Source organism: Cryptomeria japonica, chromosome 5 (genome assembly GCF_030272615.1).
Source record: "Cryptomeria japonica chromosome 5, Sugi_1.0, whole genome shotgun sequence".
Lineage (NCBI taxonomy): Eukaryota > Viridiplantae > Streptophyta > Pinopsida > Cupressales > Cupressaceae > Cryptomeria > Cryptomeria japonica.
Window position 1 is genome coordinate 39,890,653 of NC_081409.1, and position 72,089 is coordinate 39,962,741.

Here is a 72,089-nt window from a genome sequence, read left to right on the forward strand (position 1 = left end):
CACAAATGAATTCCCCTCTTCTTTTTTTTTAATTAATGGTTGTTGTCATCAGAATTATGACGAACTTGAGCACTTTTTGAAAAAAAGAAAATTCTCATTGCTAATGCCTTCTTCGTCGAAACCAAATGGCAAATTGCCATTATAATTACGACGAATGTGGGCATTTTTTCAAAAAAAATGAAATTTGGCCACAATATACCTTCTCCGTTGGAAACCTCAGTTGGAAATCTAGTCCAAATGTATTAGTGACTTAACAATAGAAAATTTCCCAAACATGCAAGGAGCACAAAGCTACTTTCACAATTCAAGAGCTCTTTTAGCCACATAACAATATCTCCAATATCAAGGAATTAAAGAACATATATAAGTAATGAACATAAGAACATTAACTCATATAAACAATTTTTGACACAACATAAGTTTGAGATCAAATAAAATTGCTTTCTTTATTTGCTTGATCGAATCGTCACAACAAAAGCTGAAAGTCTTAGTTGAGGCAAAAATTTGGCAGAGATTTGCTTAGCATAATCAAAGATCCAAAAATATACAAATGAGGGTCCTCCTTATATATGAAAAGAGTGGAGAAAAATATGGGCACATTTGACTAATTCAACTGCACAGTCCCACTTGACTACAACTACAACAAAAATAAATTATGCAGCTGCGAGAAAATTTGCAGCATCTAACAATGCAACTACATGAAAAGAAAATGTAAAAAGGGGACACTTTATTCATCTTTATCCTCCTCGTTTGATTTGTGGAATTCTTCAAACTTAGTTAGGATGGCCTCCATCTTTGCTTTGTCAACCATTGGGGTAGAATCTATGATCCCGCGAACTTGGGAAATTGCATCTTCAGTCTTCACATATTTCTTTTTTCCATCTTTCAGCATGGATGCAAGGACCTCAAAACTTACTTGAATCTCCAGTAACTTATCAAATGCACTTAGAGAGAAATCCTGTTCCGTGCAGTGATCCTTTAGAGAAAGAAACTCTTGCGTGATGGCGTCACTAGTAATGAGATTTTGATTGTCATCATATAGATAACAAGGAAGGTCAACAATTCTGGCAGAAATGAGATCAATCTCATCATCACCTTCCTTCCTTTCTTGATCTAGCTCTGCAATCATCAATCTTATTGTCTCTTTCTTGTGAGATAATAGTGACAAGATTTGGATATATTTTTCTCTTGTGGGATCCACTTTATTTTCAATGAGGATGTCTATTCTGAAGTCCTCCATTTTGCTCCAAAGGGTTGTACTCTTCTCAATATCTTCAATTTCTTGAGATAATGAAGTCTTGATACTTTTCATGTGACTTTGGATTACTTCAAAATCGGCCAATAACCCAATTGTTGAAGTCAGAAGATGAGACCCTTTTGATTTCATTCATGCAATCCATTCATCCACCACTCGACCCTTGGCTCCCACCTGTTCAACTTTCTTAAGAGCTTCAGTATCCATTGAGGAACCTATGGGCTCAATTTCCTGGGAAGATTGTGTAATCTTAAGAAGAACATTGGTTAATTGCTCACACTTCTATTTTAATTCATTCTTTTCATCCTTCTCTTGATCAAACCTTTGTAACAAAGAGTTAAAAGCCGTTTGAGAATCCAGCTTAACACTCTCATGCGTCTCTACTCCTAGCTCTACAGTTTGCATGGTATAGTCTTTAGGTTGTATATTATCTTTACTCTTATCTGATGATGGTACCATGACCTCAGCATATTTCCTTTTAGTAACCGGATCTACTAACACCCAGGAGACAGTCTTCGACTTCTTTGTTCCTTTGGGCTTTGGAGGAACCAACTGCTCAAAATCAAACTCATCAGGTGAAATTACCTATTTCTTCTTCTTGGGTGCGACTACCTCCATCCAAGGTGGTAATTCTGGATTGGCGGGTGGAGTAGTAGCTTCTTTCTGAATATCACTTGGTATTTTAGGAGAAAACCGGCTTGAACTTTTAGCGGTTGTGGATGTTGTTATTAGTATCAAAGTGGAAATATCCAGTGACATGCCAACTGATGTAGTAATAATAGCTGCTACCAACACCTCTTCAGTTACAACCACATAGGGGAAAGTGGAAGGTGCAGTGGAAATAATTTCAATACTTACCAAAGGTGGAATTTTTGTTATGACCATCGTAGAAGGTAAAGTCATCATCTGCTATTTCGCAAATGCTTGCTCCATGGTTTCATGAAAATACAACATTTAAGATTCAATGATGGTTGAAGGAATATCATCCAAACTAGAAATATTGGATAATGTGAAAAATTATTGAGTAGCTTCTGACTGTGACATGTCCAAATCTAACTCCTCATCATCAAATCCCTCATCCTCTTGATCTGAGTAAGTTTCAATAGAATGAATAACAATTTATGGATAGGTCGGCACCTATGAGGTGGCAGGGACATTAATTTCACCATGATGTGCTTGCTCTTCATCCTATGCTTCCTCTTGATGAGGAATTTCACCTTCTTCGGCTCCTTTTCTTTCTCAGTCTCTCTAGCAGGTTGTTGTTCTGGTTCCTTTGTGACTGTCTCCTATGTTGTTGAGGACGATTCACCTTTTTTGGACCCTTTAATTGTGAACTTGATTTTGGGTCCTTTCCCTTTAGATTGCGTTACAGGGGTCAAGGATGGTGCTTGTGGATCTTCTCTTCTCTTGGTTCTTGTTTCAGCTCTAGTTGTCTTACCAACTGGGCCACCACTATTATCATCATCTCTAGAACTAGCAGGAAGCTGTTTAATTCTAAGATTCTTTTTTAACAACCATGCATTGGTATTTGCCAAAATGGGGGAGATTCTTTGAGTGATAGACTTACTCTCCTTTTTTGATCATTGCACCGGTGGAAGTGGAGAGTCGACAATCTTATTTTCATAATAGACTGGGTCTATTATGTCATCAGTGTCCTCCATGGTCATTGGGATTTTTTCCAAATCCAGATTCTCAATCTGCTCTAGGGTAAGATGACTGAAATCCATTCTTCTTATGTCTTCTTCATCTTGGCAATCCGCCCCTACATCCGCAAACCTAAAAACATGGGTGTAGTTTCTTTTGAGCTTATTCTTCATGCCACAAAAATCAAAATTATTTTGTGCCTTGAATATTCTCATAGTATTCCATTGCATCTCTTCCTCCATGTTCTTGGCCTTGGGGTTTGTTAAAAATGAGTACTTGCCAATAGATTATGGGAGCTTCAATCCGGTCTTATGTGCTTGTGATTGCTTTTCGTGCACATAGACCAGTTCTCAACATAACTCCATGAGGATTCTCTTGTCAGAAGGATAACTTGGTAAAATGAAAGGTTCACCTAAGAATCATCCTATCCAGATGTAAGTGAATGTTGGAAACTGAAGAAAAACGCATCCAAAATGAGACACCCTGTTATATACAACCTCTGATAATCTTTTCTTCTACAGGATTTTATCAAACATGCACTTACACACAACAAAGAAATCATCATTGACTCTTCTAAAATGGATTACTTGATTTTTGACTGTGAGTTGATCATAGTATTCCTAGACAGGTACTAACCTCTTGTCACCTTTGGTAGATAAACCTAGGTATTGCTTCATAGAAGCAACTGCATATACCAGGTAAGAGGTCATATAGAATTTCAATGTCACTTTGACCTACTTCAACTGCACACAAAGTGCATCACTGATCTTCTCACCCCAATCAATCTTAGCAACTCCTTTTCTGATTATATTTATATAATAGCACATCCAATTTTGAAATTAATGAGAATCCTTTAAACCCCTCACACATACCAACATGGTGACCATATCATTTTACTCCTCATTGAAGTCATTTGTATGGAAATATTTAGGCCACCGTGAAGTGGTAGAATTTCTAGTAGCAGAGAGGTACAATGTATTAATTAATTTCTTGCATTTTACCTCATTTTTCTCATAGTACCCCTGAGTACTTTCTTGAGAAATGTTGGCCACTTCTTCGACCGATGAACCTTTGAAAACACTGTTGAAGAAAACACTGTACAAAGTCATGACTGTTGTTCTCAAATTCTGATTCCCTTCTATCCTCCCTGTAAGAAATATAATGAACTCTGTTTGCAAATGAAGAGGACACCAAGAAAATTAGAACTCCAAAATAACATATGACAAGGTTTCAACAAAACCTTCTACACTTCGAGCTTATCCAAAGCTCAGGTGGGTATACCTTCTGTGAAAACTTTCACACTTTAAATTTGAGATCCATAGTAAACCAATGCTAAAAACCTATGGACTTCATCACCTTCATAAAAACTGAAACAATAAAGGAAAACTTATGCTTATTTTCAGTATTCATCCCCAAGAGATATAGAAAGAAAACCACAACTGATACCAATGCCTTATCTAGGCTACAGAGTCATCTAAATCAAGCAAGGATCCCAAAATTAAACATCCCCATACATCTCATTACTTTAGCTTTTATTAACCCTATTCATGCCTAACATATATAAGAGTTCTTTCTTATTAAACTAAACACTGTCTATCAAATTCAAAGTTTCAAACAAATAATCTACTGACAAAGATGTTTAATACATATTTAATTCCTCTCCCGAAGAGAAAAGCTAAGAACATATCCATAAAGATTGCATTACAATTTGTGTTCAGTTGAATAACCCTAGACTATTCAAATGAAACCAGTAAATTACTGAAAGCACACCAGAAGACAACACAGGTTTTAGGCCCAAAAAGTTCTGATCTATATATTGATATTCGTTTTGAAAAATAATCTTACATGATTCAAAGTATTCTCTGTAATAGCAAGAAAAACCCAAATATATTTCTATAGAGTTTCTTTACAAAATTCTTGTGATCATTTTTCTCTTAGTCCTGGTATCCATTTATAAGATTATGGATGCATACAAGCTTCGAACCTTCCTAAGAAATTTTTGTTACAAACCACAATGTCTTCCAAGAAATAGTTACAAGTCTTCTTCAGTATCACCGACCTCTTCGGTTTGTTGCTCCACTGCAACATTTTCCAACTGTTCTGGGTTTTCCTCTTCTTGCACCACATACTTTTGGGTACATTCTTGGAACACATCATCAACATGCCATGAGTAGACAACAATCTTTTCCTCCAGCTTAACCAACCTTTTCCAAGAATTCCTTACCTTTTTAACGTTTGATTCCAAGAAATTGTAGTGTGACTTTATCTTTTCTATTTCTTCAATTGTTTTAACAAATAGAGATGTGTCATCTTTGTTGACAATTTCATTCACCCTTAAAGACAAATTAGCTCCCAGCTCATCAAGCCATACCTGTTTGTCCTTCAACTGATTTTGGCTAACAAAACCCCCAGGAAACAACTCAAATTTATGCTCACTATATTCCTTATTGTACAAGTTAGCCTTCCTCTCTGCATTGGCTCTTCCTTCTACTAGCTTAGTCAGGCCTTTTGCTAACTCACATGTGGATTTAATAATGACATCAGATCCTGCTTCATCATAAGATGCACACATAAGTTCTAAATCCACTTCTCTTGGAATCCACTTATTCAAAATCGACTCTAAAATAGCCTTGTTCTCATTCAGCTCGCACAAAGTATCCAAAATTCTTTTCATATTAGTGTGCACAGTGGGGGCGTCTGTTGTATCAGAAAAACTCAAAATTATGGTTTTTACCTTCTCTTCACATTTACTCACAAACAGAGCTTGAGCCTGTTTCAACTTTTCCAACTCATGTTGAATGCTCTCAATTGGTTGAAAACCAGAAGGCATAGGAGAAGGGGGAAATTCTATGATAGGACTGGTAGGTGGAAGTCTTGTTGGAGAAGATGCAATCATCAAGGTAGAGGACTCACCTCCTTGGTGTTGTCCTGCCAATTGACTCTGTAGTCTAGGAATAATACTATCCCTGTTAGCTACCTCACTTTTGGATTCGTTATAAGCCTTTAGAATTGTTTCTACTTTCACTTGGAGATTAGCTCTCTTCTTTGGTTCTTTCTCAACCACTGCTACACTGAATTTTGCAGTTTCCAAATTTGTGCTGGCAGCTTCTACCACCCATGTATACTGAACTCTCTTCACTATCATACCTCCTAGGAAACTAGATTCTGAGGTATCTTTCCTCTTTCTACTTTCATCCCTCTTCAAGGACCACATGACTAAAGCAACATTATCCCTGCTGAATGTCACTCCCTCCATAGGTTTGGTCTCTTTCCTGACTACTTCAAGTACCAAGGCATCTACTATATCCCATTCAGGGTGGAGTAAAATACCAGCCTTTGACACCATTTCCCTTCCTGCTTCAGGAGTGATGGCTTGAAATTATGCCATCATTTCTTGTTTCACTTCCTCCTCTGCTGAAGCAACATCTTTGTGAGGTTGCTCATTCTTTCTCCTTTCACACCTTGCCTTGAATTTCTGAATGTTTTTCTTCCATACAAATTTCATGAAGGCCCCTGTTGTGACAAAATTGCTATCAGCTAGGAACTCTTCACTAGCTTGCTTGACAACAGGGTCTAACTCTTTACCTTTGAACTCATCTACAATTAAGTTCATTTCAGTAGTAGGTGGCTCTTCTGGCATCCTCTCTTGTGTTTCCTCATATGTGTAGGCAATCTCCAAGACTCCCTAACTGCAATAACTGTTCTGCTGCTGCCTGTTCATCTCCTACATGGATAGGGGATTGAGATGGAGAGTATAGAGACTCACTTGTTTGCACATCCTTCCCCACTCTTTGCCTTTTAGGGGAGTCTTGGATGTCAATGACATCTTCAATTTCTCTCTTCCCTCTTGAAGTAGAGGGCTCACTTGTTACTAGCATCAACACACTGTATTTGGACTTCTTATGCATTACATAATTACTCAGAGGGATGGCCTTAGCAAAGGTAGGCTTAGCTATAACTAACTTGGCTTTGTCAGGATTTTCTCTTATTATAGCTTCCCTCTTTTCCTTCAAAGTTTTCATTAAATCTTCAAAATAAAGAATTAAGAATTTGGTCTTTTCCTCAAAGGCATTAAAGCTAGATAGAGGGTCATAACTACTGTCAAATTGATGAATGAAATCCAGACCCTTCTTGTAGGCTACCCACTTTTCTTTCCTCAATTCCTACTCATCCAAACTAAAATAATTTCTAATTAGATCCTCAAAGAAGTGAAATTGATGTGGCGTACCTTTGCAAACTACTCTCCTCCTGAACATGCCATTGAAAAAATTCTCCAGGTCAACAAACCTTGTTACTGCAGTAGGCAACCTATATGGTTGAAAGAAATCTTCAAAGTACTTCCAACCACCTTTGGTGATCACAAATTGATGGGCCATGGTAACAGTTGGGAAAATGGTCCCTTTCCCTCTATTTGTTAGCTCTTCCTCTTGCACACCTCCAATTTGCCTTAGGACCTCTGCAATTCCTATCTTCAATGGGACTTGATAGGGCAATAAATATGGAGTGCCTCTGAAACCGTAAACTTTGAAAACTGTAGAGACAGGGTACAAGTATATGTCACCCCAGTTGTGCACAATCTTGATGCCTTCAGCAAACTCCTTAGGCCTAAGGAATTCTAAAAGAACTTTGGGGATCCTAGGGTTTTGTGAACATAAGAGAATCCTAGTCTTAGATGCAAAGCATTTGTCAAATTTTAGATAGCTGGCATCCTCTCTATCCCAGGACAAAATAGTGCTCCACAGCTGTACAAACATCTCTTCACCATCATTTTCCTTGACTAAATCCATTTCACTAGCAAAGTAATCAACACCTTTGAAAAAAAACATGTGCATGAGAAGAGAGTACCATCCAAATGTCTATCTACCTTACCACTTTTTATCCCCATCAGTCCTGCATAGATTGCATCTATGAGATAAGGTGCATAGTCAAATGTTACTGCCAGAGAGGGGTTCGGAATATGTGCTATCATTAGCATATAATGAGTTGGAATGGTGGTTTCAGCATCTTCCCCAAATATTTGACATAGTGACCAATACATGCCTTTAGCTCTTAGAGTGAACAAATTCAAGGAGAAAGGATCCATGGTACTAGGGCCTACAATAGTTAACCCTCCTATTTTAACAAAAAAATCTTTCAAAGGTCCACTCTTGAGGTGATCCCTTTGTACATTGTAAACCTGGGCCAGGGTATCAAAATTTATGGGCTCTAGATAATTAGACACCTCACTGAGCTTAAACACATTTCTAAACTCATCATCATTGATCTCAATCAGGGCTCCTCCCTTCACATTCCTAATACATTTGAGAACTGGGTCATAATTGTGTGCAATCTGGGTTAACAAATCAACATCCATGAAAACCCCAGAGACTATGAGCTTTCCTACGTCCAATTCCCATATACTATTCATTGGGGCAAGGGCATGTCTCTGACCGAATCCTACTTTGAAAAGACCCAAACCTGATATCCCTATATGTGGATCTCTTAACTAGTTGCCCTTGTCATACAAACCATCTCCAATTCTTAGATGGGGGGCTTTAGGTACCAATTCTTTAATGTTGGCTACAGTATTCATGGACATAGTCAATTGTTCCAAGAAATCATCACATATGTTTCTATCCTGATAATTTACCTTCCCTATGAAATCCCTTCTTGGTGCCATCTTGGTAATGCAATTATATCAATTAAGACTCAAACAACACTCTGATGAGGCAAGCACATGGTAATACCAATTTTTAAACTGTAACTAGCAAGCAAGACACAAAAACTTGATACTCGCCTTAAGAAAATCGCTCTGAACCAGCTCCTTTGCAATAAACTCGCCGAAATAGTGTCGATAGTCAATTTGAGGTGGACCTTAATATGAAAACTTGGCATTGAATTGAGACATTAACCCGCATGCTTCGGCCATCAACTCAGAATTGAATTCGCAATCGAATTCAAAAATGGGCTCCAACTGATCACAAGCTTTTCTGAGTATTTTGCTATTTTGTTGTTTCGCCATTTCATGGAGCTTAAAACCCAACGCACCTTTCCTTTGCGAATTAGCGACGCTCGTTGGATCTTGGAAACTTGCACTACCTTTACTTCCCCTGGTCATTCTATATTAGTAACGGGCTCCACCCTCCCATCGCTACTTCGTAAAAGGTAAACCTTGGGCACTTTAATTGCGCGAAACAACGCTGGCTGTCTGATCAATTACCACCTGCTCGATCTTTACTATTTACGGTTACCGACAGTCTACTCCACTAACCACACACAAACATCACTGCTAGCAGTTTTCGCTGCTTCGCAAAGGCTAACTACCCTACATCTTCAAGCTATGAAAAAGCGCCCATCGTTGGATCAATCTCAAGATGTACAACCTTTAACATACTTGAACCTTTAAAGTGGGCCCTCAGCACAGACACTACCTGCTTTGCTCTATCACCGGTAAATGAATCTTACGTGTCAGTCAGCTATTCGCCTAAGAACTCCATCGGGCTCCAATTTAGGACCGCCATGTGTCCTATTTCACCATGGGTTTTAACACCATCAAAGTGGGCCCTCAACAATCCTTTCGAGCCACGCGTATCTGATAGGCCATCATTTACCTCAACCAAATGATCCACCTGTCCTGTCGTGTCATCCGCCATGTGACTGCCATGTCATTTCGCTACTTTGTGAATGGTGAACTTCATTTGATTTGAGGCTGTGAATCAACGCGGGCCGTCTGATCAATTACAAGTTGATCGATCTTTAAAATCATGACTTGCCTATCTTTCGGGTCCAGCAACCTTTCACCATTTCGTAGACTTTAAATCTCAAGCAGCTTTTCCTCATGAACTAATGCAAACTATTGGATCCTGTCTAAGATAATCACCTGTTAACCCCTTCATGACTACCTTACCCGGGCCCTCCACCTTTTCACTAATTTGCAAATGGTAAACCATGAACTATTTCGGGCTGCGAATCCACGTGCACCGTTGGATCAACTCCAAGTTGATCGGCCATTAACCAAAGAACCGCATACCTCTAGGGCCCACCCATTGTTTCGCTATTTCACAGACTTTAAAACACATGCATCTTAGGCAAGCGAATCAACGCGGGCCGTTGGATCTAATACGAGATGCATTTTCTTTACCTTACAAACCTTCCTTTTGTCAGGCCCATTTACCTTTTCACTACTTCGCAGAAGGTAAACCACGGGCATCTTCTCCCAGCAAAACAACATGCATTGCAGGATCAACTTTGACTTGCATGATTGTTAAGAAGCCCCACAAATATTGAAAATAAGGCATAGGTAAAGGTGTAAAAATTAAAATACATTTAAAACCCACCTAGGGAAAACCTAAAGAGGGGACACCTTCATGATGGAACGACCCTTCCACTTAAGTGGAAAAGTAATATGAAAGTAGAATGCGGGAAATTCAAAATGGGAAAAAGGGAAAAAATAACTTCTTAAAAATTGGGACCTAAAACTCAGAGGCAACATGAAGGGTTTAAGCATACCATTTCACATCTGAAAGAGCTAGAGAGCAAAAAAAATCCAAAAATTAAAACAGTGATAACAATGACCATTTGTTTATCAGCATCCTTAACTTGTCTTGTATTTGGATCATAGTGTTCTGCCACTGCAAGTACAAAATCCGGATCATGACCTGCATCTTGGAAGGAAGCATATTTATGCAACTCAGATCTAATCAAGTTTGTTAGTCATGAAGGAGATTTCTCAACTTGATCAATAAACTCCTACATACTAACATGACAAATTTCTGTATCTTTGATCTCCTTGATGTTTGAATCTACTGAGCTCTCCGGGTACAAATTCAAGTATTTATCATACTTTACTTCATCTTCCTTGTTGATGATTTACCCAGTGAACATTCCAACTAACTCAAAGAAGGCTTTGATTTGTCATGAGGGAGTCTTGAAATTTTCAAATTATTGCATTCAACACTGAGGATTAGATTCTTCGATAGTTATCATCATCACTAAAACCAAATTTTATCAACCAGATCAAAAAAACGGACTCAAAACCAACTTGGGAGAAAAACTATTTAAACTGGCAGGTTGGGGAAAAAAGTCCGACCTGCACCTTAGGAGTCAAAATTTGCACATTAGACTTTATAGTCCGATGTGCAGCAGTAAAACATCTTTCTTGCATATCGGACTTTAAAGTCTGATGTGCAAGTTGGGGAAAATCTATCAGGACATCGGACTTTAAAGTCCGATGTGCAAATTGAGAAAAGTCATTAGCACATCGGACTTTAAAGTCCGATGTGCAAGTAAAAAACCATTCAAAAGACAAGCACATCAGACTTTAAAGTTTGATGTGTTGGGGAAGGATAACCGATTGACATGTCGGGTTTTCAAATAAGACATGTCAATCCAACAAACTCATCTCACATATTGGACTTTAAAGTCTGATATGTGAGGTCTAACCATCCTGCTAACACGTTAGGTTTTAAAACTTGACTTGTTAGCAAGAGGGCATCTCCCGCATATCAGACTTTAAAGTCCGATATGTAGAGAGTGATCTCCACCCATTAACCTACAAGTCGGGTTTTAAAGCCTGACGTGAAGGCTAGGAGAGAGAGTTAGGAAGATAAAAAAAAGATCAAAGGGCATTCAGACATTAAAGTCCGATGTGCCCTTGACCTAGAGGGTAAGGTTAGGAGAAATCAGATTTTTAAAATCCGATGTGCTCCAACAAATGAAAACCCAAAAGAAGGACGCAAAAGAAAACATGAACGATGAATCAAAAGGAAAAAACCCGAAAGCATAAAAACCTACCTCAATCCACGTGGTTGAAGAAAATTTGATGACTGGCGAGGTGAACGAGATTGAAATCGCGAGGAGATGAGCAGGAGGGCATGCACGGAGGAGAGATTACAAAACGAAATGAAGAAATAATCCTCAAAAATTAATAAATAACCCCAATATTAACCATTAATGCCCTCATTAATGGTTAAGCGTGCCATGCATGTTAGACTTTAAAGTCTGACTGGCATGACTAATCCTCTTGCAAGTTGGACTTTAAAGTTCGACATGCATGCTACTGCCAAATCAACCTGCACATCGGACTTTAAAGTCCGATGTGCAGATGCAAAGACCCCGCAGGTCGGACTTTAAAGTCCGATCTGTGGGAGAAGGACTACCTGTAGGTTGGACTTTAAAGTTTGATCTGTAGGGATAGAACCAAAACATTACACATCAATGTGCAAATCCCTTTAAAAAGAGAGAAACCCTGCAGGTCAGACTTTAAAGTCCAACTTGCAGGTAAAACTTTAAATCTAAAAGAACTTAAAAACAATAAAAATGAAAAGTGAAAATCTAAATGAGCTAATCGACGAAGTCGATCAAGCTCTCTTTGAGGGCACGAGGTACGAAACATACCAGTTTTGTAGGGTTGCATCATGATTTTAGCCATGCTGAAATCGAGGATAACACATCCCCATGCTCCTATTGGGATAACAAAATCACCACCACCTGAGAATCAAATTCATAGATAATATTGCACCACCCAAGAGTAGAACATTGTCGAACAACATACAAAATGGTAAGAGCCTCCATTAAATCATTAGAATTAAAACCTTTATAAACAGAGAAAATAAATTGAACATCACCAGAACTATCCCGCGCAACTGTACCAATGCTAGCATGCCTAGGGTTCCCCCGAGATAAACCATTAGTATTAATTTTTAACATAGCGAGGGGAGGGGGAGTCCACCGACCTTCTCAATTGACTTGTCGTAAAGGGTGTCTACATCTACCTCTTCCACCCTACCCACCAAACCCCGAAGCACCCCCTTGAAGAGGAAGAGTAAGATGAGAGCAAACAACAATATCACCAGGATCCACACCGCTATTCAAATCACACTTAGCCACAAATGTCTCATGAAGAGAATGAATAGTTTTCCACCATAAATTTATAGCATCCATCCTTATATCTTTCAAGAATCGCTTATTCTTTTCCAGCCAAACATGCCAAATGTTAAAAGAAGGATCAAGAGCCCAAGCAACATGAAGAAAAGAAGTTCTAGCATGGGACTTACCTCAATGTGCTCAAAGCTCAGCCAAAGAAGATACATGGCAAGAAGTTTGACCCCAAACACCCCACCAAAAGTGCCATCTTTCTTTAGCAAAGGAGCAATGAAAGAAAATATGACAAATAGATTCCTCATTATTGGAAAACAAAACACACATCAAAGGGCCTTGAAAGCCACACTTGCAAAGATTATCCTAGATAAGATAGCAATTGTGAGCCACAAGCCGCAAGGCACAAGAACAAATCGTATTTGGGCGAGGAAAATTTATTCCAAACTTGCTTCCACCAAGGCACCTCAATATTATCAAACAACTGTCTGTTAAGTTCCAAGTACCCTACAAAGGCAAAATCTTTGCCAAACGGCTCACTACCCCGGGTGAGGACATCGGGTCTCCCCAAGGAACTACATACCCTAGAAGCCAGAATATAAGTCAACTCTGCTCAATCCCTCTCTGACCCTCCTAGAGGCCAATTATAAGAATCCTTCCATTTGTAACCAACAACCAGACCACAATGTTGGGCAGTCTTATAGTGCTCAACTTTATCCCACCCAGCTACAACGAAACAATCACAAAGAGCCTGCAAACGCAGATACATGGAAGGAAAAGGGGGATGACCATCCCAAGAATCCATCCAAAAGAGAGCTTCAAAGCCCTTGTTGAAAATCTAAAAAGGACCCCTCTTGACCAATTGAGCAACAATCTTCAAATTATTCCAGACCATAGACCCACTGCACTCTAATGGATACTGAGAAACATCCAAATAGTCAACTCATGGTAAGTACTTATGCGTGAGAATACAGGCCCAAAGTTAATGTTGACTGGTACACCAACACCAATATAACTTAGTTGCAAGAGCCTGTCTACTCAAAATAGCAGAACAAAGACCAAGACCCCCCTCCTTCCTAGGCCGCCAAATAAGTTCCCACTTAATTAGGCTCCATTTGGAATTCTGCAGAGTACCACTCCAAATAAACTGGCGTGAGAGGGCATCAATTTCCTTAAGAAAATACACAGGAGCTGCTGGGACCATGTTTTTGTGAATAATCAGAGCCTGAATCACCAATTGAACAGGGTTCACTTGAGTGGCAGTAGAGAGCCACCGATGGGTCCAATTGTTAACCTTCCGCTGCAACTTATCTAGCAAGTCCCACCAGAATAGCCTAGGTTTTCTTCCAACAACACTAGGATTGACCAAATAAAGCAAGGAGAGAGATCTAATCTAAAATCAAAGGATGGTATAAATCCTCCTCTCAATGGGCCCTGGAGTATTAAAAAAAATTATTGAAGATTTGTGCTCATTGACCTTGTGACCAGAAGCAACCAAATAAATATCTAGTAATATCCATAAGGTATGTGCTTCATGTAGCCTCACAATCCCCATAAGAGCAATATTATCCACAAACTGGAGATGAGAAAGCTTGGATAACCCATAACCCCAACTTTGACCCTGAATCTGATCTTGGGAAACTTGAGATTTAATCAATCCTATTAAGCCCTCAACAATAATAATAAACATATAGGGAGACAAGGGATCTCCTTGACAAAGACCCCTAGAGGCTCCAAATAACTAAGAAGGCTCCCCATTGAGAAGAACTGAGAAGGAGGAAGCATGACACATTTAATAGTCCACCTAACCCACTCTGGATTGAAGCCAAAATGTATGAGAATCTTTTGCAAAAAGTGCCACTTAACTCTATCATAAGATTTAGCCATATCGAGTTTGATAAACATAGACCACAACTTGGAAATTGCCATAGAGTGAATGACTTCTGAAGCAACAACCACCTCATCAAGAATTTTTTTTCCATCTATAAATCCCCCTTTCTCATCTGAGATCACACTGCCTAGCCACAGTTTAAGCCTCTCAACAATAAGCTTAGTGATAATTTTTTAAACCACATTACATAGAGCTATAGGCCGAAATAAGTCTACTTGATTAGCCCCTTATCTTTTAGGAATAAGAACAATAAAAGTAGCATTGAGGGCCCGAAGCATTTTTCTATTATCATAATATTCACGAACCACCTCTAACAAATCTAAATTAACAACATCCCAAAATTCCTAAAAAAATTCCATAGGAAATCTATCAGGACCTGGAGCCTTACCCTTACACATCCCAAAAACATCGTCCTCCAATTCAGACATAGATATTGGATACAAAAGGGAAGAATTCATTGCATCAGTAACAAGAGAAGGGAAACAAGCAAGGATCATGCTCTCCTCATCCTCAACATGAAGTGAATCATCTAAAAAGAGAGAAAACTAATACCGAGTAGCTTCACGAGACATAGATAAATTTGAAGCTAAATTTGTACAAATGCTACCTCATTTGCAAATATTATGGAACATGTACCAAGATATTGTTGGTTTTGCCAAAAGACAAAGGAAAGAAGAGTTTGGATTAACATTGACTTAGAGGTACATAAAGAGAAAGTAGCAATTGTTACAAATTTTTGAGCAAAATGGAAGTCATTTTGATAATGATGTTCAATTGCAATTAGTAACTATAATGGATGAGACAAAGGCTATATTTTTAGACATCAATATGTTGTTTATGGAACATTGTAAATATCATGGGCATCTAGGGAAATATTTGAAAAATATCAATAAATTGCAAGGAACACAACCACCGACATATTTCAAGGACACAGGAGAAGATAAAAATTAAGTTGAGTGGAAAGATCTTGGGAAAGTATTTCTCCATGACATAATGAATAAAGTGTTTGATGATGCTGACAAAGTAGAAGAAAAACCTCATAAGCAGCTAGAAGGAATGCCACAAATGGAGTTTTGTGCGAGTTTCTTGAATAAGTAAAATGCTTTAGTGGCTAGTACTGAAGCTTATGAAAAGCATATAAATACCTGCACTGAATTCTTGTAAAAAGAGAAATGATTGCTTATGAAGAGCATATTCCGGTTGAGGCTAATCAGCTTTTGAAACATGTATAGATGGCTTGAAGCTTGTTTGGCTCCTTTGTTATTATAAAAAGGAATTCAAGGCCATCTGCAAGGTGTTCTGAAAATTCTCTTGGGCCGGTAGAATGTCTTATGTTTGAGCTTTTTGATAATGGAAGATAGTTGTAGAGTCTTTATTTCTTTACAAAATTGTATATACAATTGAGTTTAATGAAATGACTACAAGGATATTTAGATTGTCTCCTATTTTATGTGTTTACTTATATACATGGATGTGTCCAGGGTGCATTAATTTGTCTTCACAATTAGTTGTGAATGTGTAGTATGGATTGCAAGTTTTTTTCAAGAGAAAAGTTAAATTCTTTAATTATATTGCAGCAAGGTAGACATAACTTATAGTGATTCTTAAGTAAAGACAACAAATCCATGAGGAAGCTTATGCAATTTATCAATTTCTTTATTATTATGCAAATTTAAAATAGGATACAAATTAATGGTGCAACAAAGGGCTAGACAAATGGTGCAGGAGCACCTACCTATGAAGGAATGAGCTAAAGACAACATGATTTTCTATTAGTCTAAGATGAATTTAATAAGACCCTATTGGTCCTTTTTTTAATTCAATGTCCTAGGAGTGACAAGTTTGTCCATATTTGGGTCAAATTATCATCTAGGGTCTTGTAGAGAAAATTAAGTCAATAAGGGTCACAATGGTCTAAATTGAGGGATCAAGTGACCACAAGTCTATTTGAGTCATTTTTGATGTCTTAGGATCAAATGTAATTGATGCTATGCAAAAAGGATGGTTAGGATAACAAACATCAACAAACAGGAAGAAACAAGTGTTAGTGTTAGACAATCAAAGATCAAACACTATCCTAAGCAAGTATATCAAGAGAGATGCTAAAAGCAAAATAGAGCATTTAACAAAGAAAACAAATGCAACAAGGCATCTCCAAATGCCTTCCACCATGCTTGTAGCTTCTCCTCCCTTGTTCCTCTCCTCTCCAAGTTCCCAAATGACTGTAGCTCTTAGTAGCTTTTTGCACTATTCTGGATGTCTTATGGAGGTTCAAGATTGTAAATGCTTTAAACAATGCAAATGCAAGTGTAAAACAAACTAAATGTGAGATATTATGTAATTAACTAAGATTAATTTTAGCCCAAAATGACAATGTGAAATGATTATGCTAAATGCTCTCTAAACTTCACTATAATTTAGATGCATACAAGTTTTCAGGAGCTGGATTATGAAGAAATGAGCTCTATTTTTAGGTAAAATGGAGCAATGGATGGCTGCGATTGAGTGTTCTCATCAAGGGCCAGGATTGATGGGTTTATGATCTATGTGAGGGCTTTCAACCCAATCCCAGGATGACAAATGTCAACAAGAAATGGGTTGAGAGGAGAGGGAATAAGCATTGAATGCTTGACATGACTTGAGGGTTAACTTGGGAGGTAAGGTTAATGTTGAGTTGAATGAATAAATTCATTATTCAAGGAATAATGCCTTTACCCAATGGATAAACTCTTGTGCAAGAGTTAGTAAGGATAACCATGGTCAAAGCAATAAATACTTGAAGAGACCCATGGGTTGAATGAGGGTTGAGTTAGAGGTAAAGTCTCTAACCATGGGAGCAAGTGGATTTAACCATAAATGGTTATGTAAGAGCCATTAATGGTCATGTAAGAGCTATTAGTGGTTTGAAAGACTTTAGGGGTTAGCTTGTTGAACACATAAAGCATTAAATGCTTTTCAAAGACTTTGAAGGCTTTGAGAAGTGACTCCAAGTTGCTTAGGAATGTGACAATAATTAGGGGATGGATTAGGCTAATTAGGAATGGTTAGAAAGTGGTTAGAAGGGTCTAGAAGGGGATTTATGATTGGAAGTGGGTTTGGTGGGTGAGGGAAAATAGGATTTAAATTAAAATAAAATTAATTTATTTGAACATGTGGTTGGAACTTGCATTTGTAGGAAAATGCAAGCCGAGGGGATTTAATGATTTTAAATAAATGTTTTAATTTATTTATTTAAAAGAGGAAAGAGGATTAAATTAAATAAATAGGATTTATTCATTTAATTGATTGTGAATTTGGTGTAATGAATTAATTAAAATAAAATAAATAATTTATTTAATTAATAGGAGAATGTTTGAGGATGAATTAACTAAATGTTAATTTAATTAATTGTTGGCTAGTTGATTTATTCATTTAATTGATTGTGAATTTGGTGTAATGAATGAATTAAAATAAAATAAATAATTTATTTAATTAATAGGAGAATGTTTGAGGATGAATTAATTAAATGTTAATTTAATTAATTGTTGGCTAGTGGATTTATTAATCAAATAAATAGTAAATATTCATTTTATTAAAATGGACAGATTTATGTGACTACAATAATCATTTTGGGGAACTATGATAGTTAGGACTCTAAGTTGGTTGAATAATGCCAAAATTGTCATATTATCAATTTGTTGTCATGACAAGTTTGAACTTTTTGCAAGTCATGATTCTCTAACGGTTAGTCAGTTTGAAAAATGGTTGGAGGAGGTTGTGTTCATTTGGGGTGACAACTTTAAGAAGCAAAAACACCAAAAGATGTAAGTTGGGTTGATTTGATTGTTTTGAGAAGGAAATTGAATCATCAAAACCGTTGGAAACTCAGAAAACCATCTATTTTCTGTTGATTGCATACTGTAGGTGGATTGGCAAGAATGCTCATGGCATAGATCCTGAAACTAGATTGTTTTACCTTTGTTTTTATTTGGTGTGAATTCTTGAAGTGATCGTTGCCCCATTCTACAAGCAAAGCTCTATCGGGTAGCCTAAAACCCTCAAACCCCTAGGGTTTGACTGTAATAATAGGTTTTGGCCTATCAATCCTTAATTGAACACTCTACCATTATAGGAGATGATAGGCTGCTGTATCATATGTCAATTTCAAAATCCATTAAGAGGACACAACAAGGCGAAGAGGATGGAGAACTAACCCTAGGTCCGACATCTCTATGTGACAGACCAGTTTGACGAGTGCAGTGTGTGAGAATTGAGTGGTAGAGCACTGGAAAGGGGTTTGAATGTGGTAGAAGAGTGCTTTGGAGGTTTAAATAAAATTTCATGGTCAATGATGGTCACCAATTAGGAGAACCAAACAAGTTTGTGGAAGACGTTCAATCAAATAGGTCTAATAACCCGATTAGGTCTGTTAGTGCAATATTGGTTGGGATATTTGCAAGTTGGTCTAATAACCCGATTGAGATATTGTTGATAAATCCAAAAAGGGTATCTAAAAATATAATTTGTTTGCTTAGATCCTTAGAGTGTCAAAAGTTATCACCCGATTCCTTCAAATGGAGGCCTAATTGCAACCGGTTCTGTTTGTGGGCAAGTGAGTCAAAAATTGTTGTTCCGGTGGGTCTAAACCATGAAATCCTATTTTATTTGTGTTAAGGTGATGTGAGAACACCCTTTCAAGGATAGTTGTATTGGATTGGTCAAGTGGGCCATTCAAACCCTAAAGCCTAGTAGTAGCTCACTCATGTATGCAAGGGTGTGTGTAGTCACACAGGACTTGAGAAGTGTTAGTTGTTTGCAAAGGGACATATTGGAGCCTTTGAGGCTTCAAAGGTGTTGTTAGTGTCATTTGAACCATTGAATGACTTGGTGTTGTGTAAGGATCCTTTCAAAATAGGGATTTGGTTGAGTTTGTGAACCTTAGAAGGTTGGTTGGTTCAAGGTTATCCTTCCAGTATGTTGCCTCTTCATCAACAAACTCACGTCTACCTTCAATAGTTAACACCAAAAATCAACTTGTAATGGGACAACCTAATTGGCCTCATTCAAGTTCATAGAGGGCATTGCCTTGATTTTAAATAATGCAAATATAATGTCTATAGAGCTGTATAAAGAATGCATCGTGCCAGGCTATTTGATTGATGACCTTCTAGAACCTTTAAAATTGATTTGAAAACCATATTGACATCATGAATGACATATAAATTTTTGTGAACCCTTGTATCTGCATAGTTGGATTACCATGTGAGACGCAAATTTGTATTCAAATTTCATTTAGAACATATTTGATCTTTTCTTCAATTTCATTTCAATACAAAATATGAGTGGCCAGGTACTTGAATGACCTAAGGATGAACATTGAAGATGAGATCAACATATTAGCACTAGAGACAGTGAACAAGTGTTTTAAATTGGCCCTAAGGGAAGAAGAGAAAATAAAGAGAAGAAGTGAGCAGGGTAACAAAGGTAAAGGAGAGAGAAGTTTCAGAGGCAGAGGTGGTTTTGGAGGAAGAAGTCCTAACCAAAGGTCTAGTTGCGAGTCTAGCCAAGGAGAGAAAGTTGGGGACTCAAGTAGCAGAGGAGGCTACCATGGGAGAAGACGCAATGGAAGAGGTGGGACAAATAGATCAGGGAGAGGATCCAAATTCTCCAGTATGAGGTGCTATAACTGCAATCAGATGGGGCACCCAACCTACAAGTGTCTAGAGAAGGCCTCAACTTCTCATGATGGTGAGAGTAGAACCATTTTGACTCAAGAAGATGCAAGGAGTGTGACATCTTCTGAAGTGAATTTGACAATAGAGATGGGAGAGAACCTGATAATCAAAAGGACGCTGCTCAAGGAACCAGTGAAGACTGAGCCACCCCATAGAAAGACTTTGTTTAGAGTCAACTGCAAGATTCAAGGTAAGGTTTGTAAAGTTGTCATAGATTTAGGGTCTACTGATAACGTTGTATCTTTGGAACCAGTAAACAAGTTGAACTTGGAGACAATACCCCATAGTTGTCCATATAGGGTCTATTGGTTGAACAAAGGGCAACACATACTCATCAATGAACAAGCATGGGTAGAGTTCATTATTGGGGGGTATAAGGACAAAATTTTATGTGGCATCCTTCTAATGGATGCTTTCCATCTTCTGCTTGGTAGACCATGGCAGTTTGACACAAAGGCTCATCATGATTGATAAAATAATGCTTACTCTTTCCAAAAGGATGGTGTTACTTTTAGGATACAGTCAGTGGTATAAGGGGACCCACAACATGTAAGATCTAGTGTGATGATGGTGTGAGAAAAAGAGTTCCTAAAAACACTAAAGGAGGAAGGTGGAGTAGGTTTTGCTTTGATTGTGAAGCCCAAGGAAGAAAGGAAGAAGGGTGTGAGTGAGGTAGGACCTAAGAAGGTCAGTGAACTGCTAGAGAGGTATAAAGGAGTGGTTGTAAAAGACATACCAAACTCCCTGCCACCTATTAGAGATATTAGTCATCAGATTGACCTCATACCAGGAGTAGTACTTCCTAACAAGGAAGTATATAAAATAACCCCACAAAAGAATGAAGAGATAGCCAGGCAAATTAAAGAGATCCTAGATAAAAGGTTGGTGAGAAAGAGCCTTAGCCCATGTGCAGTACCTATTGTTTTAGCCCCAAAGAAGGATGGGAAATGGAGGCTTTGTACTGATTCTAGGGCTATCAATAGGATAACCATCAGATATAAGTTTCCTATTCCTAGGATAGATGACCTAATGGATTATTTAGTGGGAGCTACCTATTTCTCCAAGATTGACCTCAAGCGTGAGTACCATCAGATAAGGATAAGAGAGGGGGATGAGTGGAATATTTCATTTAAAACCAATGAAGGGTTGTATGAGTGGCTTGTGATGCCTTTTGGTCTTTCGATTGCCCCTAGCACCTTTATGAGACTAATAAATTAAGTGTTCCATGAGTTTATAGGGAAATTTGTGGTAGTCTACCTTGATGACATATTGGTGTTCAGTAAGAGAAAGGAGGAGCACTTGAAACACTTGGAGGTAGTCTTGAAGTAGTTGTAGGAGCAAAAGTTGATGATAAACTTAGAAAAGAGTGACTTCATGAAGCAGGAGTTGGTGTACTTAGGCTTTGTCATCTCTAAGGGTGACTTGAAGATGGATTCTTCCAAGGTAGAGGCTATTTTGAACTGGCCTTCACCTAAGACAATAGGAGAGATAATAAGTTTTCATGGGTTGACAACATTTTATAGGAAATTCATTAGGAATTATAGTGATATTTGTGCACCTATATTGGAAACCATCAAGGGTAGTGGTAAGGTGAACTTTGTGTGGACCAAAGAAGAAGATAAGAGTTTTGAGTATTAAAACAGAGAGTTGCCAAGTACCAGTCCTAGTATTGCCTGATTTCAGTAAGGTCTTCACCATTGAATGTGATGCAAGTGGATTGGCTATAGGAGCAGTATTGAGCCAAGAGGGGAGACCGATGGCTTTCTTTGGTGAAAAACTAAATGAAGCAAAGATGAATTATTCCTCATATGATTTAGAGTTGTACACCATGGTACAAGCTTTGAAAAAGTGGAGTCATTACTTGCTTCCTAAGGAGTTTATTGTTTATACTGACAATCATTCTCTTAGTTTTTTGAATGGACAGGAGAATCTTAGTCATAGGCATATGAAATGGGTTGAAAGTCTTCAAGAATAAACCTTCATGATTAATCATAAGAAAGGTGTAGCCAATAAGGTTGCAGATGCTCTAAGTAGGAGGGTGTTGACAATGAAAGAAGTGCAGTTGCATAGTATGGGTGTTGATGCACTCAAAGGATTGTATGAAGAGGACCAATATTTCAAGGAGGTATATAAGGTATGCACTGAGTTTGCAAATGCCTTCCATGGAGAATTTTCTAACTACACCTTGCAGGATGGTCTTTTGTTTAAGGGGTGTCAATTATATATCCCTAGGTGTTCAATGAGGGATAATGTACTGAAGGAGAAACATAGTGGTGGTTTAGGAGGTCACTTTGGGCTCAATAAGACTTTGGACCTAGTTAGGAGATTTTACTTTTGGCCAAAGATGCAGAATGATATCATAAAGTTTGTGGAGAGTTGTACTGTGTGTCAAAGAGTAAAGGGGGTCTCAACCAATGCGGGGCTATGCCAACCTTTGCCTATACCAACTAGACCATGGGAAAGTTTGAGTATGGACCTTGTGATGTGATTACCCAAGATGAAGACATGTCATGATAGTGTGTTTGTTGTGGTAGACAGGTTCAACAAGATGGTTCACTTTATTCCTTGTAAAACCACAAATGATGCTAGCTATATTGTAGGATTATTTTTTAGAGAGATTGTTAGAATTCATGGGTTTCCTTTGATTATTGCTTCAGATAGGGACAACAAGTTTGTAGGGAATTTTTGGAGAACCTTGTCGAAAAGGTTGGGTACAAATTTGTCTTTTAGCTCAACCTATCACCCTCAAACTGATGGCCAAACTGAGGTTGTGAATAGGTCATTGGGAAATATTCTTAGATGCTTGATAAAGGAGCATGGAAGTAGTTGGGATTTGGTGATACCTCAAGTAGAGTATGCCTATAATGCTTCAACAAATAGAAGTATAGGTCCGAGTCCTTTTGAGATTGTGTATGGTAGTCATCCAAGAGGAGTTTTTGAATTGAGATATGTTCAGGGGTTGGACAAGAGGAGTGGACATGCTGATGAATTTGCAGAGGCTATGAAAGAGGTGCACCAACAGGTCAGAGATACCTTACAACAAAATAATCAAAATATAAGGAAAGAGTAGATTAGGGAAGAAGAGATGTGCAGTACCAAGTGGGTGACATGGTCATGGTTCATCTTAGCAAGGACATGTTGCCCAAGGGAAGCCATAGCAAGTTGATGATGAGAAGGATTGGAGCTTGTAAAATTTTGGAGAAATATGGTCCTAATGCTTATAAAATTGAACTCCTTGGTGGTATTTCTATTTCACCTATATTTAATGTTTCTGATCTAACATTGTATAGGAGTCCTACTGCAGGAGAAAGTGCAGGTGAATCTATTAAGGAAAGTGAAGAATGGATAAAGCACTTACCACCTAAGGAGTTGCCTAAGATGGAGTGCATTTTGGATAGAAGGCAAGCCAAGAAGACAAGGAACAAGACTTATTTTGAGAACTTGTTCAAATAGAAAGGCCTTCCTGACTCAGAAGCTACATGGATGTTGGAGTAAGATATCAAAAAGTAGGGTGGTGATCTGCATCAGTTGGGCTCTAAGAGGACTTGAGATAAATTTCACCCAGGGAGTATGGTGCAGGAGCACCTACCTATGAAGGAATGAGCCAAAGACAAGATGATTTTCTATTCATCTAAGATGAATTTAATAAGACCCTATGGGTTCTTTTTGTAATTCAATGTCCTAGGAATGTGACAAGTTTGTCCATGTTTGGGTCAAATTGTTATCTAGGGTCTTGTAGAGAAAATTGAGTAAAAAAGGGTCAAAATGGTCTAAATTGAGGGATAAAATGAAAAAATATATATTTGAGTCATTTTTGATGTTTTAGGATCAAATGTAATCATTTTGGGAGACTATGATAGTCAGGAGTCTAAGTTGGTTGAATAATGCAAAAAATGTCATATTGTCAATTTGTTGTCATCACAATTTTGCACTTTTTGTAAGTCATGATTCTCCAATGGTTAGTCAGTTTGAAAAATGGTTGAAGGAGGTTGTGTTCATTTGGGGTGACACCTTTAAGAAACCCAAACACCAAAAGATGTTATTTGGGTTGATTTGATTTGAGTAGGAAATTGAAGCATCAAAACCGTTGGAAACTCGGAAAACCGTCTATTTTCTATTTATTGCATATTGTAGGTGGATTGACAAGAATTCTCATGGCATAGATCCTGAAATTAGATTGTTTTATATTTTTTTTTCAGTTTGTGTGAAGTCTTGAAGTGATCGTTGTCCCATTCTACAAGCAAATCTCTACCGGGTAGCCAAAAACCCTCAAACCCCTAGGGTTTGACTGTAATAATGGGTTTTGGCCTATCAATCCTTAACTGAACATTATGCTATTATAGGAGATGATAGGCTACTGTATCATATGTCAATTCAAACATCCATTAAGAGGACACAACATGGAAAAGAGGATGGTGAGCTAACCCTAGGTCTAGCATCTCTATGTGACATACCGGTTTGAGGAGTGTAGTGTCTGATAATTGAGTGGTAGAGAACTAGAAAGGGGTTTGAATGTGGTAGAAGAGTACTTTGTAGGTTTACATAAAATTTTATGGTCAGTGATGGTCACCAATTAGGAGAACCAATCTAGTTTGTGGAAGACGTTCAGTCAAATAGGTCTAATAGCTCGATCAGGTTCATTAGTGCAGTATTGGTTGGGATATCTACAAGTTGGTTTGGTACCAAAAAATAAGAAATCATTGAGAATTCCCAAAAGGGTATTTGTAAATATAATTTGTTTTCCTAGATCCTTAGGTTGTCAAAAGTTATCACCTGATTCCTTCAAATGGAGGCCTAATTGCAATCGGTTCTGTTTGTGGGCAAGTGAGTCAGAATTGATGTTCCGGTGGGTCTAAACCATGAAATCCTATTTCATTTGTGTTAAGGTGTTGTGAGAACACCCATCCAAGGATCGTTGTATTGAATTGGTCAAATGATCATTCAAACCGTAAAGCCTAGTAGTAGCCCACTCATGTATGCAAGGGTGTGTGTAGTCACACAGGACTTGAGAAGTGTTAGTTGTTTGAAAGGGGACATATTGGATCCTTTGAGGCTTCTGAGGTGTTTTTAGTGTCATTTGAACTGTTGAATGACTTGGTGTTGTGTAAGGATTCTTTGGAAGTAGGGATTTGGTTGAGTTTGTGAACCTTAGAAGGTTGGTTGGTTCAAGGCTATCCTTCCAGTCTGTTGCCTCCTCATCAACAAACTCATGTCTACCTTCAAAATTTAATACCAAAAATCAACTTGTAATGGGACAACCTAATTGGTCTCATTCAAGTTCATAGAGGCATTGCCTTGATTTTAAATAATGCAAATATAATGTCTATAGATCTATATAAAGCATGCATTGTGCCAAGCTATTTGATTGATGACCTTCTAGAACCTTTAGATTTGATTTGAAAACCACATTGACATCATGAATGCAATATACATTTTCATCAACCCTTGTATCTGTACAGTTGGATCACCATGTGAGACCCAAACTTGTATTAAAATTTCATTTAGAACATATTTAATACTTTCTTCAATTTCATTTCAGTACAAAATATGAATGGTCGATGAAAGAAACTTACACCAAGAAGTAGGTAGCAAAAAATTGGCTGAGTTATCCCTAACATTCACCATCAAGAATATTCATTGCACCTGAAGCCAAAAAGTGTAAAACCAATATTAGATTTGATAAAAATATATTTTTAAACAATCTAACATATGGGATTACATAGGGAAGAAGAAAGTAGAATGTTTTAAAAATACATCTTGTTCAAATTTTTAACAAAACATGATTATTTTTTGTGATCCCTTTCTTTTAATTTGTATGTATCATTCCTAGCATTTTAAGATAAGTTGGTTATTGCTATGATAGAATCAAGTTCCACAAAAGCATGATCTATCAAATCATACTTGTATGTTGCCCCTTTATTCCATTGTACCAACATAGTTGAAGCTCAAAGCCTTCTGGCCTATCCAAAAGGTCAATTTCATTATGGTAATGAAACACACTATTACCACCATTCCTCCATATTCTTTGAACCCTTTAAATGTAATAGGTTCCACAAGAAACACCTTGTCATTTACTTCGAGAAACACCTTTTCTTGTAGTATGTTTAGTGGGAGGTATTGAGTTGCTCGAAAACAACACCCCACAATCTGATCCAATTCAAAAGCTAATTGAAACACCCATTTGTGAGGCCCTCTCATTTTGCCTAAAGTAGACCCAATTCTTTACTTTAGTAAACCTATCTTTGGATAATGTCAGATTTCCATTAAACTGACTAACCAAATAAGCTTTGAACATATCCTTACCGTCAAGCTCTACCGCTAGTTTTATAAATTTTTTTTTTACATTTTCATAAATGGAATCTAAAATTTCATCTAAATCATGCCTCTACTCACTTTCCATTATTTGCAATTCACCATGATAGTGTGCCATTGAAGACATAGATTGGAGTATAGAGTTGGAATAAGTTGGTGGAGAGCCATTAGCTACTTCATCGACAATTTGGAATGTTGGATAATTTTGGTCCTCTGTCCATGGTTTAACCCACCAAGAAGATTGTGTGAGATTCTTCGGTCACATGCCAAGAGATGATAAAATTTCTTGTGCATCCTTTAATCCTATCTTGAGGGATTCCATAATTTTATCATCTATAGATATTGAACTATACTCAGATAATATCTTATTACTTTGTATCCTTTCTTGGTACAATCTATTTCAGATACTTTCTTGCTTTTTATGAGATTTATTAAATCTAAGCCCTTAGGGATTCAATTCTTCTTTGACAAATCTATTAAGGGTTCCAGTGGCATGAAGCATGTCAGTGAAATCATAGGCCCTTTCTGCTCCAACCATCCCACCAATTTTTCTAAAGAAATTCTCACATACATCTGACCCATTTAGGTGCAAAACACATGGCAAGTGAGAGTATTTATCTCGAAACAATCTCAACAACAAAACTGCAAAGTGACAAGAAATTTTCACATCTTGATATGCCTCTCTATTGATGAAATTTATGTTGACATTATTATTAGATTCTTTTCGTAACCAACATAACCATAGTGTGAAGAAATGATGAACTCGTGAAGCGTTTTGCACTCTTTCCCAAAGAGTCAAACTCTGAGTCATAAAAATGTCAATGTAGTCAGTGACAATAATTAGATATGTCTCTATACCTAGTGTGCTCTCTACCCTTCCATTGGATGTACTTCTCATCTCTTTCAAATAACTCTGAACATGCCTCAAAGCAATGCACTGTGCCAAACCCCAATTCTGTCGATCTATCCTCTCTATATCTTCACTTTTAAGCTTGTGATCATCCACTTTAAAAGTGTTATAAACCATCCTAACATGATTAAAACTTATCAACTCTTCTCATAAAATGAAATCTCGTCAACTACTAAATAAAGGAATCACTAGCTTTTTGTTGTTGTGGATGTAGTCCTGGTCATGCTATCGTATTACATTGCAACCATTGGACAACCCCCTTAGCCTCCACCTTTCCCAAGGAATTTGATATCGAATACCTTTTATTGAACAATAGTCTATCAACATAAGTTGTCTTCTTATACTATCCCCATCTAAGGAATGACCAACAATAGGTCCCAAATTATTTTCCACATGTCTCTTCCACAAAAATTCTATTCTTTCCCAGTGTTGATGAACAAAATTTGCATGGAACCTATTGCATGTTGGATGAGAAACCATACCCAAATGAGGAATATATTTTCATGTAAAGGGTTTGCAATAATAACATGTGCATAGTGGCCAATAAAATTGTTCTTAAAAGAATCTATTATGATATCAGAGCCTGCAACTCTCTCACTAACCGTCACAAAGAAATGACATTGGAATTCATATTCTTCTTTATTACCACAAAAATCCACTAGTGTATCACTCTTTTCTACCCACCTAACATACTTTCTCTCAACGATTTCATCTTCAAAAAGGTAGATAGGATTTGGGCCATCTATAGCATGTTTGCTTTTATAAGAAGCATACAGTTTTCCTACTATCTCAAAAATGTAGCCGTGGTCCCTCAGGATGTATGCCAATGACTTTCTGACTTGCCTCAAAGCTGTAGAAATTAAATGACCATCCATATTTAATCTAATAAAGCTATGTAATGTGGACCTCACCATAACATGATCATCTCATAAAGGGATTTAGTCGATGCACTATACCTTCTCCTTTTCTTTTGATGCATCGGGTTGTGAAAGATTGTTAAATATCCGAGCAACTAAGAGGGGGGTGAATCAATTGTCCACTTTAATTATTTCTTCAATTCTCTTACACATCTAGAATAACCATCAAAGTTAATTAAAATATATATAGCATGAAAATATATACACACATTAGATCACACAATGAACACACAATATGACATGGAAAACTCAAGAAGGTAAAAACCATAGAGAATGTTTGTTCTCAATATATAACATTGGTTAAGGTGATTTTTATACAGGGTGGCTCACTGCCAGAATGCTTACTGCCCAGAAAATGGCTGACTACCAAAGGAAGAAGAAAGAAAAAGATAATCCACCACTATAACACAATCTGCAATACCAGAACTATTTTTGGTGCCTCAACAACAACACACTTTGCATATTAATAACAATCAGATTTTTCCTTTTTAGTCTTGCACATCTTCCACAAAAATACCACACTACCTTATTTAGATCATCTTCATTTTTATACTATCTTCAGGAAACATAATATTCTAAGTCGGCCAAAACAAAGATTTGAAATATGTCAACACTAAACATTCTGATAGTGAGAAGGAATGAGAAGTAGACCATACAACAACACACATCATCAGTCAGATCAACAAGTTACGTCCATAAAAAATTCTAGATCCAAATCATGAATCACATGCTACACAAATATCGTTACTCATCCTTGAATTTGAAACTTAATTTGGACCCAAAATAACACTACCCAATACAAAAAAATAAGAATGGAACCAAGATACTCATGAATACAATAAATCAACACCATATCTAGTAACCAGAGAAATTTGGATAACCATCAACTCAATTAATCATCAATCCACATTGAATATCAACTAGGACACATTTTTTAGATTACCACATCTCCAACACCACATCTTCCGAACACTAACTCATATGTTTATATCAATGACAAATATTAATGACAACCATCAATACACATCAATATCATATTTGCAATAATCTCCCCCTTCTTCATTGATGGCAACATCTATCAACAACAAACACATATAACTCTCTTTGCATCATCAACTCATCATCTCTGCATATCTCTGCATCTCTCCCCCGTTGACATCAAGGAAAAAGGTGAGCATAACCCCCCCTATGAAACTCACTCCATCTCCTCATAATAAATTCACTCCAGCTCCCCCTAAGAGGAAGAAGCAAACCATCAGTCTAGATAAAAATATGCAAGCTATTCACTGGACCAATGCACATCTGAATGTACATAAGTTCAAATTAGGAAGGGGTAATACCTCTAAAATCTGTCAGAGATACTCAAAGGTATCTTTACACAATGCCTTCATGAAGATATCTGCAATCTGCTCTTTTGTAGGCACATACTTAAGAGTTACTTCATTATACAACACCTTTTCCGTCAAGAAGTGATACTGAATAGATATATGTGTAGCGTAGAAATTAGGAATCATCAAAGCATAGATAGATCAAAACACAAGACATGATAGCTCAATCAAAAGAACACTCATTGAAATGAACCTAATTCCAAAGCACATTCAATAGAGGTATGAAAACAAAGCATCTAAAAGAAAATATCATGCAAACCATATAACAATTCGGATGCTTCTTCCATGCGGCTCCATTGTTGTTCTTTCCTCTTCAATGGGTTTGTGGATCTCACCTACAAGTGCTCACACAATTGAAAGCAAAAAGCTCAAGAGTACTAGAAACGTAAGTTTGGTAGTTTGACAGAAATTCGGGATTCATGAAGGGATTGATTGAAGAAAATTATCCAATTTATAGAAGAATTGGATAAATGACAAGATTGGCATGATGCAATTCAAATGGAAATTGCAAATCAATATGTCAATTATGACAAATTATGCACTTTCCATGCACAATTTAATTGATTGATAATTGATGACAAATTATGACACATTTCATGTCAAAATTGATTGATTATCAATTATGACAATTTCATGACAAATTGAAATGTCACTCCCATAGAATTAGGAGATGAATTAGGAGGGAAAAGGAATTAGAAATTTGAAAAATTAGGAAATTGAAATTGATGACAAATTAGGAATTAGAAATTGATAGAAATTAGAATTTAGGAATTAGTGAATTAATTAATAATTTTTCATTTATTAATCAATTCACAAAGAGGAATAATTAGCCAATTAAATAAAGATTTAATTGTAATAAGAAGACTTAGGATTAATAAATAATTTAGTAATCCTAGAGGAAGAAATGACAAATTAGGTTAAATGACTAAATCATAAAACCCTAGAAGACGAATTAGAAATGCGAAAATGACAATTAGGTCTTGATTGAAGATAATTAATATCATGATTTTGAATTGATAAATGACCAATGCGACAAAATGATTTGATTGGGAAATGTGCCAATTGACGAGGAACAATGACAAATTGATCCAAATTGACATAATTGAGACAGACAACGATCGATAGCGAAATGATAGCAAAATGACAAAATTGACAAGAGAACAAGGATCGATAACAAAATAGATTGCAAGACGACAAGATTGAAAATGACCACGATCGATGACAAATCGATCGCAAAATGACAAGATCGAACATGACAATGATTGATGACAAATCGATCGTTAAAATGACAAGATTGATGACAAATCGATAAGAGGACAAAACCCTAATTAGGATTGACGATGTCCAAAATGATGACAAATAAGCACGCACATTGATGCAATAGGATAAGATCGATTAAAATCATGACTGGATAGTGTTGTCGACAAGACCAAATTTGAGGACGAGATGATTGAAGAATGTAGAAGAATGACTCAATGTTCGCAAATGATAAAGACCAAGTGCGAATCATAGGAGAAATGTTAATGTGACGCAAAAACCTAAAATGAGGCAATGCGCAAATGTTAAAGTATGACCTCGCAAGCGTTGACCATTTTTAGGTGTCTACAATATGTTTTGTTCTATAATGTTGTACCAGATTTTTGGAAATGTTTATTGCACTAGTGGTATCAGACATAATTGAGATATGTTCATTGAACATTACACAAATATCCTTCAACATTTTCTTCATCCATAGAATCTGTGTGCAATATACTGTAATATATTCTGCTTCAGTTGTAGATGAAGAGACAAGATCCTTCGTCTTACTTGGTGAAGCAACCAACAGGGAGGTGAGAAAGAATTCTCCACCACTTGTACTTTTCTTTTCATCAACACTTCTGTCCTAATTTGCATTAGTATAAGCTGTCAGAGTGAAATTTGAATATCTGGGATACCACAAACCATACTCTTATGTTCCTTTCGGATATCTAAAAATTCTTTTTACTGCCACAACATATGGTTCTTTCGGTTCTTGCTGAAATCTATCCGCAAAAGGGACTACATACATGTTATCTAGTCTGGTAGCAATCAAATATAATAGTCTTCCAATCATTGATATATACTAGCTTGTATCTTATTTAAGAGATTTATCTTCTTTTGTTAACTTTCATCTGGTGGTCATAGGTGTACACACCAGTTTGAAATTCTCCAACCCAGACTTCTTCAGTAATTCCTTAATGTATTTAGACTAAGAAATTAAAATTCCTTTGTCATTCTAATTTAATTTCAAACCAAGAAAGAAATTTAACTCATAGATCATGGATATCTCAAATTCCTTCTGCATCTCATTACTAAACTTTCTGCACATGCCTTCATTACCTCCAAATATTATGTCATCAACATAAACTACAATAATTAAAGTTTTACTTGAATTAGTTTAAAATATAAATTGTTGTTAGGTAGATCCCTTTTGAAAACCTTGTTCAATCAAATACTTATCTAGCCTTCCATACAAGGCCTTCAATCTACAAACAATGTTCAGATCATCTTTCAACTTAAATCCTTCTAATTGTTTAATGCAAACTTCTTCTTTCAGATCTCCATTCAAAAATGTTGATTTCACATCCATGTGAAAAACTTTGAAATCCTTCAAAGTTGCAAAAGAAAGAAACATCTTGATTGCATCCATCCGAGAAACTCGGACATATGTCTCCTCAAAGTCAATGATTTCAACATGTGTGTAACCTTTTTAAACCAATCTTTCTTTATTTCTTACAAGTTTTCCATTTTCATCCAACTTTTTTCAAAATACCCATTTTGTTCCAATCACATTCTTGTTTGTCAGTCTGTGAACTAGTTCCCATGTCTGATTCTTCTCAATTTGACCGAGCTCTTCTCTCATTTCCTTTATCCAATTCTGATCATTGTAAGCTTCTTCTATTGTTTTCAGTTCAATCTCTGATAGTAAACATAATAGAACTTGTTCTTGAGTTTCTTTACTTCTTGTGATAATTCCTTTGTTTTTATCTCCAATAATCTAATCCACTAAATGATTCTTTTGAACATATCTTAGGGTTTTAGATGAAAATATTTGAGCATCTTGAGTTTCCTTTTCTTCTTCTTTGGTTTTCTCTTCCCTTTTTCTGTTAGCTAATTCATCAAACTCATATCTTGCCAAATTTTTAGAGTCTTTAGAAATGTCTTCATCAACCTTCACATTTGCACTTTCAACAATCTTGTTCAACCTTTTGTTGTAACATTGGTATGCCTGGCTCCTTGTAGAATATACTAGGAATATGCCTTCATCTACTATGCTATCAAAATTTTCAAGATTGTCTTTATCTCTCTGGATATAACACTTTCTTCCAAATACCTTGAAATATTTCACTCTTGAAGTTCTACCATGCCATAGCTCATATGATGTCTTTCCATGTCTTTTCTGGTATAGAATTCTATTAAGTGTAAACTATTGTGTGAATTTGTTCTCTCCAATAGAATTCCAAGAGATCTGATCCTTTGATCATTGTTGTGGCTACCTCTTGTATAGTTCAATTCATCCTTTCTACTACACCATTCTGATATGGTGGAAGAGAATTGCCTTTTAATACCATGTTTCTCACAAAAGTTGTTAAACTCATCAGAATTAAATTCTCCTCCTCTGTCAGACCTCAAACACTTAAACTTTATGTTAACTTCATTTTCAACTCTAGCCTCGAATATCTTGAAGTTTTCTAATGCTTCTAACTTCTATCTTAAAAATGCAACCCATGACATTCTAGAATAATCATCAATCAACAACATGAAATACTTCTCACCTTGGATACTCCTTATTTTGGTAGGACCACATAGGTTTGTTTGCACTAAGTCCAACAATTCGGTGGATGTATGATCTTTTCCTCTACATGTTCCTTTTAATTGCTTTCCAACTTGACATTGTTTGCAAATATTGTTATCCGGTTTGGTCTGCCTTGGTAAATCTCTCACTGCACTTGATGAACTGATCTTTACCAAATTATCAAAGTTGATATGTCACATTCTCTGGTGCTAGAACCAATTATCATTGATCTGAGATAACAGACACCGTCTTGTAGCTCCTTCTATCAAATACATGTTTCTACCAGTCCTTTTACTTGTTGTAATAACAATTTTGGATCTCACAACCATCATCCTGAAAAACAACATTGTAACCATTTTCACACATTTGCCCAATAGTCAAGAGATTATGATGCAAAAACTTCACATAGAAAACATTGCCAGTGTTATGTTTTCCATCAAAGAAAATAGAACCAATTCCCACAATTTGTATTGTCTGATCATCTTCAAACCTAATGAAACCTACATCATAGTTTTCAAGTTTTACAAACTTATTTTTATCACCAGTTATATGATTTGAGAATCCACTGTTAATCAACCATTCATTTCTATCTTTTCTAGCATGTAAGACAGTAGCAACAGTCTTAAGAATATCAATCTTAGGTACATCCTTTTCTACCAAAAACAAACAATCACCATCTTCATAATCTGATTCATCATCAGAAATACCAACATCATCTTTGACACAATAGGCTCTCTTATTAAACTTTCCTTTACCTTCCCTAAACTTTTGTTTTGATTATTTTTACAGACATCTAGTAGCTATGACCAATCTTTCCACATCTAAAGCATTTAAGAGGTAACATACTTTTTTATTTTTCGGTGCCTTTCTTCAATTTCCTTAAAAAAATTTCTTCCATCTCATCTAAAATTTCATCTTCTGGATCTTCCTTAGAGGCTTTAAAGGAAGACTCAGATTTAGCTTTGTCTTTTCCAAATTTCCTTATCTGAAATGTTGATAAAATACCATAAAGCTACTCCCTAGTAAACTTCTTCGGATCATAGGTTTCTTCAATAAAAGAGATCTTGTCACTGTAGCTTTCTGGTAGAGACATCAAAATATTCTCAATTATGTCTTGATCTGTCAAGGTGCCACAAAGCTCTCTTATATCATTTACTGCACTACTTAAATGTTAGCTTCTTTGATAATTTAACTCTGTCATTTCCTTCATAAATATTTCTTAACTTCTCCCAAGCCTCATAAGAAGTATTTAATGAAATAACCTTTTTCAATTCAGTCTTTGATAGAGCACTAAAGATAGCATACCTTGCCTATTCATTCTCTCATAAGCTTAAATTTCATCTAGAGTGGTCAGACCATTTTCCGGTTGTACATGTTTTCCACATCTTTCCAAGTGTTGTAACCCAAGGAGATCAAGTAACCTCTCATCTTCACTTTCCAGAAGCTATAGTCAGATCCTTCAAACATAGGAATAGTTAATTTATGTGCCATTAGATCAAGATTTACCTCAAGCGGTTAAGCTCTGATATAAATTGTTAAATATCTAGAAAACTATGAGGGGGGGTGAGTCAATTCTCCACTTTAACTATTTCTTTAATTCTTCTACACATATAAAATAATCATTAGTGTTAATTATAATAGATGTACCATGAAAACATATACACACAATGAACACGAGATATGACGTGGAAAACCAAAGAAGGGAAAAACCACAGAGAATGTTAGTTCTCATATATAACATTGGTTAAGGTGACTCTAGTTAAGGTTATTTTTATAAAGGGTGGCTCACTATTAGAATGATCACTTTAGGAGGGCCAACTACCTAGAAAAAGGCTCATTGCCAAAAGAAAAAGAAAGAAAAATATAATCCACCACTGTAACAAAATCTGCAATACCAAAACTATTTATGGTGCCTCAACAACAACACACTTCGCATATCAATAACAATCAAATTTTTCCTTTTCAGTCTCACACGTGTTCCACAAAAATGCCACACTACCTCATTAAGATAATCTTCATATTTATAATGTCTCTAGAAAACATAATCTTCTAATTCAACCAAGACAAATACTTGAAATAGGTCAACACTAAATATTTTGATGGTGGGAAGGAATGAGAAGTAGACCATAACACAACACACATCATCGGTCGGATCAACATGTTACATCCATCATAAATTTCGGACCCAAATAATGACTCACACGCTACACAAATGTCATTACTCATCCTCAAATTTTGAACTTAATCTAGACCCAAAAGAATACTACCCAATAGAAAAAAAAAAATAATGGAACCAAGATACTCATGAATACAATCGATCAACACCATATCCGGTAACCAGAGAAATCCGGATCACCATCAACTCAATCAATCCACACTGAATATCAATTGAAACACATTTTATGAATCACCACATCTTCCAGACACTAACTCATATGTTGACATCAATGACAACCATTAATGACAACCATCAACAATACCTAAATATCACATTTGCAACAAAGATATCCTTGACAAAATCCCAAACTGCATGTTTACCTTGTAATTTTTGTTGTTTATACGCCTCACACACATCCTTGCAAAACCTAAAGACATCCTTCCTTTAAGTCAATTCAATTAACTTCTCCTTTAGGGATCTCATTCTAATAGAGAGTATAGAAACCTTTGTCTTTTCCCACCTTAAGAGCTCGCATTGTTGATCTTTGACTAGAATTTGAAACCCTAGCAACTATTTTGAGTCAAATTGTCTAATCTTCTCCCTCTCCTTGTATCACTCCCATGTCTTTTATTGGCACATTTTTATTCACGATATAAATGCATCCTAAAGTTATCACATTTTGGAATAATCTTACAAAAGTTGCATGCCAATGCTTCAAATGGGATCCTTGTCTCAAAAGCTCTCTTGCAATGAATATGCCTATATGTGATATCAATACAATATTCATTACCCTCATAACATAGCGTCATCTTGGTATTATTCTCTATGGCCCATAATTTTCCACCGCTTTGATCATCCATGAGGACCTTTGTGTCTAATCTCTCTCCATTTCTATTAGTATGGGAATACCAAGACCCCCAACATTGCAACATCAATGGCGATGAATGAAATTTAATAAGATGATAAAAAAATTAATGTATAAATTACATCAGATCATATTCAAAATAAATTTGAACTTGGGTAGTTAACACACCTGAAGTAGAAGGATCTTCCCTTATAGAACCCCTATGTAATATAGATGGTGATGATGGGACCAAAAATCTAGTTAAATTTTGTTGGGACTTATCATTGGTAGGCTTCTTGGGTCTCCCAGCCATGCCACTCTATAAAACAATTGTATCATGTGAAGCCTCATCTGCAGTAATGGCATGCTTATTTGTTTTCATGTGTTCATTCAGAGAATTGACAATATTACCACTTGCTGGCACCAAAAAAACCTTTTATTGCATCGTGTACGTTCCACTCTTATTTTTTTCTTATCCTCATAGCCTTCAAGTGTTGCTTCCACCACCTTGAACAAATTAGGCTCTTGTGTCTTGTTGAAATCATCTAGAAGTTTAATTACTTGATCAATGTCAAATTGATCTCTAACCACTATTGTGTTCTTTTCTATGCTACTTGAATGATTTTCATCATTTCCCTCCATAAAATGTGATGTTGATGAGATATTGTTTTCATATGACTGTTTCTGAAGTTATGAACTATTCATGCTTCTATGAATAATTCCCTTGTTCCATAATCAATGCCACAACTTTGACAATGGATCTTTATTTTAGGTTCTCCCTTAAATTTTGAATATACTTTGAGAGTAAGTTTCACATTGACAAATTCTTCCATTAAAATATTTAGTTTTTGATTCAAAGATGTTAATACACCAGGATAAACAACTATGGTTTGCTCCACTGACTCAGACACATCTCTAACTCTTGGTTGTTTATGCATACCTATCTCCACACTCTCTCTCTATTGCGTTGAGGGATTGGTGTACTTTCCATTATATTTGACTCAAGCGTACCAACATACACCATGTCATGTTTCATTTTAATGATTATAAGTGTTGTTGTAGCTTTCCTTTTTTGTTCTTTCTTTATATTTAAAGGATACCAAAGCCCACTGATAAAATCAATAGGATATTCAATGAGTTCTTTATCCACAATTTCATGATAGATGTCAACAAGTGTACAACCTTTTCAACAAATGATTGTGCCAACAACATAAATTTTTTCACCAGTAACAGTTACATATTCCATATCTACAATTGGATCCATCTGCATTTCAATACACATGTACCTATCAGTTGGTTAAGTAATGAATATAATAATAATTAAAAATTCAGAAGTTTGGTTTTAATATTGCTATGAAATTATGTGTATTTTCATCCTGGTGCATCCATAAATAAATTAAAAAAGAAATTAAAATGTACACATGAAGGGGTTAATTTGGAAATGGAAAAATTAAGAGTCAATGAAGATGTTTGTTTTCTGTGGTAGTTGCTCTAAGGAAATGTTTCTTTTCCTTGCTATTCCAATTTGGGTTACAAAGGCATGATTTATGAGATCTTTTAGTTTTAGATTAGTGTAAATAATCTTTAGTTACTTGGAAAGAGTGACATGGCTTCACATGGAACTGCAATTGAATTCCATAAGATTGCAAATCTCCATTTTAGCGATAGAGTCTACCATCTGTGAGGCAATAGAAAGGATAAAAAAAAGATTACATTGGAGCTCGATGAGTTGATTTTCTGCTAGAACTGAAAAGTAATTGATCGAATTCTCTAATCGTATCTAATTTTGCAATCAAAGGTACAAAATGCAGGTTTGAACATAATAGGTGGTAGATGGATGAAAGGGTCTTATCCTTTCCAACAAAACACTAATGATTTGCAGTAAACTAAAGATTTTGGCACACATATAAAAAAAAATCCCAAAAAATTATGTTTTGAGATTTGTTTCTATCGTTAGGATATGAAGGCTATAAAGCAATGTTTCCTTCATCAAGACTGTGTACAGAAAATGACAAATTCCTTTGGTGTTAAGTGTTTGTGTGTATGCATTTTGAACAATTTTAGAGAATCCTCAGAGGAGCAGATTGCCCGCCTATTCAACAAAAGGAAAAATGAAGAGATGATGTCTTGGGATAAACATCTTAGGGACAAAAAAATGGGCTAACGGGCATGTACATGATGGAATTGTTTATGAGAGCCTGTCTCGCTCATCATCTAGATTTTGGGATATGCCCTTAACACCTATGGTATTGTGCATTGCACAGTGTAATGCCCGCCAAAATACCATAGACAAATAAACCAAAATCTACTAATAAAAGGAGATAGTTTTTTTATTTTTCTTTTAAGACAACCATGATTTCCATGTTATCACTAACATTCATTAATGCAACATTACTACCTTCATACATTAATGCATTATTAACTATTTATATGAATACATAAATCAACATGAACATAACCATAGAATCATATTACGCAAGCAGAATAACCATTAACATATCTCTAATAAACTCATACAAAACATATCCATTCTCTAGGGTATCTCAACATCACTACTTGACATAATTATAACACATCACATATCCCTCTAGAACACCATATACTATCATCCAACTAATCATTTACTTCCCATACAACTATGTTAAATCATTAACACATATACATACCTATATCACATTCCATATGTTGGCATTTGCATGAAGATTGCATTAATGATATGTTATGTTGTCATTGATGTCAATTGAACCGGTAATGATATTGCTGATATTATTGTTAATGTTGATATTGTCTTGTAACCGGTAGGAATAACTTTGTAAAGGTTATTGTAAACCCATATGTAAGTTTATGAGTTGAACCAGTAATCAGAGTAAAAGGTTAAACCCTTTCTATGTTAGGTAACTAGTAAACCCTACCAGTTGTTTTTGCTAAACCCTAACCGATTAAGGTTGTCAAATTGGTTATGTTGGTTTATGATTTGAGCAGTAATGATGGTGACACGTAAGGTCATTGTATGAAGACAAGTTTAAATTTTTTTGGCGTGTTTGTTTGTCTAGGGAAGGAGAAAAGTGTATTGCATCTAATGCAAAGCATGTGATGAGTTACTAAGCTCGATGAAGCAGTAATCAAGGAGCGATTAAGGTTTTCTTGATTGATGTGATGAGATTGCTATGAAAATCAACGGTCATGCTTGTATCGACTTGTTTGTAATCTTGATAATGAGAGGATTAGATTTTTGTTGTGTTACCGACCTAATTTATTTGTATTTAAGGTTGATGAAGTTGTTTTTGTTTTGGTGTTGGCAAGAGTTGGAAGAAATCGGTTGAGTGTGTGGTTGCCTAACTAAAGAATGATTTTGTAGTTTGAGTAAAGGCAAATAAAAGCTTAAATGGATCTGATCAAGCAAATGTAGTGCTATTCAGACTAATCAATAAACTCCTGTTGTTTTCTGACAATTACAACAGAATTGAAATCCCCTAACCAGGTAAGTTCTAACAAGATTGGTTACTTATTAAATCCTCTAACAAGGTGGTCCGTTAGATTGCATTCTCAAATCCTCTGCTGAGGTTACTCCTTATAGGGTATTTGCTTCTAAAAAGGCATTTGTAGTCAATCCCTTAACTGGTGATTCCTAACATGATCAATTCTTAATAGGACTTTTGTAAATGCTTTAACAAGCTTGGCTCCTAACAGGGTGAACTTTAGAAGAGTTCAAATATTTTCTTGTGAGTCCCATCTCACCGTGGTTTTTACCTATTTGGGTTTTCCACGTATAAAAACTTTTGTCATGTGGTGAATGTTTTTGTGGTTATGATCTTATTATTGATTTGATTAACTACTTAACCATTTCCGATGAGGCATGATAACCGGAAGCATTGAGAAATGACGCATTTGGATGTTTACAAGTTGAATGTTGTTTACTGTTAAGTTGCTATAACTGACAACCGGTATTCTTATGAGTATTGATCTTGATAGTGGTATTTCATTAATAAGTTTACTTTGTGAGTTTGAGTTTGAGTTTGGGAAGTTTGTATCATTTTTTCTATTTATTGATTCACCCCCCCTCTCAGTAATCTACCAGATACTTATTCTTTCATCATACCATCAGTTGGTATCAGATCATCTTAGGTCCTCTAAGATCTAAGCCTAATAGCTTGAGGAAATGATCTGCTAGATCATGATGAAGAAGGAAGGTCTAAAGTTCAACAAAGAAAACTATAGGATATGGAGTGACAGAATGAAGATTTACATCAAGAGTCTGGGAAGTCAGTATTGGGATCATGTTGAAACTCAGTATATTGCACCTACTAGAACTTTGACAGATGATCAGAAGAAAGAACAACAAGAAAATCATCAAGCACTGGAAGCTATTATCAGTTCCCTATCTGATGCTGAATATGTAGATGTTCATAGTCATGAAACTATATATGAAGTATGGAAAAAAATTGAAGAGATTGATAACGGTGATGAAGATGTTAAGATTGCTAAAGAGGAGAGTCTAAGAGGAAAGTTTGATGACATGAGAATGTCTGAAAGTGAGAATATCCAGCAGTATGGTCAAAGGATAAAAGAGATAGTTGGTGAAATCAAGAGTGCAGGAGGGAAAGTGGAAGATGCTATAGTGATCAGTAAGGTACTAAGAACCCTGCTACCGGTCTATGTTATTCGTGTTGCAGCTATTAAGAAGTTGAAGTCCATTGACAAAACTAAGGTAACTCTCGACTCCATCATTGGCAAGCTTACTAATTTTGAGCTAAATGGTTATGATGGTAGTATATAGAAATTTGAGTGTGCATTTAGAGATTCTGTTTCTCACCCATCTATGAGAAAAGTAGAGATACTAGTAATAGTTATGAATCTAGATCCAAAAGAGATGCTAATGATCAAGACAGTTTAGTGGAGCTTGAAGCATTGTTAGCAAAGCGGTTGCCCAGAGGCACTGGTAAATATAGAGGTAAACGACCTTTAAATTTTTTTGCATGCAATGATATTGGTCATATAGTGGCTAATTATCTTAATGGTGAAAATGAACACAAGAGAGACAAATTCAAGAAGTATAAGGGTAAAGGCAAGGGAGATTGTCTTATTGCTATTGATAATGGTATCATTGATGAAGAATCTGATGATGATGCTAGTGAAGATATTGTGTTTGTAGCTATTAAGGAAGAGATATCCGACCAGAAGGCATTAGTATCCAAGATGGATAACCTTGATGATTGGATCATTGATAGTGGTTGTTCACATCATATGACTGGTGATCAGAGAAAATTTATTTCCTTGAAAGAATTTGATGGTGGTGTAGTTAGATTTGTCAATGACTCACCCTACATGGTTAAAGGTAAAGGAGTTATTTCTCTTAATGGGAAGAGTAGTGCAGATGATATCTACTAGTTTGAAGGTCTAAAGCAAAAACTTTTGAGTGTGTCACAACTCAATGATAAAGGATACCCACTGGAGTTTAAAAAAGGTATGTGCAAAATATTTGACAACATAGGTGGATTGATTGCAACTGGGAAACAAACTAAAGGTAACCCGTTTCATCTCAATTCTAAAGTTAGCAATTGTTTTATTCCAAAACTAGATGATAGCTGGCTTTGGCATAGGAGATTTTGTCATATAAACTTTGGTAATATTGTTAAAGTGAGTAAGTCCAAGACAGTGAGAGGTTTGACTCAGTTAGACAAACCATTTAATGCTCTTTGCAAAGAATGTCAGTTAGGAAAGATGACTTCTTCAACTTTCAAAAGAAAAAACTTTTCAGTGGAGCACTTGTTAGATTTAGTTCATACAGATCTTTGTGGACCAATAAGAACAAAAAGAATTCAAGGTGATAGATATTCCATGATTCTCACTGATGATTGATCAAGGATGATGTGGGTCAAAGTCTTGAAAGATAAGACTAAAGCTTTTGGTAAGTTCAAGGCATTCAGGACCTTAGCTAAGAAAGAGAGTGTTAAGAAGATAAAATGTCTGAGGACAGATCAAGGTGGTGAATTTACTTCTGAGGAATTCACTAGGTACTGTGAAGATAATGGTGTTGGCATTGTGTTATCATTGATGTAAACCGGTATGGGATGTCTACTGATATGAGTAATGTAAGTGAAACACTGTCAAGGAGTACAAGATGTGATATCTTTGATATCACCTTGTGTTGTAGAATACTGGTAAGATAAGGAAGATGACCTCAGAAGTCACCAGTACACAAGTTAGTGCCTAACTTGTGTGATGAGAAAGAGATGTGGTTGAGCAGTTGTTTGTGATGAAGAGGTAGAATGTTATCTGAATCACATCAACATTGGAAGAGAAGAATGAACAGGTCACTGGTATGCTGTGAGGTTGCAGAACAACAACATTCCCACCTGATGAAGATATAGTCATCATGAGAAGCAATGACTAACAGTGAATGTGCTCACATCAGATCACATGTACCTATTTGAAGAGCCTCTACACAAACAAGGAAGTCACATGAAGAGAATTGCAGATGCAGATAATGAAAGAATGGCATAACTGAAGATGGAGTCTAGTGAAGGTTGATGACATGGTGTCATCAAGAGGGATTACCAGTATGTAATGTCCACCAATAATATGGACAAGGTGCAAATGCAAAAGATTCCCACTTTGTGGAAGGTGCATATCTTAGGTTTGTCATGTCTAAAGACCAGTTTAGGTGTTCCACTGATAGTTCATCAAGGAGCAGACATGAGGAGGTAACTGGTAGAATGTGTGATCCCAACAGGGTTAGTAAACTGACAGGAAAGAGAAACCGATAGAGTGGTTGGTCGGTGATCCTATCTGGACCAACATAAAAGAGCCAAATTGGTAGATGATCGACATAGAGGCCACATGGAGTCAACATGGCAAAAATTGCATCGGATGAAGATGGAATGTACACCGACAGGGTAGGTGTAGAGTTGGTCAAGTTTAAAGGAGATTGTGAAGCTCAAGGTGAAGGTGCAGAAGTGCGCGGCTCGAGATTGAATGGACAAGAGAGGATCGAGGGTAGACTGATCGAGCAAATTAGAGTAGTTGAAGCAACCCATCATGCCATTAATGGTGATTGACCAAGAAGTATGCCGACAGATCATTTACAAGTTGTTGAAGAAGGAAGGTGTGTTTAAGAAGGCATGTTAATGGGAGAGATGTGTAGATGGATGTCAGAGTGATCAAATTGATCAAGATCTGATTGGATTTGGTTTACCTCGAGGATGGTGAGGAAACCCTAATCGCCCAGATTTTGAATTGAGCATTGGTGGGAAAACTTGGCTATAAGTATGAAGGCCAAAAGATATTATTTGCTGAACTGAATGGAAGAATATTGTGTGATTGCAAAGTGAAAGACTTCTGCGAGTAAGAGCAAATAAGCCAATTTGGAGAGAAGAATCGGTAGTATTCATACCGACAGAACAGAAGTGAAGGAGGGTGCAAAGAAGATAGACAAAGAATCAACAAAGAGTTGAATCGGCGAAGAGTAGCAGAGAAGTGAGTCGGTGAAGCAGAGAAGGTATCTCACCAATAGAGTAAGATATATATAATGGTTGAAAGATTCAATTGTAACAAGATAACTACTTATGTATTTGATGTTTACATTGTGAACACTGAGTTGTAGCTTGGTGCAGGGGTTGTAGCTCCTTGGGTTGGTGCCCTAAACTCAGGGGTTGGTGCTTGGGTTGGTGCCCTAAACTTTGTAATTGTGTTTTATTGTGAGGTTGGATTGGAGTAGTAGACTCTAGCAACATTGCTCACCGATGTTTTTCCCATCTTGGGTTTTCCTTGTATATGCTGGTGTTATGTGATGTCTCCTTGTGAGTGTGTTTGCATTTGAGTTAGTCTCCTTCATAACCAGTAAGTCTACATTGAGTTAAATCTATCAAGCGATACGCTCACATAAGATTGCGAAAGAAGAAAAAGATTTGAGAACCACTGATTCACCCCCTCCCCCTCTCAGTGGTGCATTGTGTATAATAATTGGTATCAGAGCGTAGGTTCCTAGCTGGATGATCTTTCTCTAGCTTGGGTAGATTTTGGCCTAAGGACACAATGGTTTGTTTCGTATTAATCCCTGCTCCAATGTTTGATGGTTCAAACTATGCTATTTGGAGTTGTAGAATGGAAGTCTTCCTGTCCTCTCTAGGTTATGATGTCTGAATGGTAGTTGTAAATGATCTCCCTAGGAATATATGTCCCCCCATTGGCACTGAAGAAGCCATGAAGGCTATATTCAGTGGGCTCACCAGTGATGTCTCCTCATAGGTGAACAGATGCAAAACAACAAAGAGTCTATGGGATAGACTGAAGATTCTATATGGAAATGAGCCATGCACTACTGAATCAAATTGTGGAAGCATGAAGAACAACAATGTTGACACATGTGGAAGTGTTGACAATAGATCCATCAGCTGCTACAGTCTTGAAGAAGAGGAAACTCATCTCTTCATGGCACAAGAGACAAAGTGATGCACACACATCAGAGTGTGACAAGGAAGACAATTCCCATGAGAAAGATGTGCTTGGAAGTAATGATGAAGATGAAGCCAAAGTTGATCTTGAATGTGAACTAGTAGGTGCACTAGATGAGCTGCAAAGGGTTAGAAATGATTTTAAAAATTACAAAGATTCAGTTCATAATGAATGCAGCCGGTTGATAATATGCCTTGAAGAATCAAATAACAATATCTGCATATTGACATCTCACCTTGAAAAGGAAAAATGATTGACTCATGAGTTGAAATCAATCTTTGATGCTAAGGAGAGAAGATGTGAGGCTCTCCAACTATAAGTGGAAACAAAGGACAAAGAGTGTCTGAAGCTGAAAGAGGAAATGGAGAGCATTAGGAAAGACCTTGAGAAATATCAAAATGAGCTCAAGATAAGGATCCGGTATGATGGCAGTACTGAGGCCTTGGACAAAATGTTAAGAAAACAAAAACATTCCAAGGATACTGGAGGATTAGGATGTGCTGTTGGTGAATGCTCTACAAGCAAGGAGACCTCCCACAAAGATATTCAAATTGTCTTCTGAAATGAAAATGGCAAAAGCCAAACCTTCACAGTCAAAGATACTCGAAGAAAGAAAGTTGACCTAGCTTCAACCGGTGAAGACATGAAGACGAAAGCTGGTGCTGCATGGAGGAACAATGCAGACCTGAAAGGTAATGGGAAAATAGGAGAAGATAGCTTCACTGGAAGCAAGAACATGAGAAGGAAACCTAGAAGGCTTTTCACCGATAGAAGAGAGGGAGATGTTGTTGCGCACACCTCATGTCAAGTGTGGAAGAAGGAGAGATCTGATGGAAAATCTATAGAGCATGAACAACCCAGAGTCCATCCCTGAAGAAGGAGAAATAGAGAGACCAAACTGGTAAGATCATCTCATGTTTGGCTGAACAAATTTGTAAGTAATAAGCCACCTTTCTTTGGTTATTGCTTTGTATGTAAAGGTTTTGGTCATAGGGCAGATGAATGTAAAATAAGGCCTAGGAATAGCATGTTAGATTGAAAGAGAAGAAATGCATACGGGCATAAGATATCAGAATGTACAAACATGCATATGCCCACTCCCAGTTATGCCAACAAGAATCCATTTAATGCTCCTAGAAATGCAAATGTTGTATGCTATGACTGCAATGGATTTGGCCATAGAAATTATGAATGTAGGAAGAAGAACTCACCTTCCTATGGCAACTAGTGGAACTGTCCTAATCAACTAAGAGGCAACTATAGGACTTATGAGCGGCAAAGACCTGTATGGAACAAAATGAAATGTGTTCCTACACATGCAAAGAATTCAAGGATATCGGTAACCAACCAAAATGGCTTGGTTAGAGGAGGAAGAGATAACCGGTATGTTAGAAGGTTCCCCAATCATGAGGTTGGGATTGATGTTGTGTTTCACTACAACACTATCTGTAGAGAAAGGACCAATGAGGAGGAGAAGAAGATGACCGCAGATGTGGAAAGGAAAGAATTCAAGTAGGTATGGAGGAAGAAGACCCTAGACCGGCATCGTGCACTCAATGCACATGTAATATCTCGTAAAGCCTAAAGGAGATGCAAGATCTTAGGGAGAGTAGCATGCTGAATTCATCATTCACCCGCTCAGTGAAGAAGGCAACATGGAAGAAAATGTTGTTGTCGATGTAAAGGAAGAAAGTGATAAGTGTGTGTAAAGGTTGCATTGACTACACACCTATAGAGCAGTGTTGGATCACCACTACATGTTTCAAAGAGTGAGGGTTAACATTTGACATCAGATGTTAACCAATATGTGCAGGATGTTACCTACATAAATGTTAGACAGGTACATGTAGGTTATGAAAGACAATGAAGTTGGAGATCATTACAATAGCCTCGATAGCATGGAATGTGGAGTTATGTCTCAGGTGGTATTGAAAAATACCTGAATGACATATGTTGGCCCGTGGTTGATCATGCAGGCATTCATTGTTTTTGGGCTAACCGGTTTACTTTATGGCATGATGAAAACATTATCTGGCATTGTGAAGATCCAGGATCATGTCATAAGTTATGGTGTATACAATGGAATTCAAGGATCATTAGATGATCTCATATTCACAGATAAGCTGACATATGGTGGAGATTGGAGTCCCGGTATTGTACCTGACCAGAGATAAGAACTTGAGATGTACGACTTCAGGGGAGCTCAAGTGCTTGTGATGCAGAGCTGGCTTGCTTGAACTTGTAAGGATGCTGACTGCCCAAACTATAGGAGATGGAAATTGTAGAGGTATTGTAGGCTGACCGACAGTTGAGGAGTATTCACTAACACATCAACAATTGGTATCAGTCTATCTGCAGATTGAGTGCTCTATCAAATAGCATCAAAATTGCATGCCCAATTGGTGTTAGTTGATGGTTATGTTCCCTATCTCAAGTGCTGTGACTTGAGAAGATGTAACAACCGGTGAAAAGATAACAAGTGGTATCAAAGGAAGTGTTACATCCAATGAAGACAAAGGGGGAGAAATATCTCTGTCAGAGATTGGTAAATACAAGGAGAAATGATATCCCGACAGTGCCCTTTGCCATTGTTGTCAAAGGGGGAGAAGGATTATGTAGTATACCACATACTACATGTGTGTGAATCCATGGATCACAGTAAGGGGGAGAAAGACTATGTAGTATGCCAGATACTACATGTGTTGACATCAATGGCAAAGGGGGAGATTGTTGGTATTGTGTTGTCATTGATGTCAACCGGTATGGGATGTCTACTGGTATGAGTAATGTAAGTGTAACACTGTCAAGGAGGAGTACAAGATGTGATATCTTTGACATTACCTTGTGTTGCTAAACACTGGTAAGGTAATGAATATGACCTCAGGAGTCACTAGTACACAAGTTAGTGCCTGAGTTGTGTGATAAGAAAGAGAGGTGGTTGAGCGATTGTTTGTGATGAAGAGGCACAATGTTATCTTAATCACATCAACATTAGAGGAGAAGAGCGAACAGGTAACTGGTATGCTGTGAGGTTGCTGAACAACAACACTCCCACCTGATGAAGATGCAATCATCATGAGAAGCAATGACTGGCAGTGAATATGCTCACATCAGATCACATGTGTTTGTTTGAAGAGCCTCTACACAAATAGGGAAGACAAATGGCCTGACTGAAGATGGAGTCTGGTGAAGGTTGATGACATGGTGTCATCAAGAGGGCTTTCCGGTATGTAATGTTCATCAGTAAAATGGACAAGGTGCAAATGCAGAAGATTCCCACTTTGTGGAATGTGCATCTCTTAGGTTTGTCATGTCTGAAGACTAGTTTAGGCATTCCACTAGCAGTTCATCAAGGAGAAGACATGAGGAGGTAACCAGTAGAATGTGTGATCCCAGCAGGGTTAGTAAGCTGGTAGGAAAGAGAAACCGGTAGAGTGGTTGGTCTGTGATCCTATCTGGACCAACATAAAGGAGCCAAATTGGCATATGATCGACATAGAGGCCACTTGGAGTCAACATGGAAAAACCTGCATCGGATGAAGATGGAATGTACATCGACGGGGTAGGTGTAGAGTTGGTCAACTTTAAAGGAGATTGTGAAGATCGAGGTGAAGGTGCAGAAGTGCGCGGGTCAAGATTGAATGGACAAGAGAGGATTGAGGGTAGACTAATTGAGCAGATCGGAGTAGTTGAAGCAACCCATCATGCCATTAATGGCGATTGATTGAGAAGTATGTCGACATATCATTTATAGGTTTTTAAAGAAGGAAGGCATGTTTTAGAAGGCGTGTTAATGGCAGAGTTGTATAGATGGATGTTAGAGTGATTAGATTGAGCAAGATCTGATTGGATTTGGGTTTCCTCAAGTATGGTGAGGAAACCCTAACCGCCTAGATTTTGAATTGAGCATTGGCGGAAAAACCTAGCAATAAGTATGAAGGTGAAAAGAGATTTTTTTTCTACTATTGAATAGAAGAATATTGTGTGATTGCGAAGTGCTCAATGAGAATCTAAGAAGAGAGCAGGAGTTAGAGAGAACTTGGTTGAAAGCATTCAACTGATTGGACAGAAGAATCAGTAGTGTTCATACCGGCAGAGCATAAGTGAAGGAGGGTGTAGAGAAGCTAGATAGAGAACTGACAGAGAGTTAAATTGGTGAAGAGCAACAGAGAAGTGAGTCGGTGAAGCAGAGAAGGTATCTCACTGATAGAGTAAGATATATATATATATATATATATATATATATATATATATATAATGGTTGCAAGATTCACTTGTAACAAGATAACTACTTATGTATTTGATGTTTACATTGTGAACACTGAGATGTAGCTCGGTGTAGGGGTTGTAGCTCCTTGGGTTGGTTATCTAAAGTCAGGGGTTGGTTCTCCTTGGGTTGGTGCCCTAAACTTTGTAACTGTGTTTTATTGTGAGGTTGGATTGGAGCAATAGACTCCAACAACATTTCTCACTGAGGTTTTTCCCATCTTGGGTTTTCCTCATATATGTTGGTGTTATGTGATGTCTCCTTGTGAGTGTGTTTGCATTTGAGTTAGTCTCCTTCATAAATGATAAGTTTGCATTGAGTTAAATCTATCAACCCATATGCTCACATAGGATTGCGAAAGAAGAAACAGATTTGAGAACAACTCATTCATCCCCTCCCCCTCTTAGTGGTGCATTGTGTCTAACAAATGGTATCAAATGACAACTTTCTGCACCAATGACACCACAACAGAATGATATAGCAGAAATAAACAACCGGTCAGTTGTTGAAGCTGCTAGGAAAATGCTGATACAAGGAGGTGTAGCAAAAACCTTTTGGAGAGAAGTTGTCAGCACAACTATCTACACAATGAACCGGGTTCTGGTTAAGAGAGGTAAGGAAAAGACTCCTTATGAATATTAGTATGGAAGATCACCTGATGTTAGCTATTTTAAGATATTTGGAAGCAAATGTTTTATTAAGATAGGTGATTACATTAGAAAATTTGAGGCTAAGAGTGATGAAGGAATATTTCTTGACTATTCCACCAAGAGTAAGGCCTACAAATGTTTTAACAATCGGACACAAAGAATTGTTGAGAATGCTGATGTTCGAGTGGATGAATTTCTTGAAATCTTAGAAGGAACCAATTCGGAGAAAAAAGATGAAGATCCTTGCATTTTATTTTTGGAACCAGAAACTGTGAAATCTGAAACTGACAAAACAAATTCATGATGTATTTGTACAACTGAAATAGATAAATTTAGAAGAAGATGGTGACAAAGAAGAAGCTTAACCTGAAGATAATGATCATGCTATTCCAAGATATGTGAGACTAAATCATAATCCTGAGTAGATTATTGGAGACAAGGATGCTGGAGTACTAACCAGAAGAAGAATCAGAGATAATTCTTGCATGATCTCCACCATTGAACCAAGAACTGCTAAGGAGGCATTCGGTGATGATCATTGGGTTAAAGCTATGGAGGAGGAACTGGATCAAATTGAGAAGAACAAGACTTGGACCCTAGTGCCCCGACCGGTAAATAATAATGTTATAGGTACTAAATAGATATACAAGAACAAGTTAAATGAAGATGGTGTTGTAGTTCGCAACAAGGAAATATTAGTCTTCAAGGGTTATGCTCAAGAGGAAGGAGAAGATTATGGCAAAAAAATTGCACTAGTAGCAAGTCTGGAAGGTGTCAAAACTTTACTTGTATTTGCATCCCATAAGAAGTTCAAGGTATATCAGATGGACGTTAAATCTGCATTTTTGAATGGGATATTGGAAGAAGTGTACATAGAGAAGCCAGATGGTTATACATTGACTGATGAGAAAGACATGGCATGCAAATTGCATAAGGCTTTATATGGATTAAAACAGGCACCCATAGCATGCTAGGAAGGCTTCATAAACATCTAATGAAGATAGGCTTTCTGTGAATCAATGATGATAGTAACATATATCTCAAGTCTGAAGGAGATGAAATACTAGTTAGTGAAGTATTTGTTGATGATATTATATTTGGAGGTAATGATGTCATGAGAAACAATTTTGCAGATGAAATAAAAAATGAGTTTGAAATGTCTTTAGTAGGGAAAATAAAAAATTTCATAGGCTTGCAGATACAACAAATGAAGAATGGTATTTTCATTACATAGTGTAAGTATGTGAAAGAGGTTTTGAAGATATCTGACATGAGTGACTGTAAATGAGCTAGGACATGAATGGTTACATGTAAATTTTCCAAGGAAGATGAATCTAAGTCTATTGATGAGAAGGAATACAGGTCAATGATTTGCAAGTTACACTATGTTGTTCATAGCAGACCGAACATTGCCCATGCAGTTGGCATAGTTGCTAGATTGAAGAAGAATCCTAAGGAGACACACCTGATAGCAACCAAGAGAATCTTTAGATACCTAAAAGGTACTGTTGACTATGGATTATGGTATCCATATGGAGGAAAATTTGATTTGAAGGCATACATAGATGCTGATTGGGCAGGAAATGTTGATGACCGAAAAAGCACAATTGGTGGAGCATTTTTTCCTGGAGGAATGCTTGTTTCATGGAGTAGCAAAAAGCAAAGTTGTACTTCACAATCTACTGCTGAAGCTGAGTATGTTGCAACTTATATGAATTGCACATAGGATATTTGGATGAGGCACATTTTGGAAGTTTTAAGATGAAGATCTCAAAACCTATAAAGATTTTATGTGATAACACAAATGCCATTAATATTTCAAAGAATCCCGTTTCGCACACACGAACCAAGCACATTGAATTGAAGTATCATTTGTTGAGGGAAAAGTTCAGAGTAAAGATGTTATCTTAGAGAATGTTTCTACCAAGGAGCAACTTGTAGATATTTTTACCAAACCTCTGCCTAAGACTACTTTTGAGTATCTTAGAAGTCAGTTAGGGGTTGTCCCTCTTCATGAAGTTAGTTGAGCATGATGTTGACTGCATCATTCCCTGAATTACTTGCAAAATATTTACAAGGGTTGATGTAGAAGTGGATGCATTCCATAGGGGGAGCATCAAGTTGTAATATGTTGTTGATGCACAGTGAAAATTTGACATTACATGTTTTACTTTCAATTTGGCATTGCTGTCAAAGGGGGAGAAGAATTATGTGATTATGTGAAGGAAAACTAGTGATAGACTGAAGATAGAGAGAGCATGTGAATACTTGGTAATGTAAACCAAGATTCCTATTCACAATCACAATAACAAAGAAATGGTGTTGATATTTGTATTGCCATCAATGCCGAAGGGGGAGCTTATTAGCATTTGCATGAAGATTGCATTAATGATATGTTATGTTGTCATTGATGTCAATTGAACTGGTAATGATATTGCTGGTATTGTTGTTAATTTTGATATTGTCTTGTAATCGGTAGGAAGAACTTTGTAAAGGTTATTTTAAACTACTATGTAAGTTTGTGAGTTGAACCGGTAATCGGAGTAAAAGGTTAAACCCTTTCTATGTTATGTAACAAGTAAACCCTACCAGTTGTTTTTTCTAAACCCTATTTGATTAAGGTTGTTGAATTGGTTATGTTGGTTTATGATTTAAGCGGTAATGATGGTGACATGTAAGGTCACTGTATGAAGACAAGTTTAAATTGTTTTGGCACATTTATTTGTCTAGGGAAGGAGAAAAGTGTATTGCATCTAATGCAAAACGCACGATGAATTACTAAGCTCGATGAAGTGGTAATCAAGGAGTGGTTGAGGTTTTCTTGATTGATGTGATGAGATTTCTATGAAAATCAATGGTCATTCTTGTAACGACTTGTTTGTAATCTCGATGATGAGAGGATTATGTTGTGTTACTGACCTAATTGAGTTGTATTTAAGGTCGATGAAGTTGTTTTTGTTTTGGCATTGGCAAGAGTTGGCAGAAATCAGTTGAGTGTGTGGTTGCCTAACCGAAGAATGAGTCTATAGTTTGAGTAAAGGCAAATAGAATCTTAAATGGATCTGATCAAGCAAATGTAGTGCTATTCAGACAGATCAAGAAACTTCTGTTGTTTTCTGACAATTACAACAGAATTGAAATCCCCTAACCGGGTAAGCTCTAAAAAGATTGGTTACTTATTAAATCCTCTAACAAGGTGGTCCATTAGATTGGATTCTCAAATCCTCTACTAAGGTTACTCCTTACAAGGTATTTTCTTCTAACAAGGAATTTGTTGTCAATCCCTTAATCGAGTGATTCCTAATAGGATCAGTTCTTAACATGACTTTTCTAAAAGCTTTAACATGCTTGGCTCCTAACAGGGCGAACTTAAGAAGAGTTCAAATGTTTTCTTGTGAGTCCCATCTCACCGTGGTTTTTACCTATTTGGGTTTTCCACGTATAAATACTTGTGTCATGTGGTGAATGTTTTTGTGGTTATGATCCTATTGTTGATTTGATTAACTACGACATGATAACCAATAGCATTGAGAAATGAAGAATGTGGATGTTTACAAGTTGAATGTTGTTTACTGTTAAGTTTCTATAATAGTCAATTGGTATTCTTATGAGTATTGATCTTGATAGTGGTATTTCAATGATAAGTTTACTTTGTGAGTTTGAGTTTGGGAAGTTTGTATCAGTTTTTATGTTTACTGATTCATCCCCCCTCTTAGTTATCTACCAGATACTTATTCTTTCATCATACCATCACCATACTCTTTAGGTCCTTGTAAAGTACCAACCAAATGTTCCTATTACCCATCTTTATTCATTAAATACTTAACACACCATGAATCTAGATGCATTTATCCTTCTCCTACATATGGGATTAAATTGTTTCATTAAGTAAATCCATTGCACAACTCATCAAGAATACTATCGATATTCATATGCAAGATTATAACAACAAACACTTGTCTACTTCCAAATAGGATCCCAAGCTACTAAGAAAATTCAAGAGTCATATGCTACTATGAGAATCTAACTTTTTAATTCCCTAATTCAACATAGGATCATGTTCCCAACATGATGAACATTTCTACAACATACATCTTATTACAATAGCATAGTTCTACATCATCATGTACAAATACAAAAGAGCATATGGAACAAGCACATAGATAGTTTTACTACATTCCATCCTAGTGTTTAATAATAAAACTTACCTAAGTACATATTCATACTCCACATTTACAATTCATCGTAATATAGTAATATCTCTAATACATAGAAATTGACACCATAGGACAACCACATATTGAAGCCATATATTTCATGTGATTCCACAACTACTCAATAATTTCTATATCCCAAGATAAATAACATTGAAGATTAACATCTATCAAATCAAGGCCTACATGATTGTTAACATATTCACTACCATCCACAAGATATACACAAGAGGTTGCATTCATAGCTCTTAGTCATTTTATTCCTTCCTAATAAAGAATAACATAAAAAATTGAATATCCATTTACAACAGTCCCATACAATACATTTCATTATGAAATTATCCTACTACAAGTCCTATTATACATGTTCTCAATATATTGAATACTTAGTCTCCTTTAAATTGCATCTTTCATACCACGCGATATCAATTATAATTACATAGATTATTCTCCAAAGAATCCACATAATGAAGATCCAAGAATCCAATCCATACATGCTAGCATCCAAGAAGAATATCCCAATGGAAGAAGGCATCAAACCACCTGACCATGTGGAGCCAATAAGGAACCACCCCCCGTGCTAGGAGATGATACATGGTTCCAACTCACACTCAAGAACTAAGTTGACACCTAACAACCAAGGAATACAACATGACATCACAACACTCGAACATCTAATCACATCACTTGGCTAAATCAAAGCAATCAAACTCCCATAGGCATAATCAACAAATCAAGGCATATGGATAATGGACACATGTGGGGTAGAGTGTCATCACATGCTAACCTCATTTGGAATCCATCTCCACCTTGGAGTCACTCAAGGGAGATTGGGTATACCACTCCAACGGTCTTGCTAATCTAGGATCCCAAAACCACCTCCTTGGGTCTGTCCAATTGGGGCATACAACATCGTATTATTTAACTTGATTAGGTTAATTCCTAAATATCCAACCCACTAATCAATTATTAATAATGTTATCACTTGCAATTTAAACCATAAACTATTCATGTGGTTCCATAGGTCTAGACCCCCTTCCTAGAGATCTGGTGCTCATAACCTAGGTCTGACACATGCAAGATCCTACTCTCCCAAACACGGAGCAAGACCATAGGGTAAAAACATAACAAGATACATATTAAAACAACATGAAAATCAACATGGAAAGAATCCAATATACCACCACAAATCTGATACAAAACTGATTCATAAAGGACACTTATGCATATACATACAAAGCCATATAACAAGATCATGCCAAAAGCTCAATGCATCATAATACAATAATAAAAAGAGCCTCAAAAGTGATATAAACACATAAATAGGGAAATAATATGAATCTGGTAGCATAGAATGATCCTCCACAACGAGGCACAACATATCCTCTTGCTGGAGCTACAATTAACCTTCCTCAACAACAAGGTATTCTCCTTCTTGCTAGAGTTATAACAACATATACTCACAATCCTCATCGGTAAGGCAATATCCCTATTACCAGAGCCCAAAAAAAATGAAGCAATTCAAATCTGAGCAATACACAAAATCAAGAGCCTCAAGGACATTGCAACATGCCTTTGGAAAAAAAACCAAAATCATAAAAAATGATCATAACTGACAAAATTATCAAAAACCCACCAAAAAGACAAAATCACGCATTTGACCAATCTTTTAGCGCATATGATAAATCTTTTATCACATTTGCTAAATATTTTAGAGCATTCGTTCAATCTTTTAGAGCATTTGTTATTCCTTTTAGAGAATCCATTAAATCTTTCAAAACATTTGTTAATTCTTTTAAAGCATCTGTTATTTCTTTCAGAGAATTTGTTAATTCTTTTAGAGCATTTGTTAATTCATTTAGAGCATTTCTTAATTCGTTTAGAGCATTTGTTAATTTTTGTTGCGTATTTATCAAACATAATAGTGCATTTGCCCAGAAAGTTTCAATATATATATATAAATTTTTTAACCATATAGCTATATCTTTTCAATTAAATATTATACTACCCAAAACACCGCAAATACAATTTTTCATGGAAAGCACTATGTAAACAATCTTTTCTTGAAAAAGAAAATTGCAGAGAGACAAGATCTCCGACTTGGAAAATTGAAGTAATGGAAAAATGAAGCTAATGAAGAGAAATCCACGAAGCCAATCCAAGCCAAAATCCAGCAACCAACAATCTCCAATCATGAAATCAATTCGCATAAGAAATTCCAGAAAAATGGTAACCCGACAAAATGTATAGGCAGTCAAAATAAATAAATTTATTATTCAAACTATTGAAAACCATCGGCCAATCAAAATAATCCATAAAATGATATTTCATACCTACTATGCACGATTATGAGGTATATATCATTTACCAATATTATTTACCTACTCTTATAAAAACACCAATAGGGTGAAAGGGTAGGTAGAAAATATAATAAATCAAATTAATCAAAGAGGGGTAAAAAATAATTAATTAAATATTAGTTTGCACACACCAAGATAAAATATTATTAAAAAATGATAATATTATTTATTCTCCCAATAAATAAACAACAACAACATAAATTAAATAAATAACCATGGATTATAATATTTATCCATTAATAAAATATTAATGCCTTGTTTAATTAATTAAGTAAATACCAATAATTAAATAAATAGCCAAATAATAAATAATAACAATAGAAAATCCAAAATGGAATGATTAAAATAAATAAAATAAAATAAAATAAAATAAATATAAAATCCAACAATTAACAATTAATAAAACTCAATTAAAATATAAATAAATAAAAGCTAACTGACAATAAATAATAATAATAATTAAGCTCTTGATAAATAATAAATCAAATGTTTAATCAATTAAACAATAAATAAACGATAGATCAAAAAAATCAATAAGTCAAATAATTATGAAATCTCAACAACAAATTAAATCATCATTTAAACACTAAATCATAAATTCAAGTAAAATAAGATAAACTTCAAAACCCAATAAATAAATTCAAGTAAAATAAGATAAACTTCAAAACCCAATAAATAAATAAATAATTAGATAATATTAATATCTCAATCTAGCCACCTAATAAACTATGCAATAGAATCAATTATTAATTTAATTAAACAATCATACTCACAAGACCATATAACAAGGGTCCTAACAACCATAGTGTGCCACAAGACAATACTAACATGACTTAACTGACAGGGTGACAACTTAAGCCTAGAGTGTGCGAGGGAAACACATGCCATCTCCAACAACTTGCCATTGGGATAAAGACACACTCAGACCTGTGAGACCAAGTGGAGTCGATGTCTGGTACTTGCAAACCTTCATCCACCACTCAACACAACATATACAATGCATATACATCATAATAATCAAACAGGTGATAGAGAATCACAACATCACATCATGCTCGCTATGAGTGATATGACATCATCTCTACTCACGAAGATAGTCACACAATATAACATCAAATAATCACATAAAATCATGATCATGAAATAGGGTTAGTACCATCATAACATCATAAGTCATATAAATCTCCAAACATGATGAGTCATAACATTAATCCAGATAGAGTAACTAGCATTATCGATACCCTCTAAGATAGCAATAGAGTCATTAAAGTAATCATCTAAGAATCAACCATGTGTCTAAATAAGTCTATCAATATGCAAATCAAAATACAAGCCTGGGAGGGGCACTACATCCTCCCCCCCTTGGGCTCGACTTACTCCTAGAAGTTGCCAAGGGTTAAGTTGAAAACATACACACATCGACACAAAATTTCTTACTCCATTCATTTCCTAGCTCAAAGTAAACTAATGACTACAAAAGTTTCCTTTCTTTGCTTCAATTATCCAAGTACACACATTAGACAAGGGATAAAAAAAGTCACAAAACTCTTATTGGTCACAATAAGCAGAATAATTCATTGAAATATCTTCAAGAGAACTTTATTTTACCATATTTTGGAAGACTAAAACTATAATTCCTGTATCTGTGTTAGCATCTATAAGTAAAAATCACAACAACTCACACCATTCATGGCAATGCTTCTTAAATATCTATTTGAATGCAATTAAAAGTACAAATATATATTTTATACCATTTTCGACACAGGAACATCCTTAAGAAGCCACATACCATACACTTTCATGAGGTAATTTTGAATTAACTTCCTTCAAGACCAACTAAAATCAAGAGAATGTCGCATTTACCAGAAATCTACGTTCTATAAATCCCAAAGGGAAGAAAGATTTGTAATTTATAACTTCTGAATCCCTACCACACTTCTGCTATGCTACTCTGATGCAGGCACTTATGCATTTATCATCGAATCAATTACTCAAGACATTCCAAATCATTCACTCTGCAAGATATTTATACATAAACACTTAATAAAGATATGAAATCAACAATTTTCTTTGCTTTTATCTACTTAAAAATTCCTCAATTTGAATGCACTTTCCTCTAACTTTCATAAAATCTAACAAGTCATCAGTATATTCCATCCCATTAACATGCTTTTGATTTGCTCAACTAATATTAGCATTACCTAATTGTTCATTAAAGCTAGTGCACTTCTCCGCAGTGTCCTCCCTTGCACATGCTATCAAAGGTTCCAAATGAACATGATATAGACAACACTAACACATAATGAGGGTCCACAACACTCAACATACATAATGACCACTATGAACATCGAAGATGAAGTCAAAAGGAAAGATCCTAAAATCCAATGATTAAATCATGAAAAGGAATAAAACTTGTCGACAAAATCGATCAAGAAACAAAGTGCGACAAGTGCCACCACAAGAACAAAACAAACGAAATAAGAAATCAATGGACAATCCAAAAGAAAAGAGATCCAAAATCAAATTAACTCCAATGATACTTCACAAAATCACAAAATAACTCAAGACCAAAAAACCAGGTCATCCAAATCTACATCACAAGGTGACCGATATCAATCATACCAAAATGGAGTAACCGCTATACAACAATCAAGGGTATAATGCCTTGGATGTGTTAGAGGGTACACACTAGACACCTAAAATCATAAATTTTATTTATATATCCATATTCCTTTATCATTTTTAATGCAATACAATCCTTTATGATAATCTACACAAATATCCTTCATGAAAATGTCAAATTCAAGGAGGAAATAAAGTGTCTCATAGACACACAAGAAATACACTCATACATGATTAATGTTCGAGATGTCGTATTTATAAAATGATCATATTTTCTGAATCATAGCAAAATAAATGTTAGAACTTCAATTAATCACTTGATGATATACTTTAACATGCATACACCATTTCAATGCTCAATAAATAGTAAGCAAATGGTTAGAATATTCTACATGATGTCGTTAAACATTTGGTCAATCATATTTTTACTCAGAGTGATTATTCATAACAAATAAATCTCATTACTTAAACTAAAATTTAATATCAGATTTCTACTTTAACCACCTATGGTCATTTCCCTACATACCATTAGCCAATCAATTGTCTATATTAAGAATAAAACTTGATATCCTAGCCTCACTTGCCACCACTTTATTTCATTTAATGTCAGACACAAATTCAACTACATAGATATATTAACTTATCCAATCTCATCTCCTACCATCACTTAATTATAATCATTCGCAAACTAAGAATTCTTAGCAAACAAGAAGCACAATCATCTAGAAAACACATTACAACATCATACATTACATTGTCTATTCTTCCAACTAGAATTCTTGGAACAAACACTTTCTTTGAATAGGATAAGGAGATAGCATCTTGTCTTAATCTATCCATTTGATCAAGGAACTCCTACTCAAGACTAAGACCTTTTTCTTGCCAAACTAAATAAAGACATAATGGTATGTTTTCAAAATTTCTATACATGCAATGCACCAAGTTTTTAGTTCATTCTACACACACATAATAACAATGTCTTTTAACCTATTAGTTTATAAGAACTTCCTACTTTAATTTTGAAAAAGAGATTCTATCTAATCAATTCTTCCTTAAAATAAATCATGGATACAATGCACAAGTCTTAATATTCAAACAATTTCATTTAATCCAAACTTTTCCTTTAATATATATAATACCTCATTTCATCAATGAGCATCTAAATCTCCTACTCATTATCAATAGACTCCTAATATCTATGTACTTGTTTTATGTTTTTGAACATATGGGAGTTGTCCCCTTATGGTAATATTTATGTAAAAAAAACTTTATCTTTCTAATGCATTATGTTGTTGTGACAGTTTCTTTTGCTTCTTTGACTGTTACTCCCTTGTTCATAATAATGAGATTATACATTATTTAGCCATTCATGATGTAATTAACCCTTATTATATGATCCAATTTGTATTTTAAGATAATCTCATATATATACAACCCTAGACCTATGTTTCTTTAGTGATGTATTTTATGTGAACTAAAAGGATTATTGATTTATCTATATTATGCGTTGATAAGATTCGTGAGAATACAACCTTAGAATATCATGTCCACTCAATGAATATTCATGCCTATTATTTTCTACTACTACATTACATGGTGATATAATTATCACATTAAGACAATTGTAGTTTTTGGCTTTAACTTTTTTATATAATAAGTATAAGAGGAAAACATCATACACAGAGTAGCCTTGCCTTTACCAAATATGGATGAAGCTGATTGTCATACTAGGATCCTACATGAATACTACATACTTACATCCGTGATATACAGTCTATACAAAATTATACAATTTTTTTGTTGTATACATTTGGTATCTATACAAGAATTGTGTTCTATGAAAATTTATATTCTTCACACTTGGCACAATTATTCTAATGATATGGTTGGTCCTCCATCCACGTTCTCTAGCCCATAAGCCCTTCCATCCACTTGATATTCTTGTTCCACTTCTCCAACTCTTTCATTGGGGGTGTTCCTCTACCTCAACTATTTGAGTCTCTTGCTGGTTTCTGTTTGAATTACTTCCATCATTGAGCTCCTTCAACAAGGTCTCTAGCACTCTAACAAAAGGTGTTCATTCCTCCCTATATCATGACCATGTGTACCCATGAGATATATATGAGGTATTGAAATGAAAATAACATGAAGTACCAAGAAATAAATAATCAATGAGCAATTGTTTGAAGGTAGAGTATTACCATAAAAATGAGAAGCCAAAACCAAGAGCAAGCACACCATAATCCAAGAAGGAGACACAAGATTTGTAAGGGGGAAAAAGCAAAGAAGAAACCCCAATGATTATGAAGATTACATAAAGCCTAAGAAAATACAATGAGAGAAAGAGAGAATGAGCTTAGCATAGAAATGCTTCCATAGAAGAAAAGAGAGGAGAATCATCTCTTAAATAGAGATGAGGAGAGGAGTTACTTTGTAATTCCCAATTCTATGAATGCCACCATTCATAATATATGTGTGCAATGTGTCACAATCTTGATAAGGGGGAAACCTAATATTTCACATATTTGGAATAAAATAAAATGAGTTGTGAGAACTCAAATAAGACAAACGACTTGTAGGGATTCCTTAGGAATATTCCTACAAGTAAAAAAGAAAAGTAAATTAACATTACCAAGTAAAGATTAATTCCTAACACACCCCCTTAAGCTTTACTTGGGGAGTTTACATCAAACCTTTCAATCTGTTATAATCGAAGATTATTACAATGAAATTGGACAAAGTGATTTGATAAGAGTATCTGTAACTTTTATTTATTTGCTTGTTTTTCAAAAAGTAATGAGGTAGCCCCAATTCTTCAAGTAATCTTCGTTATCAAAGAACTTCATGAGATGCATTTGTACAACTATGAGATTGATGTTGCTTACTATTATGTGAGATAGCACCTGATACAACAAGAAAATAATATCCACAAGTAGATCTCCCATCATTGGGATCTCCCCCTAGATTTGAATTCTCTTTGTCACTCAAAATGAGATTGATAAGGTCTAGAGATGAATTTATAAGCTAAACCAATACCAAATGCTTCCTTTCCATTACACAATGTTGTTGAGGTGTACATAGGGAATGGATAGCTCATAATCAACACCAAATTAGTTTAAACAACCATTGAAAGCATACTCAAGATATGCCTTATAATAATTAGCTCTAAGAATTATAAGTTTAACATCAAATTCCCTTTCAACAAATATAAGAAATTCAGCATAATAATTTCAAGAACATGATTCTTACTATGAAGAAAAGAGATTCAAGTTCATAATCATCAATAAATGTAAGTGCATACCATAATTCTGATGGAGATATTCTCCACGAGTTCCAAAAAGGTTACAATGAAAGGGGTGCAACTTAGTTGCTCTTCATGGTTAAACTTGTAGAAAGGGCTCCTTATACATCTTACCAAAACATGCATCTATGTGCTACCATATCATAAATTTTGCAACAAGGCAAAATTGATAGCATTACATGCTAATCCTTGAAATCAATGATGAAACTCATAAGGCAAAATTGTGAGTAAACTCATAATGCTTGAACAAATTATAATTGAGCATTAGCAATGATATTATTTGCTTTAGATCAATTATATGTCACATATACTTATAAAATTCAATTTTATAATCTTGACAAAGCTTACCAATTCAATTTTATTTGTTTTGGAAGAAAAATATTAGATTTTGATTAAAAGATGGAGAACAAAAAAATAACTTCGATTAAAATTGCAATAATAACTTTAAAAATAACAAATTTTTTTCTTTTAAAAATTACTTTTAAATCTTTAACAACAAAGTAAAAAATTTAATTTTATTTAAATAAATGTTATATTTTAAAAAATTAAAATCTTTAATAAAAACTATTTATATTAAAAAACTTTATTGAAAAAATTCGTATATAAGAAAACTTTCTTATTAAAAAAAATTATAAACTTTATAAACTTTTAATATTCGTATGATTAAGAAAATAAACTTTTTAAACTTTTTAAAATACTAAAATATGTATAAACTTTTTAAACTTTTAATAAGAGGAAGCTTATTACTTTTAAATTTAAAAGTTTTTGTTAAAATAACAAGGGATGCAAGCGTCAAAGTTCCTGTCAATAGTGTTAGGATATGTATTTAGAGTTAGGATTAGGTGGGATTAGTAGTGTGAGGGAGCGTGTGCAGATGAGTGAGAGAGATATGGGGAGAGACATACAAAAAGGGAGATAGATGTTTATAAATAGATAGAGGGATAAAGAGGCAGAAGGAAGAGATTAGAGTGGAGAGAGAAGTACCTTGAGATATAGGAGGGAGAGATATGGATAGAAATGAGAGGTAGATAGATAGATATAACTTGGGAAATATAGAGGGGGAGAGAGGGATATTTGAAAATAATATTATTATTCAAATCAATTTTCTTCTTAATATATAATAACTTATTATGCATTATATTTCTTATTTATTACATCCTATTATCTATCCATTGTGTAGCCTGTTTGATTCAATCTTTTGTTGTGTGATAGTGAGAAGGAATTTGCCAAGCTATTGGACTTTGAACTTATGAAAGATGACATATTTGTACATTTAATGTGAATATAAAAAATATAATCAATACCCAATCCTTTAATTTTGGAGTTTTATTTTAATTTGATAACTACACATAACTTGAACAAAAAAAATCAAACACATTTAAAGAGACAATATCTTCTTATTAACTAAAAGAAAAAATATTAAATATTAAATCAATTTTAATTAATTCATATTATATTTATCACTAGGGATAATTAAATAGGATAAATAATTATAAATTAAATTAATTCTAATAACTTCTAATTATTATTTCTAATTTCATAAAAACACATAAATAATTAAAATAAATTTCAAAGTTAAATCTAAATTAAAAATTATAATAGAATGAATTAAATGCAAAGTCAAAATATATTGGAATCTAAATATTATTCAAAATAATAATTTTGATAAAAATAATATGAATAACAAAATTATTAAATAATAGAAAAAAGTAAAATTAATTTCTAATTTCTTAGAATTGAAATATCAATTAATATAACCCAAATATTATAATTAATACGATTAATATAGCACTTGACATTAACTGAAAGATAAACTTAATATTAATAGATTACAAAATTTATAAATTGAAACATAAATATAATTAAATTCTTTAGAATTTAAATAATTAAAATTTACGTTTATTAAAAAAATAAATAACAAAAATAAATTATACTTAAATTATTGAAACTAAAATTATTACTTTTATATTAAAAATTATATCTAAAACTAAATTTAGAAAACTAAAAAAAAATTAAAAAAAAGTCTAGAATTTCTTTAATTCAATTGATATATAATTATATTATTATTATTTTAAAATTAATTATATTTATTAAATATTTATATGTATATAATTAAAAATAAAATAATATTAATATTTAATTTTCTATCCATCTGGCAATAGAAGTATACATTCCTATTTTTAGGGCACACCATGGAGTGGCTACATAGCACTCGTATTATTACTGTTCACCAATTAAAAAATAATTATGTACTTTGTTTGCCTTCTAAATATTTTTTTTTGCCACTCAACAAACACAAAATATAAAAAAAGTGCATTCTTGCAGAGTTTTACATAGTTTTAAGATGAAGCTATAAGAAGTGCATTTGGAGTATCTTCTGCTCTTGTATCATCTGCTCAAGGAAAGTCAATTTACTCGGGGAAAGCCAATTTACAATGGGATGGATGTATTTCATCTCATGAATAATAACCTTATCAAAATGGATCTAAAATGAGACATAAAAGTATATGATATATATTTGTTACCATTGTAATATTGTAGTACAAACAATATATGGGTTAATGAAATGATGACACATAATGTTAAATGACTATCAAATCAATATGATATTGAGATAATTATATTGATACAAAGAAAGAAAACAATTTAAATTTATTACATAAATAAAAAGACTCATCAATCAAAACAATTAAAATCCTAGATAATTAAAAATTCTTTTAAAACAAATCTTATACAACCATATTCTATTGTAAGAGAAAATTAAATTTATATATACAATAATATAAATTAAAAAAACAATGTAAAAATTATTTTATGTCCGTCAATATAAATGATAATATTTTAATAAAATTTGCTTTTTCGGTAACTCTATCAACATCCATACCCAAAAGAAAGAAAAGATCAAGTACCTCCTTAAAAAATGCACTTCAATTGGAAGTTGGCCGAAGGAAATAACTCCCTTGAAGAGAACCCTTTGAATATGCATTCAAATTGCAAGATGCTTCTTTCATGAACTTTTCCCTCTTGAAGTAAACAGTACAAAAAAAATTATTATTATTCAATCCAGTGTGTCTTATGCTCCTTTGATACTTCAAGCTCACTCACTTTTAAGTTTTTCATCTTACTCATAAGAATGGGTCGAAGCTGACTCTGTTGTAGGGTGATGTTTTTTTATATGTCCTTTCCTTTTTCGTTTCTTAAGAATAAGAATTTGTATTGTGTTTTTTTATTGAGACAAGACTAATTTGTTGTTCTTCCTTTCAGAGTTTTTTTAAGGATCTCAAACAGTCATCAACAATAAGGTTAAGGGTGTTTTGAGAGGAATAAAAACTGCCAGGTTGTTCAAGAATTAGCCATATCTTCATCTATAACGTTGTATAACTTCTTACAATGATGATATAAATTGCCTTGTTGTCCAAGAATAAGTCATATCTTCTTCCATAATTTTATATAACTTCTTATAATGAAGGGAGATATTCAAAGTAATAAGAATTCTATTAATTTTTTTTTGTACTGAATCAGTGGAAATAAAAAAATACAGCCAAAGGAAACTACAAGTGACTACTCAACAGGAACAGTGAAAAACTAAAGAAACAAGAATTACAACCCAACAAGACAACTATTGCAACCATACAAGAGGCCACAAATAACCATAATAATGACTAAATACATACAATAGATACAATAGCTTGCCACCATAATATGGACCACATGTACACGAACAAACTTCTGCAGTTTACATCTCAAGACTAAACTTCAACAAACCTTGAAGTTGTCTTGAGCATGGGATGACATTTTTCTAATGCTAGAGAACTTGATGCTTGAAGTAATTCAAGTAGAATTTGATTCTGCTACTGTTCTTGTTAGCAATGTGCAGTTAGCAAAGAGAGAAAATTTGAAATAAAGTGTTAAAGTAAAACTTTAGGATTCTTGTCCCTCAGTGAATAGATTGATTTGAAAACATTGAAATTCACCTACATTTTCATATTTAAAGAAAAACAATTTTTCTCATAGAATCAATTACCACTTCAACTCATAACAAAACTTTTTTCTAGCTCAAAGATTGCTCAAAGATGACAGGAAAAAGATTAAATATAGCATTCCATTTTTTTACATGCCATAGGATAGTCCTAAAATATATGATTTATTCTTTCATTGTGCTGACAAAATGATTATTTAATGGATTGGATCTTATATTTTAATCTTTCCACAACTAGTAGATTGTAATGCAAGACTTTCTAGGCAAAGATCTAAGCATTGGCCTTAGCATTAGTCTTCCAAATTTGTACACTCAATTTCCTCCATTTTCATTCACTAAACTTAAACCTCCAATGTCTAAGATTCAATAACAAGCAAGGAAGAAGTTTTAAATAGATCTTGTTTAATGGAAAGAAAGGAAAACGATATTTAGTCAACCAACACCAATCTCTTGTAAAATTACATTGCATTGGGGTACATAGTTTCATGACAAGTTCCATAGGGACCATTGATTTCACAAAAATAAGATTTGTTTTGGCTATTTTGTTCAGTTTAAATTTATCCTTCAACATTTTACATGAGATCCAATCAAAAGAATTAAAATTCCACACATCACCAAATTAATGAACTCCTTTCTTGAAGTAATATCTTGAAGCATGTATGTGGAAATCAATGGCTAATGAACGATTGTGATATTGTACCTACCTAATTCATCATATATAAGAGTTTACAGAACCAAACCCATGTTGTAAGGAGGCATCTTTTCAACACAACAACTTACTAGTAATTTGCCAAGCCTTCCATATGAATTGAAGAGGAAAAGAGGCTTTTAAGTGAAAGAAAGGGGCAAAGAGAAACTTAATACAATCAAACTTTTTCCATTTTTTATTAGTAGTGGCAAGAGTGATATGGTGTCAGATGAGATTTTTCCAAGGTTCTTCTCCTGAATTTTTTCTAACTATACATTTGGCAGTTGAGTTATACCCTTGTACATCTTGGGATCTAAGAGACCTAAACCACCTTTCACTTTTGGTTGAATGCAATGTAACGAAGAAACATATTTAAAACTAGTATTGCCTTACCAATTAAGACACAAAAATTGGCAAATAATTTTGTTAAGATCATCATACCCCTTCTTGGAAGGCATCTAATAAGAGGAGTAATAGACATGAGAGGCTAAGAAAATCATGTTCACAACTTGATATTTCTAGTAAAGGATAGAAATTTATTTCCCCAAGTCAGTATTCTATTTTTTAACTTAGAGATGACCCAATTCTAAATATCTAACAGAGTATCTGCCAAAACAAAGGGGATTCCCAAGTACTAAATTATTTTCCCATGTGTAATAAGTATCCAATCTTTGGGGATCCGAGGAGTAAAATCAAACTAAATCATTAAAAAATATGTCTTTAGTCGGCTAACTTTGAACCTGAAATTGAGCAATATGCACTCAAAACGTCCAAAATATTATTAATTTACTTTTCATAATTTTAAATGAGCATCCAACACCTCCAAAATATTATTAATTTCCTTTTTGAAATTTTGAGTGAATAGCATGCTCTCATTAGCAAAATGGGAGTTAAGAATGACAACATTGTGGAGAATGGAAATCTCTTTAATCAAGCTCATTTGATTGTATTTTTCTACCAAATTGTATCCAAGTACATCAATAGTAAGAATATATAAGAAGGGAGCTAATGGACATCCTTGCCTGATTGATCATTGTAAGGGGAATGATTCAAATAGGGAATGCTTAATGATCAACTGGGTATTGGCATCATTGAAAAGCATCTAAATTTGTTAACAAATATTGGGGCCAAACCCCAACAACTATACAATCTTAAGGATGAAACTCCATCACATTTTATCATTTGCTTTTTCAAAGTCCAACTTAACCAACAATGTGTTTTGTCCTGATTGGTGAGCCCATTCACTAGTTTCCCATGCCAACATTAATTATCAAGGATAAATCTACTCCCTAAAAATCCCATTTGTTTAGGTCTAACAATCTCTTTCTTTATAAGTTTAATCCTAGTGGCAAGAACTTTAGCAATAATTTTATATGAGGTGTTTAGAAGAATAATAGACCACCAACTAGATATCAAATATTCATTTTTCTCTTTAGGAAGTAGCTTAAACTTAGACCTTTATTGATAGTAGGCCCTAAGAAGCTTTGTTCTACAACCTCCACATAGAGAAGGTAAAAATCATCCTTGGTGTGTGGCCACATAGTATGATAAAACTCAATTCAGAACCCATCAAAGCCAGTACTTTTATTAGGGGGAATTGAGAACACAACATGTTCAAGGCCTTCAATGGACAACTCTTGATATAAGAACCAACTATACTCGAGATTCACCTTCATAAGAATGTGATCTTTCAAAATATCTTTTAATATTAATCATGTATCTTGCCATTGAACATCTTCTCTAAAAAGATTTTCATAGTACTACTGAAACATAGATTTAATCTCATTGAGAACTTTGTGTGAAGAATCTCATTTTCATCCATATAATCCATATACTCTTTCTTGTGCTTGAAGTTTAAGAATTTGAAAAATACTTTGAGCCTCTATTACCCTCCTTAATACAATGAAGTTTGGCTCTAATTTTAGCTTCTTACCCGTTGCATATGTCAAGTTTACAAAGTTGAGCTTTGATGGAAGCAACAAAAGCTTGAATGCTGGTATTATTTGGATTAAAAATAAGTAGTTTTTGGTGCCTATTATGGGATTAGATGCATATTGGGTGGTAGATCATAGTAGACTAAGTTGACAAATGGTTGAATTGTAGAAATACCATTGGAGTTTCAGACCTAATCCATAATCAATTCTCATCCCATGCTCATAATTAGCTCACTTGTTCCAATTGCAGATTTGGAGAGGACAGTAAATTTGGTAGGATCGTAGGTTCGCTGCCAATCTATAGTTAGTGCAAGAATCCAATGGGAGTTGTGCTGATTATTCTACAACACTATCATACATATTTACTCTACTCGTTTTCTAAGTCCAAAGTTAATCATAGGATGAACCAACTACCTTAGAAGTTTTAACACTTGCCACCTTTAAATACTTTAGGTGTTGCTTCCTTGAGTGGTATTTGGAACTCTATCCCAAATGGTGGCATTATGCTATCTCAATGCATAGTGTCTATTCTATTAATAATTTGAGGAAGATGTCCATCACTTTGAGAAGCTCAATAAATTTAATACTACTAAGATAATGTATTAAAAATAATTAATAATTAATAGTATTCTTGTGAATGAGTCAAATAGTATATAGTAGTTGGGCCACAAAACTAGAGTTAATGAATATAGACAACTCTGCTATTCCTGCATGATCTTAGGAAGGTTGAGGATGGGATGACAAAGCTGAAAATTTTACGTCCCCGAGAAGCCTGCTTTCATGGGATTTGCACCAGGGAAGAGATGGGCCACAGGAATGAGTAGATCTCCCCCTTCTTGGGTATGAATGGGCAATGTTGGGTTATGTGTTATTGTCGGCCTTCAGTCTATTGGTTGACGTCTTCTAGTGAAATTAGGTTCATCTTATTCTACTACTGTCTTGTAATATCCCATCTCATTGAACTACTTTTTGTTATTTGTGAACATTATAGTTAATTTCTTCCCCTCCATGTAATGGATATAAATTATTGTTGTTGCAGATTAAGGACCCCACATTCATTGTTGCATCTGGCTTATCCCTTTCAATGTATGGAGATGGGATTTTTGCCATATCTTATTTTATAGTTGTTCTGTAAGAGAATGGTATAATAATTAGAGTATGGAGTTGATAATGAGAATATCTTCATTGCATTTTGTTTTTTTGATGTTGTGATGAAGATAATAGGATTATCTGAAACAATTTTTGTTGTAACCCCAAAAGGGGGTAATAAGGGTGATTTTACCTCTCATTCTTCTCTTTTGTTCATTCCATCAACTACAGTTTTATTGATAAAGTTTGCAGTTGTAGTTCAAAGCACTTTGCAAATTGTGGATGGGCAATGTGAAGTTAAGGACAAGCAATTTGCTGACTGTTTTTTCAACGCTTGGGTGGTGATATATCTCTGGCCCTCCTTGAAAGGACTGGTCAAAAAGAGTAAATGTGGGCTATGTAAAATGGGTCACTTTCTCGGAATTAGGTTTTCCCCTTACATCCCTTGTGTGTTTTGATGGATTTTCTTAATCTATTAATAAATACTTCATTTATGGTGGTGTTATGCAGGTTCTTATGTTTACGATGGTTTAACTTCATCTATTTTTATTCTTATAGAGAGGATTTTTTCAACTACTATTCAATTTTATAATTTCTTATAATTTGATTGAAATCATGATAATCAATTTCAAAAGTAATATAATATAAATGATTTGTAAACATTTTTGTCTCTTTTTTCAATTATGAAAATATGTAATACTAATTTTCTTGTCTTGTTCATCCTCCATTATGTAATAGACAAAAGATCAATAATATCTATAACATGCTCCACTTCTTCAATTTATGGAGAGGAGTTTTGTAAAAGACAAATTTTCTCTACCATGATATTGTCCAATTCTATGTCATACGTTTATCCTATCACCATTACTACTTGTCATTAGTATCTCTATAGTAATTGTTAGATGTAAACACCATTTCTAATTGGGAAAAAAATAGCATTGTAACTCAATAAAATGGGTGTATCAAGTTTAAAGAGCTCAACATGATGGTTTATTTTTAGACTACTCTATTTTTATCAATAGGAAGTAATATATTTTTTCTTATCATCTTGTCTATATTCTCTTTGGTTTCCTTCAGCTTGTATCAAAGTCAATAATTACATCTTCATTTGACACAAGCCTTACTGATCGACAAATTCTTAAATTTACTCAAAAGTACTATGAATATTGGCTAATCAAAATGAAGGATTTATTTAGCTATCAAGATATATATTTGTCGTAATTGTTTTGTATGCAACATATCTTTTGTTATATATTCTCCTCAATCTCTACGTCAGTCTTTCATTACATCTCTCTCCCTGGGCACCTTTACTTTCCTTTTTTCATTCATACTTTTCATTAAGTTTTTTTCTTTCATGTTAAATTTCATTTCATTATTAGTTCCTGCCATGGCACGATACTTATGCATTTATTATGCTTTCAAATAGCTTAAATAGTTATTAGTCATTGTCTTTTCAACCAATCAATTTTTCAAATTTTTTAAGCTAAAATAAATTTCTATCTTGCCAAAAGTTAACATGCAAATTTTTAAACAAAAGTTAGGTAAAATAAGATTTATTTTTTATGTAATTGGTCAATATCAATTTGTGTATGTAGAAAATTTAATTTTTTAAAACAAAAAATATATGATATATAGTTTATTTGTACTCTGCTCATAATTAACTTGAACATGTAGCTTTTTGTGGGGTCCATGTATATATTTTTAAATGTAAAAGTAGTGAATTAATAATGTATGTACATATATATACATACATATATATGTATATATATATGTACATATATATATATATATATATATATATATATATATATATATATATATATATATAT